Source organism: Gossypium raimondii, chromosome 5 (assembly GCF_025698545.1).
Source record: "Gossypium raimondii isolate GPD5lz chromosome 5, ASM2569854v1, whole genome shotgun sequence".
Taxonomy (NCBI): domain Eukaryota; kingdom Viridiplantae; phylum Streptophyta; class Magnoliopsida; order Malvales; family Malvaceae; genus Gossypium; species Gossypium raimondii.
In genome coordinates, this window is record NC_068569.1 from 9,367,313 (window position 1) to 9,438,243 (window position 70,931).

The 70,931-nt window shown below is 33.2% G+C and overlaps 5 protein-coding genes across 10 annotated transcripts in view; 2 read left to right on the plus strand and 3 right to left on the minus strand.

Annotated features, from left to right (window-relative positions):
* The first annotated feature begins 275 nt into the window (after positions 1–275).
* LOC105768893 (metal transporter Nramp6) lies at positions 276–6,952 on the plus strand. Of its 3 annotated transcripts, none has more exons than XM_052631572.1 (14): positions 276–505; positions 979–1,117; positions 2,417–2,495; positions 2,575–2,615; positions 2,938–3,016; positions 3,099–3,203; positions 3,545–3,654; positions 3,921–4,021; positions 4,111–4,180; positions 4,546–4,719; positions 4,888–4,992; positions 5,429–5,560; positions 5,752–5,847; positions 6,318–6,952. In XM_052631572.1, exons 2-14 carry the CDS (start codon positions 1,004–1,006, stop codon positions 6,651–6,653), a joined length of 1,542 nt encoding a protein of 513 aa, XP_052487532.1. In that variant the 5' UTR covers positions 276–505; positions 979–1,003; the 3' UTR covers positions 6,654–6,952. The 3 variants fall into 3 exon arrangements, with proteins under 3 accessions (XP_052487532.1, XP_012444596.1, XP_012444597.1); XM_012589142.2 differs by having other exon boundaries at positions 277–505; positions 970–1,117; positions 3,840–4,021; XM_012589143.2 differs by having other exon boundaries at positions 277–505; positions 3,840–4,021.
* A 7,571-nt stretch (positions 6,953–14,523) lies between these two features.
* On the minus strand, positions 14,524–18,206 carry LOC105768894 (cinnamoyl-CoA reductase 1). The gene is made up of 5 exons (XM_012589144.2): positions 17,996–18,206; positions 17,715–17,869; positions 16,987–17,172; positions 16,440–16,792; positions 14,524–14,928 (listed from the first exon to the last, which is right to left on the minus strand). Exons 1-5 carry the CDS (start codon positions 18,126–18,128, stop codon positions 14,739–14,741), a joined length of 1,017 nt encoding a protein of 338 aa, XP_012444598.1. The 5' UTR covers positions 18,129–18,206; the 3' UTR covers positions 14,524–14,738.
* A 5,015-nt stretch (positions 18,207–23,221) lies between these two features.
* LOC128041357 (protein MAINTENANCE OF MERISTEMS-like) lies at positions 23,222–23,773 on the minus strand. The gene is made up of 2 exons (XM_052631637.1): positions 23,711–23,773; positions 23,222–23,620 (listed from the first exon to the last, which is right to left on the minus strand). Exons 1-2 carry the CDS (start codon positions 23,768–23,770, stop codon positions 23,222–23,224), a joined length of 459 nt encoding a protein of 152 aa, XP_052487597.1. The 5' UTR covers positions 23,771–23,773.
* A 22,614-nt stretch (positions 23,774–46,387) lies between these two features.
* LOC105768946 (factor of DNA methylation 1) lies at positions 46,388–53,483 on the minus strand. Of its 3 annotated transcripts, none has more exons than XM_012589246.2 (9): positions 53,343–53,403; positions 53,002–53,054; positions 51,485–52,385; positions 50,912–51,093; positions 50,586–50,675; positions 50,203–50,487; positions 49,877–50,089; positions 49,277–49,514; positions 46,388–46,595 (listed from the first exon to the last, which is right to left on the minus strand). In XM_012589246.2, the coding sequence occupies exons 3-8, from the start codon at positions 52,383–52,385 to the stop codon at positions 49,284–49,286; spliced, it is 1,902 nt and encodes a 633-aa protein (XP_012444700.1). In that variant the 5' UTR covers positions 53,002–53,054; positions 53,343–53,403; the 3' UTR covers positions 46,388–46,595; positions 49,277–49,283. The 3 variants fall into 3 exon arrangements, with proteins under 3 accessions (XP_012444700.1, XP_012444701.1, XP_012444702.1); XM_012589247.2 differs by lacking the exon at positions 53,343–53,403 and adding an exon at positions 53,161–53,280; XM_012589248.2 differs by lacking the exon at positions 53,002–53,054 and having other exon boundaries at positions 53,343–53,483.
* A 15,264-nt stretch (positions 53,484–68,747) lies between these two features.
* LOC105770804 (aquaporin NIP6-1) overlaps positions 68,748–70,931 on the plus strand; it is a 2,459-nt gene continuing 275 nt past the window's right edge. Inside the window, exons 1-5 of one of the 2 annotated variants that reach the window (XM_012592148.2) lie at positions 68,748–69,176; positions 69,275–69,499; positions 69,582–69,776; positions 70,264–70,325; positions 70,720–70,869. In XM_012592148.2, coding sequence (XP_012447602.1) covers positions 68,952–69,176; positions 69,275–69,499; positions 69,582–69,776; positions 70,264–70,325; positions 70,720–70,756 — 744 coding nt within the window. In that variant the 5' untranslated portion in view covers positions 68,748–68,951 and the 3' untranslated portion in view covers positions 70,757–70,869. Of the gene's footprint in view, positions 69,177–69,274; positions 69,500–69,581; positions 69,777–70,263; positions 70,326–70,719 lie in introns of both variants that reach the window. The other variant, XM_052630677.1, reaches the window with a different exon arrangement.

Below are 70,931 nucleotides of genomic sequence, written 5' to 3' on the forward strand. Positions count from 1 at the left end.
TGGATCTTGGCCTACCTATGGACAGATAGGTGACTTCAAATTAAAATAGTAAGAGGTGTAGGATAAGAGCGTGGTTGGCCCATATTGTGGGCCCACCACGACTATTATAGAAGCGAACTGAGAGGAGAACACCCTCAGTTTTTGTGCTTTGTAAAGAGAGTGTGCGGGAAACAAACAAGAGACTCTAAGATCTCCTTTCCGTTGTTCCGGAAATTCAAAAAAAAAAAAACACCATTAAATAGTTATAGATTGCGGAGTAGCGCTAAGAGCCCACACGAAAAAGTCAAAGCTAAGCAACAAAGCCTAAAGTTGCTTTCGATGAAACAGTATTAAATTTTAAGAAAGGCAAGCATTCAATTCATACAAAAACTCTCTCTATATATAATAGGAAGAGGGAAAGCCATACTTTACTAAGGAGAAAGGAAACTGAGAGGGAAAGCCACTCTGGGTCTCTCTGATCTTCTCTTCTCTTCCTTTCCTTTATACGCTTTTTTCTTAGGTTCAGGTTTGTCTGGTTCTTCACTCTTTCTTCTTTGCTCAGTTTCATTTGCCTGTCTAGAAAAAAATTTCTATCTTCATTTCATTCTTTGATTTCCCTTTTTACAGATAAACCCACATGATATAACCATTATATTTATATATATTGTCTTTTCATTTTGGTATTGGTTTGTTGACATGATAAGAAAATTGATTTTCCTTTTCTGCAATTTTTATCTAGTTCGAACGCTGTTTTTATATCGACATTTGAAGATTCAATCTCAAAGCTGCGTGTTTTTTTTTCATCTGTCTTTTGTCTACCATCATGCGTTTTCAAGCCTTTGGTTTTTTCGTCATCAGATGGGGATCAAACACTTTTTTTTCCTACTTAAAAACTATTTGGTTTCTACTCCGAGCTTGTGTCTGCTTCAACTTTAATGCTCATTTGTTATTTAATTTGCTGACTGGTTTTTAATATTTTTGCTTTTTAAGTTGAATCAGATACGGTAGAGAAGAAAAAGAACGTATGATGGGATCTAATTCCGGGCAGCCGCAGTTCATAGCTAGCACCGGCAACCGGAGTTTCTCAAATGCCCCGCTGATTCAGAATGCAGATACTAATCAAATTGTCGTGCCTGACGTGAGTCTGATTTTTTTTCTCTCATTATATAAATTTTTATACCTTTTTTTTTTCGTTTTCTCGAATTATAGGGTCCTCAGAATCGTCGAAACTTATTTTTTTATTAAATGTTGAAAAGGGTGTTACAGTTGCTTAGCATTAACATGGGTGGATTAAGTTAGGGGGGAAGTCTTGTCGAAACACCGTTTAAGATTTCGAGGGAGAAAGATTAAACTGACATGAGATTTTGAGTGTGAATTATTTGGTCTTATTCAAATGGTGGGTTTATTTGAAGATGACATTTTAGGTCCTCATTGGAAGGAACTTTAAATATACAATACGGGTTGTATATGTAGGAAGGACGGTTAGTTTCATCTTTGGTCGCCAGTTTAAGAATTAACTGAGGATGAGCTTTTCAATTGTTTACTTCATAAAAGGTTTAGTTAAGAGATTGATTTTAATCTCTGATGAGATGAGTTGTTAATGGATTCCGAAATTTGCATGACATACTATGATTTGCTTAAAGTCTTATGTGAAGTCTGCTTTTGTTGTCAAGATGCGTTATTTTATTAGCCTCTTACTCAGCTGGAACGACTATGTTTAAATCATGGATAATATTTGCGGGGTTCTTTTATCTTTCACTATAATTTCCTTCAAGACACCGTGTTTGAAGATTACAATTTTATACTAACAAAGCGTTCAGTTCTTGTTTCTTCTATTTCCTGGTGAACTTTGTATTCATATTCACTTATCGCTATGTCTTCGTATGTATTTTGATCCAATCGATAGAACAAGTATTGAATCACAGTTTTGCTATTTAGTTAGTTCATCTAAGAAGTGCAATGAAAGTGTAGCCTGACAAACCTGTAAATATGCATAGACATAACCAATTCAATATTGCTATTGTTTAGGAAAGAGTATTTCACAATGTGTGAAATCTTTACTCATTAAAGGAATTATAAATCAGGATTATCCGAAGTGATCCAAATGTTAGAGGCTTGTGGATGTTGTAAACGGAGTGCCTCTGTGTGGTCCTCAATGACTACAGATTATCTAGTCTGCTAAGAATATTGCTCTTCGTAACTGCACACCGGTTAATAGAAATTTGGTATTATTTGTTTTGGATTCTATAGGGTTCCTGCTGGACCATGATATATAAATTTACATTATTTTTTTCTTTTTCTGAATAAATTTCTGTCATTACTAAAAGACTAGATTTTCATGGTATTTTTTATTTTAGAATATACTGTGGTTTTATGTTTAATAATTTAATGCTTTCAAGAACTATAAATTTTTATTAGTTGTATTTTGTTTATGCAGCGGAAAAGCTGGAAAAACTTTTTTGCATACATGGGTCCTGGATTCCTTGTTTCAATTGCATATATTGATCCTGGAAATTGTAAGTCCATTATAAGTTTTCTTTTGTATTCTGAAAAAGTTACGTAAGCATATATTGTAACACTATCTTTGTCTTACAGTTGAAACTGATCTTCAAGCCGGAGCGCAGTACAAATATGGGGTGAGTACTTTCTACTGCAGTTATTTGGCTTGTAAATTATTGTCTTTTTCTGGACAGAATTAGACAATTTGATAGCATGCCCCATTTGCGGAGATTCGGAATATAAATTGACAATACTCGGGAAGTCTTCCCATTTTATGTAAAACTTGCCACTTTGTATCCCTTATTGTAGCCTGTTTGAGCTGCAATAGACACCGCTAACGATGAGTACCTGTGGCGAAGCTAATATTAGCTTCTCCTTATTTTACCTTTTTTTTCTTTCAAAAAGTTCCAAAATTTTACTTCCTCGGTTTCTCTTAAGTTAATTTTATCTTTCTTGCAGTTACTTTGGATCATATTAGTGGCTTCATGTGCTGCTCTTGTTATTCAGTCCCTGGCTGCCAATTTGGGTGTTGTCACAGGTATATATTACCACATATTTTCCGTTTCTATATTTTGCTACTGATATTTCTTTTCATTTTAGCGTTGATTTCATTGTTGCAGGGAAGCATTTAGCAGAGCACTGTAGAACTGAATATCCTAGAGGCCCAAACTTCGTGTTATGGGTTCTTGCTGAAATCGCTATTGTTGCATGTGATATTCCTGAAGGTGACCATAAGATCTTAAAAGCTAAACAAGCTGAGTTCTTTATTGCCACTTGATGAAGATCTTAATTTAATTGGAAATATCTCAAAAGTGAAATAAGACAAAAAACTATATTTTCTATCATTATTTGAAATTATATGGCATTTCAATTCATTTTGATGTTCATTCAGCTGTGCTTGACTCACAAAGCTTCCACTTCATTCATGTTATGGCCTTCTAATGCTATTGATAACAGTTGGTTGGGAAGCAATGGACTGAAATCTGGGGCTTATTATCTACCTTTTTTTTCCTTCAATTCTCCTTTGTTTTCACTGCTTCCGGCTTTCGATCTGTTCCTTGTCCAGTGATTGGCACAGCCTTTGCATTAAACATGCTCTTCAACATCCCAGTTTGGATTGGTGTCCTATTGACGGGGCTCAGTACATTGGTTCTTCTAGCATTGCAGCAATATGGGGTATGTCAATCAAGTTTGTCTGCCCTATATTTCTAGGTCTTACTGCAGTTTTCTGGTTTGTTTTTCTATGTTACTGGACCAATGATAAGCATCTTATTGGAATGTTTAATTGATCCAAGATTTTGATTAGTTGGACTAAGTGCAAGCCTTTGTGCTTGTTTTCTTTATTTTTTTATTTATTTCAGGTTAGGAAACTTGAGTTTTTAATCGCTTTTCTTGTACTTACAATTGCTGGGTGCTTTTTTGCGGAGATGAACTATGCGAAGCCTGTGGCTAGTGAAGTTCTTGATGGGCTTTTTGTTCCTCAACTCAAAGGAAATGGTGCCACCGGTCTAGCAATTTCACTCCTTGGAGCTATGGTTATGCCGTAGGTGTCTTTCTTCTTACGAGTTTCTAGTGATTCCTTCCATATGGCGCACTGTTAATCTGTTGGATGGATTTTGTGCCCTTTTGCAGGCACAACCTCTTTCTCCACTCTGCACTGGTGCTTTCCAGGAAAATCCCTCGATCTGTCCGGGGCATTAAGGTGATTTCTAGGATAATTTTAAGTTATTTAACCAGACTAGTTTTGAACTTGCTTTTCCATTTTTGCGACTAGAAATGTGATCCAAATGTGCTTGCATGCCAACCATGATTGAGAATCGTACAACATCAGCCTCCCTTGAAGGGTGAATAGTATAGTTTACAAAACAAATGAAGTCTGTTAAAGTTGTCGACGCTCGTAATTGATTGCTCAAGTTGTAAACTCTTTGAAAGACTTGGTTAGAAGTTAATTTTGCAAAAACAATATCAACAAGATATTATTCACCACAACAGGAAACCTTACATGTTAGTGATGATTTTTGTCATGTGCAGCAATGAGCAACATCTGATGTGTTACTTCTTCTGCAGGAGGCTTGCAGATTTTATATGATAGAAAGTGGCTTCGCTTTAATGGTGGCATTTCTCATTAACATATCAGTTATCTCTGTAAGTGGTGCAGTTTGCAATTCATCAAATTTGAATCAAGAAGATCGAGATAGTTGTGAGGATTTAGACCTGAACAAGGCCTCGTTCTTACTAAGAGTATGTGGTTCCAAGCCGTTTTATGATTTCTTTAGTTTCCCTTTACTTCCCTGGCTCTTTTGAGTTTTAATCAATAGTGCTTATGTTTCTTTATCCTAAGATAATATTTGCGCTCTCCTGAACATGTTCGATTTGGAGTTTGAATATGGTTTATATTATTGTTTACAGAATGTCTTAGGCAGTTGGAGTTCAAAACTTTTTGCAGTTGCTTTGCTGGCATCAGGTCAGAGTTCTACTATAACGGGAACATATGCTGGCCAATATGTAATGCAGGTACTCTGTTATTGTATGCCGCATTCTTTTGCAGCTCATGTTTCCTTAAGTTCTCATAATTGAACAATTTAAGCATTTCTATATTGAAAATTTGAAAAGTTAAAAGAAAATGTCACTTTGTTGTTTAAAACTTGGCCTTTTTATCACTTTGGTAAAAGTTAATTTGTGGAGCTTAGACTGTCATGGGTCCATCGGTTACGGATTAAATAAATCTTGATCGTAAACAAACTAAGGGGTTAGTTTGATATGGTAGTGTCAACCAGGTTTAATCATTATTTTTTCTCTTTGAGAACAAAATTACTTCTGTTCTATCTCTTTCATTTCCTTCTATATTTTTTGTTTCTCAAAGTAACTTGATAGTTGTTATTTCTATGGTAGCATTTTAACTTGCGTATCTTATTTACTCCCTCTTTTGAGATCCCCTTCTTTTCTGTAGGGCTTTCTTGATTTACGACTAACACCATGGATCCGGAACATGCTTACTCGATGCTTGGCAATTGTCCCTAGTTTAATTGTCGCCATCATTGGTGGCTCTGCTGGGGCTGGAAAGCTAATTATCATTGCTTCAGTATGAAATACTTGCTTAATGCTTTCTGTTTCTTTCTTCTTCTTTTTTTTTTTTTTGTATTCACATGTGTCTAGATATTGTCAGCTGTTGGAATATAAAGAGGTGAACTTTTGATGGTTATGGAGGAAAGGCATCATGATTTACGTTTGCATCACCAGCAAGTTAGTTATACCTTGATTTTATGTTTGCAGATGATATTATCCTTTGAGCTACCTTTCGCACTCATTCCGCTACTCAAGTTCACCAGCAGTAAGACGAAAATGGGAGCATATGTCAACTCAATTGCGGTAAAGACTATTTCTTCCTTTCCCAATTTAAGGCTAAGGTGTTATCTTAGTTACATATATGATACAAGTATTATAACCGACTTTGCTCTGGAAAGTTGCTTGACTAAACGGTAACAAAAATTATCTGGCTGAGAACCTTTAGAAATCATAAAGTTTTACATGATTTTATTTAGCTCGACTGATTGGTTCAACCTGAAATTTCCCGGGGGGTTTGTTTGTCTTAAATGCTATCAACACATTATTGGGAGCTACCTGAAAGAGACCAAGTTATTTAGGAATTTATTTTGATCGTAATCTTCTTGACTATTTTATGTTTTATGAGGGTTTAGGCTCAGTTGTAAATAGAGTTAGGAGACTTGATATTGCTGTGATCTTACGGAGTTGAGCATTTGGGAATTGGGATACTTCCTAACTCAGATACTTGGGTTTGTGTTATCGAACAATCTAGTTAGTTGATAAGTTGTGTGCAGGTTTCAGCTATCACGTGGATCATCGGATCCCTGATCATGGGCATAAACATATACTATCTTATGACGAACTTCATCCACTTGCTTCTTCACAATCACTGGGAGCTTGTGGCAGTTGTGTTTCTGGGAATATTTGGATTTTCAGGGGTGGCGATCTATTTGGCTGCAATAGCATACCTGGTATTCCAGCCTAACAAAGAAGCAACGCACCTTCTGGCATTAACATCCGAAAACCGACATATGGTTGACGATGCAGGCAACACATCAATGTACTGTCTCCCTCGAGAAGATATAGTAAGCATGCAGTTACCTCAGAGACGGCAGACGGAGGACATTTGACTAACAGACTATACCAGCTTATCTACATTGTGAAGGCAGGTTTTACTCTAGTTTTTCGTGTTTTCGTTTAGAGTAGTAGAATAAGGGCTTTACTCGCTAGGAAGGATAGGAAAAAGGGGTACAAATCGGAAAACCTTGCCGATTCTAATGTGGCTTTCTCCTGTTTCGGCAATATTTTGATAGTGGATTACACTTTCTTAACATTTCCCTTGTTCAAAACACTGGTTTTGACAGCATTTTCTTTTTAACCTTAACCAATACCTACAATTTGTTAATAGAATGGTGAAATTTCAGTTTCATTGATGCATCTTTTTATCAATTTAATCTTAGCTAGTATGATTTTCATCCAGGCTTTCGTGTTGGGATAAATATATATATTTGTTAATTATAGAGTAAAAATTCCAAGGTTGGAATATGCTCTAAAATTTTGTATTATTCGTAGATTTAGAATTTAGTCTCCATATTCTTATTTTCAGGAATTATTCTCTTTGACTTTTTGAGTTAAAAATATGTCTACTTATTAATATTGTTAAAATTCATTTATTAAATTTATTGGCGTGATAATTTGAAATTAAAAAAAATTCAATTGGTATTCATGTGACAATAATATTAGAATGGACAATTCTTCAAAATTTACATTAATATTTTAATCACAATAAACTTTCCTTTAATATAAAGTAGTATAGATTCTATTTTTATTTAAACTAGCAAAATCCTTATCTATCCTTTCAACTAGGAAATCTCTGTGATAAGTTTCAAGTTTAAAATGAAAAATACTCCGAATTATATATCCAGTGAAATCTTTTAATGAAAACCAATAATTTTATTTTGTAATCATGTTTTCCTTTTAACGTTAAATTTTATTTCGGTCCTTTCATTGCATTGTTCCTTGGATGCTTTAATTTTATATATTTTGTTTCGTATTGGATTGATTATTTATTTGTATTAAATTATAGAGTAAAAATTTAATGATTAAAATATACTTTAGGTAAGTTTTTTAAAACTAGACTGGCGGTCAAACTAGTCTAAATCATCACAAAAACAAAAAATCGATTAAATCGATTTTTTAGTCTAATTTGACCAGTCCGTTTCAATTCGTAGGTCAACTAATTTGATGCTTCTTTTTGGATCAATAACCCGACCATTCTAGTACGGTTCAAACAACCATAACTCTAAGTCTCTACACTTTGTATATTTAGAATTTAGTTATCTACTTTTATTTTAATGAATTTACTCTCTTTATTTGTTGGACTTAAAATATTGCTTTCAAATTATATATAATACCGTAATATTTTAATTGAAAATTTAATAATATTAACTATTTAAACTAATTAATAACATTACAAAAATACAGAAATTAAATTATGTTAAAAATTAAAGTATGCAATTAAATCTTAAAATTAAAAATTAATTATTTTTATAAAATAAAAATATAATAATAAATGTGTACCACGAGTCAACAAGAGATAAGATCCTTTGGATTTTCATATACATGTCATATGATTATGATATATTGTATTATTTAGGATAAATCTTAAAATTACACATGAATTTTGATTTAATTTGTAATTGCATATGCTAATTTTAATTTGGTGTAACTATACACATGAAACTCTAATTGTGGTTCAAATGTATACTTGAAACTTTAATTTTGATTTAATCATACACATTTAAAGAATCAAACACATAAATTTATTTTTATATTGGATAAACATAATTATTTATGTATGTAGTATATGAGCATAAAATGATATTATATCAATAATTGTGTTAACAATTTACAAGAATTGAATCAAATCAAAATTTCAGTAATATAAAATTGCACATAAAACCATAATTCATGTATGCAATTACACATAAAATCATAATTCATGTATAGATTTAGTATTTATCCCTTTTATTTTTATTTAAGCACTTTTCTTTGTAACAAGCCTATCCAAAAGATAAGATTATCTTTGATTCCAAAGCATCATATCTAGCAATATTATTAATATTACCTAAACTATATGTCCTCAGATGATATCTGCCTTTCTCCCTTTTATTAGTTTCACATTTGAGGCTTGTTGGTTAATTTTAGACTCTTTTGCTTTTGAATTAACCCAATTAATAACAATTAAATCTATTTGGTTGTATTGTACTATATGTATAGTTGTAGATTTAGTCCATATTCTTAAATTAAATCATTCTAAGCTCTTATACTTTTCAAATTTTAAAGTTTCAATTGCTAATCCATTAATTGGATTTTAGTAATTAATATATGGAAATAACAAGCTAACATGACATTATACGATAATAACATTTTTCCCGTAACAAATTTTTGAAATAGCATAACTTAACCTAATGAATTTAATAGTTATCATCTAGCGATGATTGAAATTTTAAATTTTGAAAATATATGGACTAAAAAGATCAAATTAAAATATGGATTAAATCCAAAGCTTTTGTTTTGAAAATAAAATTGAAACGGATTTAGGTCAAATATTTAACCTTTACGGTAACTTTTAGACACTATATATTTTGATATAATAAATTAGAAACGAGTCATTTTAAAGAATAAAATTTATTCCAATATATTTTTATTGAAATCATTAGTAGTGTCAATTCTTTGAATTAACTAAAGATATTAAAAAAGAAGATAGAACATGTAACACCCCTAACCCGTACCGTCACCGGAATAAGTTAAGAGGCATTACCGGAGTTTACAGAATAATTGCACATAATTCCACTATTTACTTATGATCATATCAAACCTGTCCACTCAAATCATTGCATTAAATTATTTATATCTTGAGATACAGAACTCCGAATTAAGATTCGCTAAATTTCTCTGAAACTAGACTCATATATCTTCTTACCATAAAATTTTCAAAATTTATGGTTTAACCAATAAGTATAGTTTATTCTTTAAAATCATCCATGTTCTGTTATCTGATAGTTTCAACCATTCTTCACTAAAAATTAATTATCTCCTCGTACGGGATTCGGATGATGTTCCCGTTTGTTTCTATTGAAAATAGACTCATTAATAATTTTAAACATATAAATTATAATCCATAATTATTTTTTGTAAAATTTTTAATGATTTTCCAAAGTCAGAACAGGGGATTCCAAAATAACTCTGACCCTATCTCATAAAAATTTAAATATATCATAATATAAAATTATTTTGCTTACACCGTTTCTTCTATGTAAAAACTAGACTCAATAAGATTTAATTTCATATTTTATTCAACCTCTAATTCGATTTCCACAATTTTTGGTAAATTTTCAAAGTCGGACTACTACTGCTGTCCAAAACTATTTTAGTGGAAAATGTTGACAACTAAGTTTATAACACCTTCACTTCTGTTCAATTAAACCCTATACATGCCATATAAACCTTAAGATGCACAATAAAATTTACCGAAGTAATCTGGATAGTATGCCCTGACGTGTTGATCCGATCCACCAATTTCACATCAATTTACAAAGAACATTAAACACACAGGAGTAAGCTTATGTAAGCTTAGTAAGATTTTATATAACTTTAACTATTCTAAATTTCTTTATTTTCATTTGCATTTCTTTACTTTCCACACTTATCCCATATGCCTAACACACAAGTCATAATCATATCATTCAACTATGGTCACAAGCTAGTGCATTTAACCAAAACATTTTTTTTTCCGAATTGATCGCATGATATAAATAATCATATTACCATTCCGCCAATGGCTTGGCACTTGCCTATGTATCAAGCAACCACACTAGTTAGCGTACTTGCACATATTACATATAAATTCAACTTTGATAAACTTATTTTCTCGACATGTTACACTTGAGTTTATTACAACAACCATATCATATTTCATTTGTTTCACAAATATCTCAATTCTCATGCTGGCTATATAAATAGCTTTTCACAATTTATTTCACATTTCATTATACAATTGCAATATCCATTCCATAGTCATTCCATGAGTATATAACTCATATATTCCATATATTTGCAACATATTTCACATTCTATTTTCAATTCACTATTTCATATTATTCGCCCAAAGTAGACTTTATAAAACACACCGGATATACGGAGCAGATACAGAGGTGCATTATTATGCACTAATGAACAGAGAGCACAGATGTGCTAATCGGAGAGCACTAATGTGCTAATAATCAGAGAGCACTGATGTGCTAATAATCAGAGAGCGTGCTAAGGTTCCTTAATGGCATGCCACTAATATCCTAGTAGTTCTAATCTCGTCTACTTGGGCAAATTATATTATGCACATATATCACTTTACACTTTCGCATAATGCTTCTATATACTTTACAATTTAACCCTTGCACCGATAATCCGTTTACTTATATCTTCACTATCGTTAATACATGTAATATATTTCTAAATTCATTATTCATCCATAATTCACTAATAATCCTTATCATTTATTTCACATATCACTTTTATATATTTTGTAATTTAGTCATTGGCACAAAATTTCGTGTATCAATGTATTTTACTTTTAATAACACATATAACATAACTCAATACTAACACATATTTCTCATTCAATTCAATAAAGTTACTTACCTCAATATTTACTTAATTAAGTTCAATATCAAATAATAATCAATTTCAATCTATTGGGTCCATTTATTGCTTACTTTTCTTAATCAATTTAGGGAACAATTACAGAATTGAGTACTTCTTTTTCACAATGCCATAGTATAACTATGGTTTTGCACATAATCACATATCACACACCGAAGCCATAGCCCAGCCATGGTCTTACACGGAAACACATATCATACCGATGCCATATCTCAGATATGGTCTTATAAGGAAATCACATATCACATATTTCCATGGTCCAACCATGGTCTTTTTCGTCAATGCGTATGGGTCACTGAACGAAAGTACTCAATCCAATGTTCCACTAAATTAGAACTTTTATTCAAACATTTATATTTTCACAATTATATCAGTTTCATAACATTCATATACAATAACATACCATTACATTCATGAAATTTTCATAACAATTCATTAAATTTAGCCATATGAACTTACCTGGGCCAATCAGTAGTATTTGTAAAAATTTAGGGACTAGTTTGATATTTTCTCTTTTCCGCTTTTATCTTCGGATTCCCGATCTATAATATAAATTTTTCCATTCATTAGCATCTAATTCAATACTAATTCACTTCGCAATTTATGCCTTTCAATTTTTGAAATTACACTTTTACCCCAAAATTTATAGTTTTTACAATTTAGTCCCTACTCAATTAACACTTTAATGGAACTAATTTTTCCTCAAATAACACTTTATCTAATCATTTTAGGGTATTATACAGCCTTTTATATTCATAATTTCAGTACAAAACTCCAATTTCTAGCCTTTTCACAATTAGGTCCTAAAAATCATTTTCTACTAAAATCACTTAATAAAATCATAATATAATGAAATTTAAGCTTCAAATATATGATAATTCATCATAAAATTCTTGTACTCACTCATGGTAACTTTCAAAATAATTCATAGAATCAAAAACAAATGAATTCAATGGTTGGACTTAATTGTAAAAGTCACAAAACATGAAAAATTACAAAGAAAAAAAATTGAACTTACATGATGAAAATATGAAAAACCAGCTTGAAAACTCTCTCCTATGGCGTTTTGGCTGAATAAAATGATGAAATCTCTAGATTTTTCAATTTTGTCTTTGTTTTATATGTTTAATTTGTAAAATTTCCAATTTTGCCCTTGTTTCTCTTTATTTTCTTGCTGATTTTCTAGCCCAAATCGTCCAACCCATATAATTTGAGCCTAATTGCATTTTAAATTCCTCCTTATTAGTCACTTAAGCTATTTAATCACAATTTACCAAATTTTGTTTTATTTTCAATGTAGTCCTTTTTAATTAATTGACTATCCCAACATTAAAATTTTCTAACGAAACTTTGATACTAACTCAATGACACTCCATAAATATTTATAAAAATATTTATGGCTCGGCTTATGAATTCGAGGTCTTGATACCTCGTTCTAGACCCAATTTACCTATTAAATTTTTTTTTAAATCACAAAATTCACTAATTCAAAAATTATTCTAAATTCACACTTGACCCATAATTATTAATTTATTAAATTTTTAAGCTTACTTGCCGGATTTAGTGATCCCAAATCACTGTTTCCGACACTACTGAAAAATGGGTTGTTTCAGAACAAATTATGTCAAATTAAAGTATAAATTCTAAATCCTAAATTTAATCATATTAAAGGTATTTTGTTATCATTTTCGATTGGAAGAATCATTAATTCAACTAGCGGAAGATTATAAATGGATAATTTTTTTTTTTACTCAAGATTGGGAATAGATGGACTTTCTATAGGACCCATTTTACTAACAGGATTTATCACCACTTTAGCGACTTTGACGACTTGACCAGTTACTCGAGATTCGCATCATAACCATAATTTAAATTAAAAATAATTTATATCTAACACAATCATTTGTCATTTTAATTTTTATATATAAAAAAGACACTAATGACCCCTTTGAATGGGCGTTTACCTCTTTGCCTCATGCTATCGTATCGTTACAGTATATAATCTCACCAACACTGTTATTTTTACACTAATAGCAAATAAACGCATTGCCCATCCAAATGGGTCCTAAGGGTGCCTAACTATTTTCTTTTCTTTTCTTTTTTAGTCATTAGAAGATAATAGTCAAATTATTTTTGATCCCTTTATTATACTCAAATTTAGGATTTTTGTATATTTTAAGTTTACATAATTTAGTCTTATACTTTTCCAATCACATTAGTTAGTCCAAATAATTAACACCATTAACTATTTCGGTTAAAATGTTGACATGATTTAAAAAAACACACATTTATAACACAAAAAAAGTCTAGTTTGACATGATAAGTTGGAATGAATATTTTGAAGAAAAAAATCGGCCTTAGCATTTTAATAGAAATAATTAAGGGTGTTAACTATTTGGATAGATGATGATATTTAAAAGTAGAGAAATCAAATTATGTAAAATTAAAGTATAGATACTAGATCATAAATTTAAATATAATATGAACTCCAAGTTGTGGACTATTGTCAGGTGTTCACCTTTCCAAAAATAGTCTAGATTCAAATCATTGTTATACTAAAACATTTTATAACTAACACTACATTTTCATTTTATTTACTAAAAAGATAGTTTCTTTTTAAGTATTTTCAATAGGGGCGAAGTTGAAAATTTTTTTAGGGGGCAAAAATGAAATTTTAATTTTTAATAGTTTATATCTTTATAATTTTAAAACGATTAAATCAAATTTTTATAATTTTAGGGAGATTAAAGTGCAATTTTACCTTTATTAATTTAAAATTTTAAAAATTTCTAAAGAGCCTAAATAGCAAATTTTCGTTTTAGAGGGGTCGGGCCCCTGCCAGCCCCGTAGATTTGCCGCTAATTTTCAATTAATAAAAATATTTCCAATCATCATAATGATTTTAATAAATTTATATTGAAGTTTTAACAAATATATAATAAACAAATATAATATAATTAAAATTATGTAAAAAATTGAAGCATACAAATTTGCCAATGTTGTTGGAATATGATTGGATCAGAACTAATTAATATATCAATTTGAGAAAAAAGATTGAATCGGTCTTTAAGTGAATCACTCGATGAGAATTGAACCGAATCTTTATTAATTTTTAATTGTTATTAGATTCAGGATCAAAACTATTAAACTAATAACTAATTTGATGACTAGTTAAAATTTTAAAACATTAGAATTCGTGAGTTGCTAATTAGCTATTGATAAAGAGAGGAGTGAGAAGTTTTAACAACTAAAACATGAAAATATAATATTTTCCACACATTTCATTTTAAATAATTGATTAATTAGAAGATGGAAAAGTTCAACAGATTATTGGGTCCAATAAGCTATTTTTGCTATTAATTAGATACGACAACACAAAATGGGCACACAACACATTGGCATTCAGTAATGCTAGCCATCCAGGGTGCATGTCTCGGTTCCCTTAATAATGGTAGGTAAGCTAAGCAGGAGTATTAAGTGTATGAGAATAAGGCTTAAGATTGAATACGAAGGCCGGAATCTTCCTGGTGTTGCGCTGGTATAGGCAGGTGACCTTTCTCTTGCAAGCTTTTCACCGTCTCGTATAGGCACTGCTTCACCGGGGTGAACTCCAACCCCAAATCCCTCAGCTTCTGGTTCGTGAACTTGTAGGGTTTTGCTCTTGGGTTCTTCTCATCTGAGCACCTGCTTTTCCATATACACCATCTTTAGTTTCTATACTTGGCATATATATTCCATTCAAACACAAAACCCCTAAAATATTTAGAAGATTTGCATGAAATCCTCAAAAATGATATAAATAAATAAAAAGGTAGTGGAACAAGTTGAGGGGGGACCCCATTTTTGTCCTTGCTTCTGCAGCACGAGATTACAATCCATTGAATATTTCAAAAAGAAAGAAAGGTTTAGTTTAAATAAAGACAAGTAAATTGCCCTAGACTGCGAAATTTCCATGATTGAAGTTCAGTAGGTGGATTGACTATAATATCCATTTTTATCCAACTTTCTTGAGATTAGCTGACAAAGACATATGGGGTTGGTGAAGATCCTTTCTAAACCACAATTTCTATCAACTTTCAGTTTCACCAGAAAAAAAACTTCACTTCGTCGTGGAGAATTAGGTAGACATGTTTGTCATTTTTTCAAAGCTGGTGGGTGCACCCATTACCCCACACCACCCGCACCCCCGTTGCTGTACAATATTGAAAGATGGTTTACCTAGTCTATTCCTATATTAATACCTTGTAACTTTCCTGGACTAGATTAATGCTTGAAGAAGAGGCACCAATTCTTCCTGTCACTATCCTCCAACAACAACAAGGTCGAAATGTACTAGTCAACACGTTGTGGATAAACTCTCCCTATTTGAAGTGTAGCAGAGGGTTAAGGTGTTTGTTTGTTAAATTTTCCAGTGTTAGGTAAGATTGCCAAAGCAAGCATACATCAAGCAATTTGACAATTTCAAATTAGCCAATGACAACAATGAATAAGATGCATATCCAATCTAATTTCCAAAACTTTTCCACATCTTCAACTTCTCCAAATCATCACAACATGTACATATTACTATACATGGTTATCTGAAGAGTGGGTATTCAAATTCTCCCATGAGAATTCGTTCAAGGCAAGTAAAAAACACCTAGCAATTTTGTAGTAGGTTAGAGACTGGAAATAGACGAGATCGTCCACTAAGATAATTCTATACATAAAGTATGCAATTGGGCACAAACTAACAGGCAATTAACAACTAGCTAACACTGAATTCAGATTTTGTTCACTTTATCAATTAATTAATTAAACTAAAATAACCCCTATTCTTCCATTAATATTGTATGTCATGCTTATCATTATTTCATTGTTTTATGAACAGAATCTTTGATATAATCCAACTTGGAAATTGAATTTCAATATCTGTATTTGAAAAAAAAAATCAGACGACGATTTTCTTTGTATTAAAAAGATTAATCTTTGACAAATCGTGATTATTCCTCATGTTTGTTATAATTTTTACCCAAATTGCCGATTGAAAGAGCTGAATCAGCTTCATCCCAAACAGCAAAGGGTTTGCCCCACTTCCTACCGAACTACAGGGTTAATACATTTGGAGCAGTCGATTTTTGACTGAAGTTTCTGAACCGATTTTGTCAAAGTTCATATGGAAAAAAAAAAACAAATTGGATGAGTAAAAAACTTACTTGGTAGGGATGGGATACTCGGGGAAGAACTTGGCTAAAATCTCCACCACTTCACCACGGTGGAGGACGCTCTCAGCGCAGAGGTAGCGGCCGGAGGCAGAGGGATTCTCATACACGAGAAGGTGCGCTAATGCGACATCTCTGACGTGAACATAGGCTTGAACTGAATTGGCATAGGTCTTTGCTGAGCCGGTTAAGTACTTGAGGATGTGAACAATGCTGGCATTCACAGTTGGTTGCAGCAATGGACCCAGCACCAAAACTGGGGTTATCGCCACAAGGTCCACCCCTTTTTCCTTGGCTGTTTCCCAGGCTGCTTGCTCTGCCACTGCCTTCCCATAACAATACCAATTCTGCAATTTTGAATATCGTGCATGTATCAATCATTAATTCATTTCCAATTCCCAATATTTCCCTATTTTGAATGCCTGTTTTGGTTTTGGTGATGAGTAGCAGGATCCAAATGGACCCTTAATCAGGTAGTTTATATATGGGAAAAATTTAGAGTTTGCCTTAAGCAGTAATTAGAAGGAAGAATCCAAGTGACCTTGGTATTTTTGCAAAACTCGAGGTCGCTCCAGCAAGATTCATCGACCACCACATCAGGGCTCCTGTTGGGGTCCATGTACACGGCACCTATGGAAGATGTGAACACCACACGTCGAACTTTGGCCTCTGCCGCTGCCATTATCACATTCTTAGTCCCAATCACGGCCGGCTCCACCATTTGTTCCTTTTATTTATTTATGATTAATAAAAAAACATACCCCAACTTCCAATCATCAGTATACATATCACATTAAAAAAATAAATGCAAACACATCGTGTACATCAAAATCCTCATTTATTGATAGTAATAAAACGAATACTGTGAAGGAATGATTCTTTCCTAGGAAAACGTTATTCTTCTGTAAAGAATTGCAACCAACATTTTTCACTTGAAAATGATCTGACCGGAATTTTACGAACAAAAAAAATTGATAGAAAAAGAATCAGAAGAGTAGGTGATAAAATTGAGGGTTTAAAGTATTTAGGCTATTGGGATGGTGGCCCGCTGTGTTGGCAAATGGCAAATAAAGCTGACCAAATATTTTTGGTTAAAAAAGCATTATCTAGTGCATTACATCTCCATCTTAGTTGAGCTGTAACTTTCAACTTTTTCGACAAAAGGAAGTAAAATCGATTCTTTTTTTTTTTTTTTTCTTCTCGCCGAACTTTCTCTACAAACAAACAGGACATATAAAATTTAGCGAAAGTAAAAAAAATACAACTTACAGGATCATCAGTCACAGGTGAAGCAGTATGGAAAACTCCATCGCAACCGCTAATGGCTTCCTTAAGAGACTGGTAATCAAGAAGGTCAGCTTTGTGAAGAGATAGCCTCTCCTTTGCTCCTTCAAGCTCTCTCAAATGACAATTCTTGGGATCGTCTAAACAGAAAACCAACGTCCAAAAACCATGTTTAAGTTTAAAAAAAAAAACATTTAACACAAACAAATATCAACAAGCAAAATCTCTTTCTTCAGACTGATTAAAAAGAATGGAAAGCAACCAACCTGGGTTCCTTACAGTGCCCTTGACAGTGTAACCTTTTTCAAGAAGAAGCTTGACAATCCAGGAGGCGATGAAGCCACCGGCACCGGTGACACAGACGGTTGGGGCATTAGTGGAAGAGCTCTCAATTGGCATATTTGCTCTGTAGGTGTTTTGTTGAGGTGAAACTCTTGTCTTCTGGGGTTTTGATGCTTTGTTTTGCTGGGATGCCAATTGGCACAGGGGTGGGTATTTGTAAGCCAAAAAAATTTACCCTTCCCACCTACCAAAGGTAAATTTTAAAAAAATGTATTTACAATAAATATAAAAAAACAAAACAATAATTAGAGGAGAAGGCGGCTTCATAGGTATGTAAATAAAATTAAAATTAATATTTTTTTCTTCAATACTCTTTTGGGGTGATGTATTGAGTAAGTTGTTTCCGGCAAGCTATTATTATAGTATAAATTTGTATTAAAGATTTCTGTTTTGCTTATTTTACAATTTTTAAGGAGAGGAGTTTGGAAAGTAGACGGATTAGGTTTGATTCCATATACGAAAATATAACCTAAAGTAATATAAATACAACATAAAAGATACAATCATAATATTAATTTAATGTGCAATTTAATACATGAACTTTAATTTGGTACAATTATATATATTGAAATTTGATTTGATGTAATTATATATATATATAATTAATTGTGATTCAAATGTATACATCAAATTTATTTAATTCAATTATATACATTTTAAAATATATATCGATTTTTATGTTAAAATATATAATTATTTATATTGTAATACGTATGCCATATTAATAATTATGTTAATAATTCTATGAAAATTAAATTAATATTTTATATATAAAAGTATACAAATTTAAAATTTATGTATAATATTATGTATGAACTAATTTTAAAATTTACCTCTTAAAAAAAACACATCAAATCATAATTATTTATATTGCAACATTGATTGATTTTAAAGGGAACAACGGCCCACGTGCTTTTTGTGGACTGAAATGATGCTAAAATGTGGATTTAACAACAGTTTGAAGAATATTGGCCTTCATTCTTTTACTAAATTTGTAATCTGAATTCAACTTGAAAGAATATTATTGAGGGAGAAATGATTCCACCTTAATTAATTAACGATTCCATTGTAATAATATATAACAAAGATCCTTCTCCTCTTCTAAATTACTTTATTACAGACACAATTGCACCATTCTTGCATTCACAAACTTCATTATTCTTAACAATGCTGACATGGAAATTTATCATATAAAAAATAATTTTGAATTTTTCTGCTTTTTTACATAATTACTAGGAAAATGGAAAAAGAAAAGAAAAGAAAGAACATATCCATTGATAGGGGTAAATAGCAAAATCTGTCCACACCAATTTTTGCATATGATAGTTATATAATTTAATAAAGGGACGGGAGATCTGATTTTCTTTTTCCAATTTTTGTCAGTGCCTATTTTCGGATTTTGCTTCATGCTTTGGTAGTCGGTTATGCCAAAACTGAAAACTCTATTCAAAGATAAAAGTCACTATGTGAGTGATTAAAGGACATTATGGCACACTTCTTATAAGTGACAAAAATTTAATATAAAAAAACAAATTTTAAGTTTAATAAAAAAGTTTTTATTTTCTCATGTCGGTCTTAATAATGTCAGAATTTAAAGTTTGAATAAATATTTTTTAAAAATATAATATGTCTTATCATAAAACCCATTAATCTCTTAATTGTTGAGAAAATTGTCCGAAACAATATATAAGACGTATCCAAGAAAACTTGTTTTACTAGTGAACTAGATATAGAGATTGTGACTAAAATTATTGTTTCCATTATTATATAATTTCAAGATCAAAATGGGTTTATGATAAAATTGTTTATTTAGAGCAGACTACTTGTTAGCAAAAAACCTTAAAACTTTTTAAATAAGAAAATAAATAGCCAAACAAAGTTGTATAATTACACCTTTGATTTGGTAAATAATAAAACAAAAGTAAACAAAGTGATTTCTGAAAATATTTAATTATTATATAAATATCTTAAGAATAATATCTGACGTATTATTAGTAAAAGTTTTAGATTTGACGAATAGGGTCATATAATAAAATATTAAAATATTTTTCTTTAAAAGAGATATAATAATATAAATGATATAATATATGAAAATATTTAAAAATTGAAAACAGAATAACTGAATTTTAACCTTGAATATAAGTTTACTGATGAGGTAGAAGTGAACGTCTAGGCATTTAGAAACACCCAACCTTAATTTGTTGGGTTTTTCCAAACATTGAAATAGTGAATTTTTATATTATTCGTGATTTTATATTTTCTAGAAGAGAAGTTGATATATAATCAAATCATTTTAAGAAATTATGCATACAAGTCAAAATGCAATCAACAAAAACTAAGTATCGGGCTTAGTTATTTGACAATTAACTTGACCCAAATTATTAAATACCCGTGAAAGTTATTTTAGTTATTTTTCGTATAATTTGTATTATTATAAAATATTTTAATAATGTTCTTATCACATTTATAGAAAAAGACGTATGTTTGGTGGGTATATCTGTGTTTTAATCTTGACGTATGTCTATTTCTTAATTGCATGTTTCATTTAGAAATACATGTAGAGAAGCCAATGTGGTGCAATCTAACATTAAATTCGCTTAGGTTCTTTAAAAACAATTTCTATATTGCCCCAATATATATAATATTATATTAAAAGAAAGAAAACAAAATGAAATGATGTCTAGGGTCATGCTCATGTCATGCCCCATCCAAGATTTGCTTAAAATAGTCTAATAAAATGGGAAAATATATTATATTTTTAATAAATTGTATAGATTCGAATTTTGAAATATAGTAATTTTGCTCACATTTTTGTATTATTTTAGATAATGAAAATAATAATTATTTATAACTCTATAAACCTAAGCCTGTTGAGATATTACCATTTATTCTTAAATTAAATTTAAGTTTTAAAAAACCCATCACTAATATACTAAAAATTATCCACAAAATAAAAATTCAAATTTATTGCATAATACCTTTTAAAATATTATATAAATTTATTTATCCAACCTTTGACATTTTTGTCTCACCTACCGCCTCTGTGAATTTACAAGTTTCTTCAATACTGAAATTCTGAAATACTATTGAAAAGGTAGAAAATGAGCTCAATTTGTCAACTGTAGTACAGTCATTTCTAAAATTTGGTCGACATTTTAATTTTAAGAAAAATCAATACCCAAAAAGTTGAGGGATTTACCAAAAAAAGTCAATTTTTTTTATAAAATTACCGAAATAGGCCGGTTTTTTAATTATTTACCGGACTGGGCCATTTCCCCCAAAATCGCGCCACGTCGGAGCGATGTCAGGGGACGGGGCAGAAGGTCACGCTGACGTGGACGCGACCTCCTGTCACTTAGCGCGGTATCGGGAACGCGATTTTGACCCTGATTTTTACACCTGGGTTTTATGGCTTTTAGGGTTTAAGGTGCAAGCTTTTTAGGAGTTAGGGGTCCAGGAAAATTTTTTTTCGAGTTGACGTTTCTGATTAAATAGTGGGAAATCGCTTCTACTAGGATGCTATTTAAGAAGAAATTGTGAAATAGTGGCCTCGTAGACGCGATTTCGCTACAGTGGTCATGTGAGAAATAATTTTTTTTGACGTTTTCTGAGGAAATAGTATAAAATTGCTGATACCAGGATGCTATATGAGAAGAAATTGTGAAATCGCACCCTCGTGGACGTGATTTCACTACAGTTGGTCATGTAGGAAATATTTTTTTTTGACGTTTCTGAGCAAATAGTGTCAAATCGCGCCCTCGTGGACGCGATTTCGCTCTGATAACAAGTTTAATGAGGCTATAAATTAGGCAGAGAATTTTCTTAGAATGCATAACTCAGAGCAGAAACATTTTAGGTTAGGGTTAGGGAATTTAGAGTTTCAAAATGAGTGAACGTATTAGTGCTGTTATTTACTACGATGGTGAGGTTTGCCACACCGAGAATGGTGTTGTTTTTTTGTCGGAGAATACAGTGCGACTGTCATTTAGCCAAAACATAGATTTGACAAAACTCCGTAAAAGAATTAGGCGTAAAATCTTCGGAACCACGCCAATTAAAGTTCAGTCAATGACGTATCGATTTTGTTCTTCTGTTGATCCGGTGACATATGACTCGTTCGACATAAAAGGTGCTCGTAGCTTGGAGGCAATGGTGCAGACTCATCTTGCTAGCGGAGCAACTTATATTGAGTTATATGTACAATTTACGTCACCAAATGATGTACTTCCGTCCGGTGTTCGAGATGTATACACGACCCCTGGCCAACACTCGGTTAGCGTGTTACAAAATACGGAACAACCCATGTTCGGTAGCGGTGTCGAATACACATCCCCCAAGACACTCTGTCGGTGGATGGGACATGTACGTCGGTGGCTCGACGGTTGACGCTAGAAATACGAGCTGGAGAACCGCATCAAGTTCTACTGGATGGCAATCTACATCCAATTTGGGGCGTTATCAAATGCCCAGAAGAAAGGATGACGTACTACCTACGACATCAACCGGTGAGGGGACGTCGTACGCTGCAGATGATTGTGGGTTAGAAGGTGAGTCCGATGTGGATCCACCTCGAGAGCCCGGGCCGGATGGTGCAGAGGTGAGATTATTTTCTAAACCGGAGCCTATTCCAATAGAAGGTGAAGATGGTGATATGAGTGCAGATGATGAAGAAAATCCACGATTCAGAGCATATTCACCTCCAGCCCACATGCATAATGTCGATCTATCAGCAGATGATGCGTTAGAGTTTCCAAATCTACCACACCGGGTGCGCGATCATACAAGTTCGGGAGTAGATGTTGGTGAACTTGAAGTTGGTAATCAGTTTACCAATAATGATAGTTTTATTGGTGCTTTGAAACAGCATAGCATCAAAAACAGCGTTAATTACCACATCATTAAATCAAAATCTGATAAGTTTGAGGCGAAGTGTGCGGTGCAAGACGGCACATGTTCATGGAAAATCGTCGCCTCGTTAAGGAAGAGGATAGGGTTGTGGGAGATCAAAAAGTACAAAGGTCCACATACATGTGTTGCAGGTACAGTATTGAATGTGTATGAATAATTTTTTTTATTTTCCAATGTTGCATTACTTAATGTACTCCCTCTCTATGCAGGTGCTTCAGAAGATCATCCGAAAATGGATTCGGCTATGTTGGGCAGACCCGAAATGGCGCCCAAAAGCTCGTTACCTCCATCTCCACCTTACCTCCATCCATTTTATCTGGAACGGCGCCCAAAAGCTCGTAGCACACCGCCTCCCAATTGCTAGATTGGGCAGACCCGGTCACTGGGTGCCCATCCACCGACAATCCCAAATGCAGATGGACATCTTCTAGAGTGATAGTGCACTCTCCACATGGAAGATGAAATGTGTGCGTCTCAGGTCTCCACCTCTCGATCAACGCACTGATCAGTTTCGGCTCCAACTTGCATCCCCGGCCTACCGTCGCCACGTGCCAAAATCCCGCTTCCCGCAGGTAGTTCTCTACTAACGGTGATGGAGCATGCATATTCCGAATATTGCATTCCAATACCCGATCTTCAGCCTTTTATAACAAAAAATATATTAATAAATATCTAAAAATACATAAATAAAAATATCTTAAAAAAATTTAAAATTTAAATTTAATACTTACCATGTTCATTTGCTCCACCGATATGTGATTCCTATCAAGACGAATCAATGATCCGGCCATTGTTGAAAATATTAAAATTTTAAAATTATTTAAAAATAAAAATTTTAAAATTTTCTTAAAAAATGAAATTTAATGGAAAAGAAATTTAATATGGATTTGGAGATTTTTTGAAGGAAATTGAGAGGATTTTGGAAGGAATTTGAGAGTTTGAGAGAATTTTGGAAGGAAATTGATAGAAATTTTGAAGGGAATTGAGAGAAATTTTGAAAGGAATTGAGAGAATTTTTGAAAGAAATTGATATTGAATTTGTTTGTGAAAATAAAAGGGGTGGGGGGGTTTATATAGTAAAAAAAAATTTGCCACGGTCAATTTTTTTACCGTTGGGCACTGTTCACACGCGCGTCCACATCGCGTCCACGTCAGCGCCCTCCAAAAAACTGGCCTATTTCGGTAATTTTATAAAAAATTGGCTTTTTTTGGTAAATCCCTCCAAAAAGTTTTTATTTTTCATCATCAAAATCCAAGAAAACTCAACCCCCACCTTCTTTTTTTTCTACACCTTATATTCCAAATTCTTATCCAGAACATCCTCCAGACGTGTTAAGTTTAATCATGGGAAAAAGATTCCACAAAGAGGTCAGAAATATGATGCTTTCTTACTAGCTTAGTATCTTTCGAGATTTTGGCGGATTGATTCTCAAACCATTGGGACTTCACCCAGAATATCCATTCATTCATCTACTTGAATTTCAGTTCACTGAATTCCCTGATGAATTAAAATGGATGATGTGGTATTTGATACACCTGTTTCATATTGGGATAGAATTCTTCATTGAAGATCTTTTATATTTTCTTGTGATGGTCTTGAACATAAGATTGAACAGATGAAGATAAAGTGCTATAGAGTTAAAGAAGAAAAAGCAAAGATGATAGAAGTACTGAACCTCACTTTTGATGTTAATACAGACTATGAAAGTGATTAGATATTTCACTATTTTGTATGAGTCATAAAAATAAGCTTGTTTGTTATGTAAAAGTATGAGTTATAAAAGTAAGTTTGTTTGTTATGAAAAGGTATGAGTCAAAAAAGTAAGTTTGTTTGTTATGTAAATGAGATTCTTTCTTATCATGTTTGTCTGTAAAAGTAGTATGAGGAATAAGTCCTGAAAAACTCCTCCAGATTTTCCCTATATATAAGGGAAAACAATTTTCAGTTGTAATCATCGAATAGCTTCTAATTAGTAAAAATACCAGGGTGTTTTAAAAACATGTCTTTCTAAATATTTCCTATTCTCTTTCTGATCAACATAGGCCAATATTTAAAAGAAAATCTCCCGTGAGTTTAAAAGTATGCTTTGTGCTTGCCATACAATAGATCCTGCACAACAGAAATTAAACTTAGACCAGGGGTACTAATTGATATTGAATTTAAGGAAGTATTCGGAATCAATAGTTTGACAACTAAAAGACCGTGCTTGCTAACCCAATAAATAATAAATTTAATTAGAAGAGCATTTTATCGTTTATCTTTTATATGAAATATATAAAAATAAAACAAATCTAAAGTAACTTTAAAAATAATGAGATTTAAAATTTCAAAACTCAATTATTCATTTTAACCAAAACTTCATCAATTTCTTTTTATATATTTTATAGATATAATTATTACAATATTAATGAAAAGGATGATAATGTTTAAGGTGACAGATGAAAGGTCTAATAAAGGACAGTATTTGATGAATTAAGATTATTGTTATAATCGTTTACTTTTTATTTTCATTCCTTAAATTTATTTTTAATTGAAATTAATGGGAGAGCAATTTTATAAAACTAAAGTTTACGAAAGACAAAAGGTGGAAAAAGCAGAAGAGAGGAAAGATAACATGATTTCATTATTGTTATGTACAAGTTAAAAATAGAAGAAAACAATTGAAAAATCAAACACGACCATTTTTATGCTGCTTTCTTGCCAAACACTTCACCAAACTTTATATAAGGAATTCAAAATTGTAATATATTCCAATTTATATTTAAAATGATTTCAGTATATCACATTTGTTAATAATAAGTTTCAAATTTAAACCACAAATCCTAACTTTTATCACTTCTATCAAAACTTTGTTGACTCATCACTAATATCTTTAAGTCCTGCTACCTACTTTTTAACTTGTTGTGATTAGGGGTGTTTATAGTTCGGTTAAAATTGAATTAATCAACCGAACTAATCTATTTCGGTTGATCAATAGGTGGCCGAATTTAATTCGGTCGGAAATCGGTTAATAATTTTTTGAAATTTCAGTTACTGGTTAATCGGGTTCAAAATTGGGTAATTAACCGAAATAAATAATATATATTATATATAATATATTTTTGAACTATTAAAAAAGAAAATAAACATTAGCAATGTATTCTTATATGTTTTATACATATTTTAACCAAAAGACAAAAACATATAAATTTCAGTTAACTAATCAATTAATCAAATATTTCGTTTGATTAATGTATTTAAAAAAGTTTGATTTGGTTAACGGTTAAAAATTTTTACATTTCAAATAATTCGATTAATAATACTTTAGTTCGGTTAATTACGAACCAACCGTTTCAATACCTATCTCCAAAATCTCAAAATAATAATTAATAAAATTAAAATGAAATAACGACCTATGTATCCAAATAAGTTAGTTTTATTTTATATTTTCCAAATCAACCTAATCTCGTTGAAAATTAATAAATAGAATTTCTTTACATGATTCATATTACTTTAAATTGCGACAATTGGCACCAGAATTTTCCAATTCTAGCTTCCGAGATACGTATAATTTTTGTTGGTATAAAGTAGGTATAGTTTTTCAAATGTTTCAATTTTCTTAGGAAACTACTCAAATGTTCGGTAAATGCAAGGAAAAATTCAGACTCAGTTATTGATGACCGGCAGATCATTTTAATACGCTTAATTGCAAAATAAATAAATAAATAAATAAAATGCGAGTGAGCTATACATGAACCAAAAAAAAAAAAAAACACCCAACATATTGGTTTTCAATACAATAAAATAACATTCAACAATGGTGTATTCCAAAACCAGAATGTTGTAGGCTCAAAATGTGAACTACCATCGTCTATTCCAAAACTAGAATGTTGTAGGCAAAAGACCTTACACTGTACTTTTTGGATCACGAGCTGTCGCGAGATGGTCCTGCGAAATAGAAAACAGATAGGAATAGATAAATGAATTATGACACAAGTTCAAAAGCAAGTTATCATAGTGAATCACAAGACAAACAACATAAGTCATTCAAAACAAAATAACGACGATTTACTCATGTTTCCTGCAACTGATTCGTGTGTTCCCAGGTGGTCGAGAGAAGCCATTCGCTTGTTATTTTGCGACTTGGGTGTTGAAGAAGTTTGTCCACTACCATATTGGCATGAAGCTGTCGTCATGCTCCTTGTGGTTCTACCAGACTACAAGAGTATTTTATATTAATATTAACAATATATAAAATAACTCATATCGATAGTAAAAGGAAGAAACTTTCACAAAATGTTTGCTTTCCTTTAGATTTAACTAAGGTAGTTAACCTTTTAATGGAATATTTCCCCTTTTGTTTAGGTGGTTGTGCATCTTGTTGCAAAAAATGGATCATAATCATTGGTTAGACAAAATAAAATAAAAAATTTACTCAATATATTTAGCTGAAGAACAACACTGTCCCTGTTTCGTATTTGTGCAAGACCGCTTGTTATGGCCATGTTAGCCATATTGAGTACATGTCATGGGTAGACCTTTCCTACTCAAGTGACTAGACTTCAATTTTTTTGGTTCATCTTTGGCCGTCCTCCTATTTTTTTTTTGGGGGGGCCTCCCAGGCATCTTCCTTTCAATAAGAGGTAGCACTGGCTGAATACCAGTTTTTTCCCAATCATGTGGCCCATTTATGGGCTGCATTGGAAAAGAGTAAGCTTTCTTGTAGGTATCAATGTGATAATATTCATGCAAATATTCATCTGGTTGAAGCCCTAAGTGATACATGGCAGCACATGCATGGGAACATGGAATCCCACTAATTTGCCAACTTCTACAACTACATATCCTTTGACTTAGGTCCACTGTATACTGATAACTTCTTTTCCTCACTCACATCAATTTTCACCATTCCAGATCAGTTGCCACTCTACACAGTCCTTCTTGTTGGCATCAAACTTAGCTTTCACCGATGGACCATAATTTTGCTTCCATCCATTACATAACTTCCTTTTTTGTACTATCCTAGTCATCATCTTGGTCCTAATATCCTCAAGCATTCTGATAATGCTTTTGAACATAGCTTCAACAATGCTTGAATTGAATGTGTAACACCCCTAACCCACATCCGTCGTCGGAATAGGGTTTCGAGTATTACTGAAACTTATAAATCAAACAGACATAAATTTATTCATTGATATCACATAATATTCAGGTCAAAAACCAATTAAATTCATACATAATGTCCCTTATTTGAGCCATCGAGGCCCAAAATACGTGTTAGAAATAAATCGGGACTAATTCGGAGACTCAGAGAATTTTTCGTAAAATATTGAAAATTTTCAAAGCTGCAGCGTTCACACGCCCGTATGGTCAGGCTATATGGGCTCAAAATGTACCTTCAACAACAAGTTTACCATTCCCTACAAGCTTGAACAATAAGCAACTCAAAAATCATTCATTTAACCAATTCAAAACACAATCAAACACATCCAAAATATGTTAAAACAATCATCCTAGGTGCCTAATCAATGTATCCTCATAGGTACCACAATTATATCATCAAAACATATCAATAAAACATCATTCAAATCCAATTTCTTAAACATGCCAAATTCAATATATTTTACCTATTTCATGTTCATTTAAACATTAACTTAAACTTGCCATAATATGACCTTAAACATAAACACATATTTATATGTATATAACCATCCAATATTAACTTATAATCTTATTTACAATCAATCCACAAAATGATTAATATTTAGACACCCTAGGTACATGCCGACACAAAAGGAAAAATATCACCACGTTTGAGTTCGGGACCGTTATTGGATGCTGAATCGACGATTAAAATTAAGTACCTAACCTGCGCACGGAAAACAAAATCGTATGCTGAGTAAAAACTCAGTGGTATTTCTATAATCCGAATATTTAAAAATAAAATAAAATAAAATGTATAATAAAATGTTAAGAACAATTGAACATTTAAAACCATACAATACTAAATTTTCCATCACTTGCTATAGAAATAGCTTTTCACAATTTCAATGACATTTCATTTATGCAATTGCTTTATCCATAATGCAATTACTTTATGCATACCATATTCAATTCACTATTCCACTTCATTTCTCATATCATTCCATTTCAATATCAATTACAAGACTTTATTATTCATTTACCCCTATTAACATGACTCGGACTCGGACGGATACACAGATCCAACCAAAACACATCAGTTTGGCACCCAATGCCTCATCGGATAATTCGAAGTAATAAATTGACACCCAGTGTCTCATCAGTTAAACTGAAATAAATTGGCACCCAGAGCCTTATCTAATTAATCCGAAGTAATAAATTGGCACCCAGTGTCTCATTGACTCGAAGTCGAAGAAATCCCTGAACTCTTCCAATCCTATGGCATGCCATCTATATCTGACTCAGCCCGATACGGTTAATAGGGTTTCAATTCACATTTCAAATACAACCAATATTCATTTCAATTCAAATAATCAAATATATTCAATATATATACCAATTCAATCAATATAAATTCAATAAATTCATCACATACTAAATCAATCCATTTAAATTGTAAAACACAATAATTCTTACCTTAATCACTTACCATAACATTTAATCAAAATACAACAACTAATAATTAGATTCGAATTATAGAAATACAAACCAGAAATTCCGAGCTATTCCTCGTCGACTTTATCTTTTCCCTTTTTAGTCGAGGATTCCGGTATGACGTTAGCTACAGAATTAAAACAATTAAAATTCATCAATACAACACAATTCAATCTCATATTTAATATTTCAATTTTTACTCAATATTTTCCTAAATTCTAATTTAGTCCCTAAACCGAGACTAATTTTATTTCTTCATAATCAATATTATATTTTCATACAAGTTCTACTTTAGACTAGATTTAACTCCTTAATTTCACTTAAATTCCTAAATTTTGAATTTTTACAATTTAGTCCATAATACTCAAAATTTACAATTTATTCTACAATTCAATCCTTTTTCATTTCTAACTTAAAATCTATCAATTTAATCCCTAATACTAAAATTATTCAACATGAGCATCACTTAAAAACTTAATAATTTCTAAAATTTTGACATGGGTCGGGTAGTATTTAATACCGGGATTCTAAAAACACAAAAATTAGAAGAAAATGGACTAAATTGACTAACCAATTGAGCTTTGAACCCTTGAAACCTAATTTTTCTCCTTTCTTTCTTTTTTTTCTTTTATTTCTTTCCTTCTTTGTTTCGTTTCTTTCTCTTCTTCTTTTCTATTTCCATTTCTTTTACTTTATCATTATAATATAATAATATATATACTTAACTTTTAACTTTTAATATTATAATATTATAATATATATTTTAACATTAAATATTTATAATATATATACACTTATGTCGCCTCAATTATGACCATTGGCATAATTGCTCCTTTGGTCCCTTTAATTTTTATTTAATTTATAATTCAACTTTCACCCTTTATACAATTTAGTCCTTTTACCTAATTACTCTTAATTCACGCAATTTCACCTGACCAAAACCTAATTAACTACAAAATTAACTTCGTAAATATTTAGAAATATTTACGAGTCTAATTTATGGCAACAGAGTCTCAAAAATTCACTTTCCAACACCCGTGACTATCAGGTCGTTACAGAATACTTCACACAAATTGTTGTCAACTATATCTGATTTACAAGTAGTCCCCAAAAATGCCCTAGTCCATATCTTTGGAGACTTTTTCATCAAATTATCATAAGCATCCTTATCTTTCTTCTCCAGTGCTGAACATAGATCCTCCAACTTTCTCCCTGACCAATTTGCAAACATGTCCCTCGCATAATTCCTATGCTCCACCCTTGGTAGTATGTCAGAAATTGCAATCTCAAGGCCTTAATTCAAATTAATGAATGGGATAAATTGTTAGAAAATTTTAGTTAAATACAAACAACAGATTAAAAAAGCAATACCAAGCTTAAAATTGCATATTTACTAACCTTTTGTTGGTCACAGATAATTGTGTACCCATACCCATCTTCCAACCCCAAATCAGTTGATAGGAGATTGAGAAACCAAACCCATAAATCAGTGCACTCCACTTCAACCACGACCCATGCAATAGGGAACATTTGGTTGTTTGCGTCTCTTCCAACAGCTGTGAGAAGTTCACTCTTAAATGGGCATTTTAGGAAACAAACATCTAGCCCAATGAGTGGCCTACACCCCGTTTTCCAGCCTCTCTTTAGTGCATCAAAGCACACATAATACCTCTTAAAATGAGGAAGGGAGTCTGTTGTCACCCTTTAAACAACCATTTTTATTGTGCTTCCTGGCATCTTTGACCTTAACTCATGAGCATAGTACCATAGCAAGCCAAATTCCTCCTTATGATTCCCAACCATTTTCTCCTTCACTATTTTCTTCGCTCTATAACAACAGTCAATGGTCATATTTACATGCATATCAGAAGCACATCTTCTTTGAATTTTCCTCAGCTTCATCTTAAGGTTATCCTTGATAGTTGCTTCAAAATGTTGGGCAATCATAGCAGCAGTCACCATTTTGTTCTTAAAACTAACAGAACAATAGTGTTTATCCTGAAATGTCTTCATTTGCAAGCATTTTGCAACAGGACTGTAGCTAGACCTAATTCTCCTTGGACAGTCAGGGGAAGCAATGCACCTCACAACAACTGTAATAGCCGATTTTTAGTGATATCGAAAATAGTGGTTCAAGGTCACTAAATCCGACGAGTAAGTTCGTAAATATTATTATTTAATATTTACGAGTTAAATATGATTTTTTTAAATGCATTCCCGGGACTCCATCCCGGTAAATTAGATTCGTAAATATTTTTAATAAATATTTACGAAGCTAGATGTGTAGTTAATTAGGTTTTGATTAGGTGAGTTTGACTTAATTAAGGTTATTTAGATAAAAGACTAAATTAAATTGATTGTGAAAGTTTAATTATGAAATAGAAAAATCAAGGGACTAAATTGTAAATAAACCAAAATGTGACACTTGTGTGGTAATAATAAAATACATGTGTAATAAAATATATACATACAATTGTAATAATATGTATAATTTACTTATTATTTAAGTATAAGATATTTTAGATTAAAATATTATTATATTATTATTATACTTATAAAACAAATAGAAAAAAAGGAAAGAAATAGAGAAGCAAAACGAAAACGGGGAAAAAGGAAAGAAAAAGAAAAAGGGAAGGAAAGAAAGAAAATTTGGGATTTCAAGGTTCAAGGTTTGATTGGTAAGTCAATTTAGTCCCTATTCTTGTAATTTTTGAGTTTTTGGAATCCTAGAACAAAATACTACTTGAATTAAGTTGAAAATTTGAAAGTTAGTAATTTTTTAGATGTTGTTCATGTTGAATTAATTGATTAATTAGGGGTTAAATTGATTGAATTTTAAGTTAGGAGTTAGTAAAAGGGTTGATTTGTAAAATAAATCATAAGTTTTGAATAGTAGGGACTAAATTGAGAGAATTTAAAAATTAGGGATTTTATGGTGAAATTAGAGAGCTAAATTAGTTTAAAGTGGGAATGAAATGAAAATATGAAATTAGTTTTGAGAATAAAAGTTAGTCTCGTTTCAGGGACTAAATTGGAATTTAGGCAAATATTGAGTAAAAATTAAAATATTTAATGTGAGATTGAATGGTGTTGTATTGATGATTTTTAATTGTTTTAATTCCGGTACAAATTCCGTAGCTAGCGTTGTACCGAAATTCTCGACTAAAAAGGGGAAAAATATAGTTGATGAGGAATAGCTCAGAATTCCTGGTTTGTGTATTTCTATAATCCGAATCTAATTATTAATTGTTTTTTTTATTAAATGTTATAGTAAGTGATTGAGGTGAGAATTAATGTATTTTACAATTGAAATGGATTGTATTGATATGTGATGAAATTATATTGGTTGAATTGAATTGGAATATATATTATAAATATATATGTGTAAATGTGAAATTGTGCAAATATGACAATTGAATTATTTTTTATATGTATAAAATTCAGTTTTAATGCCCAAGTAGACGGAATTCAGAACTACTAGGATATTAGTGGCGTGTCATTAAGGAACTTTAGCGCGCTCTCTGATTATTAGCACGCCAGTGCTCTCTGATTATTAGCACGTTGGTGCTCTCTGATTATTAGCACGTTGGTGCTCTCCGTTTAGCACATCTGCGCTTTCTATTTAGCACTTTAGTGCTCTCTGTTCATTAGTGCATAACAATGCACCTCTGTATTTGTTCCGTATATCCGGTGTGTTCTATAAAATCTACTTTGGGCTAAGAACATGAGATAGTAAACTAAAAATAGAATGTGAAATATGTTGTAAATACATGGAATAAACAATTTATATATTCATAAATTGATTGTGGAATGGATAGTGTCATTGTTTAAATGATACGTGAATAAATTATGGAAATGTATTATATATAGCAAGTGATGAAAATTGAGTATTGTGTAATTTTAAATTTTCAATTGTGCTTAACATTTTATTATACATATTTTATTGTTTTATTTTATAAAAATTCAGATTATAGAAATACCATTGAGTTTTTACTCAGCGTACGGCTTTGTTTTCCGTGCGCATGTTAAGTACTTAAGTTTGATCATTGATTCAGCATCCAACAATGATCCCGAACTCAAATATGATGATGTTTATTTCTTTGTGTCAGCATGTACCTAGAGTGTCTAAATAATAGTTATTTTGTGGTTTGATTGTAAATGAAATTATAAGATTAATTTTGGAGAGTTTATAAATTGGATTAAAATGATGCTTTGATAACTTGTTTCAATAATATAAAATGTTTGAGATTTTTGTCTGTTTGATCTGTAAACTCTGGTAATGCTCCGTAACCCAGTACCGACGAGGGATACAGGTTGGGGGTGTTACAACAACCCTTTTCGGTTCATTCTTAATAAAGTTTAGTTGTCTTTTACATTCTTTAGAGTACTTTCGAATTGCACTTTTAAACTGTTTGCCATCCTTAAACAATATTCCCAAATTAAATTTTAACTTATCATTGTATAAGGGAAACTTGCTCCTCCTTCTATCACCATCTTCATGTTCTTCATCTTCATCGGACCCAACCAAGCTTCTATGTTCATCTGAGTCCCATACCTCGGTCTCATTTCCATCCTCCTCTTCTCCACTACGTGTAGCAACAACATTATTCAGTCCATCTGATGTTGCAAAATCACCAGCATATTCATCAGCAACATTATCCACTCTATCTAATGTTGCAAAATCACCAGCATATTCATCAACAATAACTTCACTATCATTATCCTCTCCAACAGTAGACCCTAAACAAATATGTCCACCAATTTCCATACCAATATCCTCATCTACCTCAATACTAGTAGCAGACACACCCTCCCCATCAGCTTATACCTCTCTTACTTCACCATCCTTACCAGATTCTACCTTTTCTAGATCACCTTCACCATCAGATTCTACCCCTTCATCATCACCCTCCCCATCAACTTCCACCCCTTCAACATCGCCCTCCCTAGTAGTCAACAGAAAAATTTCATCTATAATTATAGGGTTATCAACCTCATGTTCAACATATAACTCAATCTCTTTAAACTTGACCCAAAAGTCTAACATAACTATGGTGGAAATGTCATCATAAATCACCCTTAGATTATTTTGTAACCCTACTGTACCAGGCTCATGAAAATATGTTAACATGACAGTGTTAAACCCTAACCTAATTTTCACTATTTTACATAATTCAAAATAAGATATTGTGTCTGGGTCCTCTTTAAGCCTAATCACTTCCCCACCTACATATCTAACATATGGGTCCTTTACAAAGTGCTTACCCACATGCAAAATAATATAATATTCATCATCTAATGACATCTACAAAAAACAGTAACACATTGTAAGCAAAAAAATTAACAAAAAACAAAACAGTAACAAAAGTCTGCAATTTTAACATCTTTTCTGAGCAAAAACAAATTGTTTTGAATAAACAAACAATTTTTTAAGCAAAAAACATTAAAAAAAACTCACTACCTACATCAGGACCACTTCTTTGAATACAATACATGTCTACAATTTTAACATCTTTTTGCTTGGGTAACAGAAATCAACATCATCGGGACCACTGTCGCATCACAAATTGACAAAACAAACCCTACATTGTGGCACTGAAATTGCAATAATAAATAACAATTAACCATCTACAATTTTTACAACAGTTTTATCAACAACATCGGGACCACTATCGCATCAAAAATCGACAAAACAAACCCTACATTGTGGCACTGAAATTGCAATAATAAATCATAAATAACCAACAAATCAAACAAAAAATGGAATTTATTTTCCCAACAAACCAAATAAGAAAGCACTTACCTTTCGATTTTGGGTTACGGAAAGTGCTCACGATTGTTAAAGCTTTTTCGTTCCTAATAGTTTTAGGGATTCAACGATTTGACTCGTAAAAGTTTTAGGGATTTCAAGAATATTTCAGAATGCTAATGATTTAGGGATTTAAAGATTTAGGGATTTGAAGATTTTAGGGATTCAATAAAGATTTCGGAGGTTAGGGATTTGGGGAATTTCACGAGTTGGGGATTTTAGAAGTTGAGAAAAAAGTATCGAATTTGGGAGTTTGGGGATTTAGGGTTTTTTGTTTTATGATTATTAAATTTGTTTAATTGTTTTGCCACGTCAACTTATTTATTTTAATGTCAGCCACGTCATCAGACAACTGGAACGCCACGTAGACCAATTTTTTTGACCAGCTATTGACTAACGGTCAGCTGACGGTTACCGTTTCAACTGGGTTGGTGTTTAAAAAATCCGTTACGTGAAAGGCCAATTTCAAAAAAAAAAAAGTTTAGGGGCATATATCCAAAATCCCCCAAAGGTTGAGGGCTTTTTTTACAATTATGCCTTAATAAAAAATAATAATGATTTATTTCCAACTTCAACTTTATAAAAAATTATTTATTTATTTATTTATCTCTTTTAATCTTTAAATTGCACTATTTATCAAATTAACACCAAAATAGATGAAAAGTTAATATCGATTAATTTTATTGATGTAGCATCCACATGGTAGGCTACTTGTATGCCACATGAACAATTAATTAATTTTTAAAAATAAACAAATATTTTCAAAAATTATATAATTATATATTTTGTAATATTTTAATATTTTGTAATAAATTTTATATTTTTGAATTTTTTAAATTTTAAAAATTAATACGTGGCAATCCATGTGTATGCCATGTCAACAAAGTTAACAGACGTTAATTTTTATTATCTATTTTGGATGATTTTACGAGTAACTTAAATTTAAGGACTAAAAAGAAAAAAAAGAATAGAGTGCTAAAATGATATTTTATAAAATTGGAGGGCAAATAAGTTATTATGCAATAAAATATAAATATAAGTGGATGATATTATAATTTATATTGGTTGAAAATTGTTCAAAGTTTTCTTATAAATAATTTTGTGTGAAATTGATATTTTAGTACGATAATTTGTTATTTTAAATTATTTATAAAAGATAATAAAGATTACCATGTTTTGATTTCAGATTTCATTATGTAAATGTATTTTCTTCATATTTTATATAAATAAAAATAAAATGCCTTTAAAATAGTATTTGTTGCTTTAAAAATAACGAGTTTTTAGTAATTTTGTAATTTAGTTGAGAATCAATTGATAGGTGATATCAATTTAATCAAGAATTTTATTATGGATTTATTATAGATGGTGTCACTCATTAGTTAGGTCTCGACTTAGTTGATAAATTTAAAAGAAAGATTTATATTATTACAAGAGTGGTTTTTTTTATAAACTAATAAAAAATTATATAGATGATAATATTTGAACCGAAAATCAAACATTAAATTTTATTACTTCAACTAAAACAGTGGTTTGATTTTTATATAAATTTGTTAGATAAAAATTATTTATGTATATATGTGTGTCTTTTTACCTGTTTTCACTGCGGTGACTGAGATTGATTCATACTGATCAACTAAAGAGGCGTCTGAGTAAGTTATGTTCTACTTTTAATTTTAAAAAAAGTCCCCCAATAAAATAAATATGTAAAAGAGTTTACGCAAACACACAAAGACTAGATCGTAATTGGTAAGCGATTTTTTTTTCTTAACAAGACTCCATCGTTGTTAAAAGAATAATCCAGAAAAAAAAATTAAAAAGAAAAAAAAAATCATCTGCTTCATTAGTCAAAGTAATTGAAATGACAGAGTCAAAATTGATGAGTTTGTCAACTCCATGTCAACATCTACCTATATCTTTTTAATTTAAAAATCTTTTGTTAAAGTAAATGTAGCAATCACTGCTTTCCTTGTGGTTCTTGTAGAAGGAAATTCAGCAAAGGATATCTTCTGGCGACGACGTCCTGGACTGGCAACTTGGGTAATTTGTGTGGCTCAAAATTTCAGATCCGGAGATTGTTTTCTTCTGCTTCTTCTTCCCTAAGTGACTGTTGAAAGTTAAGTCAAATGTATACTTACTTGATCTATAAGACTAAAAAGCCTCAATATCTACGTGATTTGTTTATATTACCCTAAAATTACCTAATTTCATAATGGATTCCTTTTATTATCCCAAGGAAAGTTCAAAATTAATTTTATGCATTTTATAATATTATATTATCTATAATTTATATTTTAACAATGACTTAGTCATACATGCATGAGAAGTTTCGAATCACCTAGATTTTGTGTATGGAATCATTTGTTATTATTATTTTTTTATAACATCCGAATACCAAAATTTGCATCCTTTAAAGATAATTTTCAGAACAGACAAAACTTGATATGTTGTAACCATATTATAAGAACAAAAACATGTGTAAAAAATAAAATAATGTTTAAACAACTCCATCTCAACATCTAGTTTTGGTCAATAATTGTTAATTTTAAATTATTGTAAATTTAGCAATCACACCTGTTTTCCTGGATTTTATTCTTACATTTTGTAATAATAAAACTAATCCAGATGTTCATACATTACCTTAAAAAACAAAGTTAAATGAAGAAGAATGTTAGGGTTACTTCAAATCAAATTTAAAAGTAGGTAATGGCTTTCAAGTCTTATTTAACACACAAGTATAGAGTAAGCCACCTTAAATATATTTCAATCTGGATCACTGCCTAATATTCAAGTAATCACATTATTATAAAGGTTTATATAATGCAGAAGTGCAAGTACCCATCGGAGCCTAATGAGTTGACGCACTACAAGAATTTGACAGTTGGTAACTTGATGGCCGAAGAAAGAGGTGATCAATGCCCAACATGTCATGTCATTTCCAAAACCTAATGTCTAACCACCAAATATGTTCAGAAGAGGGAAAAAGAAAAAAAAGCATATTATGAATCCTATTTGGGAATTCCTTTTTCTCTTTTTGCTGAATTGGATCCCTTGCCCTTTAGTGTCATTAATGCGTAAGAATGGTACCATTTGGCCAAAAGATCACATTTCTTTCATGGGGTGAGGTGTTCCCGCTCTTGAGAGACTAAATTTGGAGAAAAAATCAAGCATAAATGTCCTCAGCATATATCTCCACCATTAAATTTATAGTCTCTCAACAGATAATACTTTGAAATTTTCTACCGAAAAGAAAATAACTCAGCAATTTAGATGTTAGTTATATGTTGCTTTATGTATTTATAAATTATTACACAGTAGTTTATACGTTAGTTTCTTGTTATATTTACAAGAAGTTAGTTTATCAGTTAGTTAACATGCTATTTTATAGATGTATCACTAATGTAATAACATAAAAATTTTATTTATTTACATATGTATTACAATAGACATAAAATAAAGAAGAGTTAATACAAAAATAAGTCCTCTTCAAAAAAGCGAAATTTGTTTCTATTTTCTATTTTGATATATAAGTTTATAAAATGTAAGTTTATATGTAGCACATTAACAATTATTTATATGATTAATATTTTAAAAGATCTAATCGTTATATTTCATGGTCTATTCATGTGAATCATGCACGTCAAATTTGATGTAAATTTTAAACTTCTACCTATTTATTTTATGTAAAAAATTCAACTGTTGAAACTTGAACATATATTAATTTATAGAGTATTTTAGATTGATATGATAGAGATATCAGATTGGTTTGAAAATTTACATGCATGATAATTCCAATTCTTCTTAGCGTGATGCTCAGTTTCAAAAGCTTTCTCAAATTCAGTTGCATTCAGAAACCCAACCCATTTACTAGTGAAAGTTAGAACAGCTTGTCCGTGGAGTCTTCCTCATTCCAGAAACATTGAACATCTGAAGGTTTGTATTTAACAAACCTGTTCAACCAATACCCTTTATCACGCAACTCATCTATATTCTTTGACTCCGCAACTATGTTCATGATTATTCCCATCCAGGGCAAGACATATTGCAATGGAGTCTGGTTCACAACTTGTGGTAGAGTTGGACGCGAGATTTCGTCAACTTCACTGGCTAAATCAATTTCCAAATACTTAGCCAAGGCCAGGTGTTTCGCACTTCTGTTGGCAGATCCTTTACCCACTCAAGAAGCATGTTGAAGCAGGTCCTTGTCCCAGCACAAAAGGGGCATCTTAAGTTACCACTTAAGGCCTTTACTTTGTACTTCCCAGGCCTAATCTCTTCATATGGTTTTTCTTTGTATTCATTGATCTCAGATTCACTAAGATCTGACTCTTCTCCAGAGCTGAAGTCCATCTGATTAGTCTACATTGAAACAAATGTTAATGACTGGCTGAAATATGACCATGATAACCTTTGCCTAAGTAGCAAATCCCATAAAATGTGATACAGGACAAGGAAAATCAAGTCATATAACAGAAAATGGAGGATTTTAAAGCGGCAGGGGATACATTAAGCGTTAGTTGGAGAGCATTGAAAGATCAAAAAGGAATTTACAAATGCATTTCTAAGCAATATTGACTACACTTGAAAAACATAGAATATTGTCAGTCGATTGACATTGTTGATAGTAAGTGGGATATATTTTCATGCAAACTTCGCAACTAATCTGTGAATGGGAATACATTACAGAATATTCATCCAAACTCTCTGTTCTACACAAAGTTTCTGTCTAATTTATTAAAAAGTAACAATGGAGTTTTTCTTTTTTAAGGATAAAAAACGTCACAAAAAGGTCAGCTGACTGGCGACTGGGTTTGTTCAATTGATCGAGTCATCTACAGTTTTTGGAATTCGGCCTACAAATAGGGAATATAAGATAAAAATATGAGAATACTTTGTATTAAATATTTTAAAATATAACACATGAATACCTTTATGTTTATTTATATACAAAGGCAATAAATATTCATTTTATTTACCAAATTTACTGTTATTGGCCCATCAACTAGAGGGTATAGCACACATGCAGACATGTATGATGTATCGAACCCAACACAATGCTTTGAGGAGGGACATAAATTTATAGCACTCTAGAAGGTTTGAGTGAAAATAGGAATATAATAATTGATGATGCCTCTGTAACATCCTGATTTTGGGCCTAGTCGAAACAGTGGTTTTGGGAACACAAATTCGACGTGATAAAATTTATTTTTATTATATTTTTATGATCTACGATTTCACGGAATGATTTCGTGAAAATTTCGTTCGAAAATTTCGACGTTTGGGCACTCAATTTAGTAAAAAGGCCTAAATTGTAAAAAGTGCAAAAGTTGAGTTCTATATGTTAGACGTGTCCAATTGTTATGAAATTTTAAATTGGAGGTCCTTATATGGTAATTAGACCATTGGTTAAGTTGGTAGACAAAAATGGATATGGTTAGGCATGTTTCCAAAGATTTTCATTAAGGGCATTTTGGTCATTTAGTTATTAAAATGAATTAAAAACAAAATTAAAAGCCAATTTTTATCCATCTTCAAGCTAGGGCCAAATTTTATAAGGGGGGAAGCCATAGTTATGGTTTTCAAGCTTCCAAGCTCCATAGTAAGTGATTCAAAGCCCCGTTTTTAATGTTCTTTACGTTTTTGGAGTTCAAGTAACTTGATTTAGCTTATTCTAGCAATAATTTAACCTAGAGTTTATATTTGGAAAAATATCCATAGGTGAAATGTGTTTATTTTGATGTTTTATGGTAGAATATGAAGCTTGAAATTATGTTAAACAACTTTTGCTAAGCGATTTTAAGTGAAAACGAGTAAAACGACAAAATAAGTAAAAATACCTAATGTTTATAAGTGTTAGAGTGGGAATTCGATGTTGCCATAGAAGGGGAAAATGTTCAGCATGTCATAAAACATAAGAATAAGAGATGAAGTTTAATTTCCGAACTTTGGGACAAAAGCGTAAATATGCAAAAGTTTAGGGGCAAAATTGTAATTTTCCAAAGCTTGAGTCAAGGACTGTTTTGATAAATGTGAATATTAAATAAGCTAAATTTTCTATTATAGATCAAGAAGAATGAAATCCGGAGTTAGACCGGGGAAAGAAAAAGATTGAAGACTAAATTGCTAGATTTGGTCAAATTTTATACCGAGATAAGTTTAAGGTAAATAAATGCAATATTTCAATAATTATTATTAATATTTTTATTTTCCAACAATTATGTATTTACTTCATGAAATTATTTAATGTTGACTCAAGTATTAGATAACAGAGAATTAGTGATACAAGCCCCGTTGAAACATTAGGAATGTATTAAATACAAATGTCATGACATTTGGGTAAAGAGATCCCATGTAAGACCATGTCTGGGACAAGGCGTTAGCACCGAGATGAGCGGTCATTCGTAAGACCATGTCTGGGACATGGCATGGGCACCGATATGAGAACTTTCACGTAAGACCATATCTGGGATATGGTATTGACAGTAAAGGAAACATCCCATGTAAAACTATGTCTGGGACATAGCTTTGGCATGTTTTATTCAGACAAGAGACCCGAGTATCCTTAGTATTCCAAGTGATTCAACGAGCTAGAAAATGAATTAAGTTACATGAAAGTTCAAGCAAAAGCATGATAACTAGATTCAGATGAGTTATAAAGGATTGAGAATATTTCAGTTATTAGTTAAGAAAAAGAATTTCAGTAAATGAATAGTAAGTTATAATCGTGAGTTATTTAAGCAAGCAAGTAAGTAAACAAGTAAGTGAGTAAGTAAAGAAGAAAGTAAAGATCCTAGTGCTTGATGAAAATTTATGAGTATGATGGTTTATGATAAATATTTTTATTTATTTACTTGTAAACTTACTAAGCTTTATGTTTAATTTCTTTATTTTCCTTATTTTTATAGTATTGCCAAGTCAGTTCGGGGATTACCAGGACGTCGGAGTTCGTCTCACACTATCAACAGACATCTCGGTATTATGTGATTTCAAAACGTGTAAAGATATGGCATGTATAGTGACTTAGTCATTATTGATGATAATCTGATTTATTCTTCTGATGAGATTGAACATGCCAAACATTTGAGAACAATTTTACAGATTTTGAGAGATAATCAGTTGTATGCCAAGTTTAGCAAAAGTGAGTTCTGGCTTCAAGAAGTCAGATTCCTTGGACATGTTGTCTCAGGTGATGGTATTAAAGTTTATCCGAGTAAAATTTCAACAATTGTTGAGTGGAAGCCACCCAGAAATGTGTCAGAGGTTAGAAGTTTTCTTGGACTAGTTGGTTATTACAGACGATTTGTAAAGGGATTTTCCATGATAGCTACTCCGTTGACAAAAGATGTCAAGTTTGAATGGACTGAAAAGTGTCAGCAGAGTTTTGACAAGTTAAAGGCATTGTTGAATGAAGCTCTGGACGCACCCCTATTACTTGCTCCAACTCCTGGATTCCTCTGTGGTCTGCCTCTAGTGGGAGCATTTCCTGATCTTGCACTCGGTATTACTTCCCTTTTAACTGTTTCGGTACAATCCCGAATAAAATGATCTAGTGCACCACATCTGAAACAAGCATTTTCATTTGCTTGGCACTCACCGAGATGACGTCTACCACATTGAACACACTCCGGTCCAGGTGGTCGAGTACTACCCACACTTGCATCTGCAGTAGTCTGAGCTCTTGAGCTCACAAATCCTCTACCTTTGTTTCGGCTAGGATACCCGGCTAAAAAATTCGATCTAGTAGAAAACTCTCTAGGCCTCTTGGATGTAGACTGAAATGATCTGCTCATTTGCCTTTTCTTCGTTTCTTGAACTTCAATTTCAGCTTTGCCCTTTTCTTTTTATTTTAATAGTTCCTCTGCCTTACAGGCTCTTTCAACTAGAACAACAAACTCTCTTATCTCTAGAACACCAACTGACAGTCGGATATCATCATTGAGTCCATCCTTAAATCTTTTGCACATAATAACTTCTGTAGATACACAATCTCGAGCATACTTGCTGAGTCTGACAAATTCATGCTCATACTCGGTTATAGTCATCTTACCCTGCTTTAACTCAAGGAATTCTTTTCTTTTTTGGTCAATAAACCTCTGACTGATATACTTTTTACGGAACTCCTCTTGAAAGAAATCCCAAGTAACTCTCTCACTGGTACAACTGACACAAAAGTCTTCCACCAATGATAGGCTGAATCTCTAAGGAGTGAGACAACACACTTCATACATTCCTCAGGTGTACAGGATAACTCATCAAAGACTCTGATAGTATTCTCGAGCCAAAATTCTGCTCTCTCTGCATCATCATCTTTAGTAGCTCGAAACTCTTCAGCCCCTTGTTTTCTGATCTTATCAACTGGTGGTCTTTCTCTTATAACTGTACTTGTACCTGTAACTGAGAGAGCTACATGGGGATCGAAGAATCATGAGGGGGTGGAGGTCTAACAGCCGGATTCGTACGAACGAACTCAGCAAACCATTCATTCATAGCTTGGAAGAAGGTTTCTCGAGCCACTCCTCCCTGACTAACTGAAATTGGCCTTTCACTACCATCTGGTGGCACCGTCCCTTTTGCGGGAGCGGGTGCGGGTGCATTATTTTCTACATCATCTGCACTATCTCGTTCGGGATCCATAACTATAAAAGAAAAATATTTTAAAATCATCAGGAGTCGTCACACTATCAAAATACAAGTATGGCATGTATAACTAGACTTAGTCATTTTGAATATGTTTATATGATATGGCTAAAAATTAGCTATTGAAATGGCTAGTTAAGAACATGTTTTGGTGTTATATATGCTTAAATGGTAGTTAATACAAAGAAACTATAAAAGAGTAAAAATTTGCAATGGAACAGTTTGTGGACAATAGGAATAATGTGATTTTAAAAAATCACCAAAAATAGTATAAATGGAATTAGAAAGTGAATGTGATATAGAATTAAAGCTTATCGAGTCTATTTTTACATGAAAGAAACGGTGTAAGCAAAGGAATTTTATATTATGAGATATTTGAATTTTAGTGAGACAGGATCAAAATTATTTTTGAAGCCCTCTGTTCTAATTTTAGTGAGTATATTTTTAATAGAAACAAGCGGAAGCACCATATGAAGTCTGTATATTAAGATAATTGATTTTTAGTGAGTGGTGGTCAGTACCGTCAGACAGTGAAATAGGGGAGTCTTTAATGAATAAACTATACTAATTGGCTAAACCAAAAATTCTGAAAATTTTATGGTAAGAATATATATGAGTCTAGTTTTAGGGAAAATTTACGGATCTAAATTTTGAGTTTCGTAACTTGAGTTATAATTAAATTAGTGACAGTCGTGCAGGTGGACAGTTTTGTTGTGAATAGTAAAATTAATTTTAAAAGCAAATTTTTATGCTCCGAACTAGTAAATTAAGTCAGATAATACCTCGTGCTCGACTCCGGCAACGGTCTCGAGTAAAGAGAGTTACAGCCTCTTTGTGGGGAGGCCAATGCAGTGAATATTTTAGTAGGGTATCAGGTTAAATATGATAATAGAAAAAAAAAACATATAACCAAGCAAGGTCATAGTTGGAGTAAAGTTAAAATTTGATATTTTTAGATTGTTTATTTGCTGTCGAGGTCTATCAAGTTGACTGATATGACGTATCTTATTTGTTAGGCACATTATTAGCTCTCATTGTTTACGAAGGTCTATTGAGTTGTGTAGAAACGTCTCCTACTAGAGGGAGACGAATCATTTTTGTGCAGTTTTAAGCTCATGTGAGCATCATGCCTATTGGAGTCGAAGCTCCTCTTCTTAACTTATATTTGGATATTAATCCATTTTCATGTGGATATAACAATATATATGTATTACAATCCACGTAACTATTTTCTAGTGAAAATTAACAAAAACTTATAGACTAATTTCATATTTTAACTCATTGGTGGTTTAAAATAGCTAGATTTAAAAAAAAAATTGGAAAAAGGAGATGAAATTGATTAAACAAAGGGTAAGGAGGTCCAAAATTTTAAATTCCCACGTTGTTTGAGAATGTAATATTTTAGATCCAAAATAGAGAGGAAAATTAATAATGACTCAAGAGAATAAAAAGTAGTGGAAAATGAAAACATAAGATAAAAGTCACCACTTTCAACTCAAAATAGAGAAATAATTGGAAAATGACTTAGAATTCCATACCCTTTTTATCTCATTCCTTTGATGCTTGTATGATTAAAGCTATTCTCTTTCGATTTCTGAATCAGGTTTATTTCTAAGTTTGGTAAATATAAAATTAAAAACATTAATACGACGTTGGTCCGCCTTTTTATTTGCTAATCCTTGCCGCTCCAACCCTTCCTATTTCTCCTCACCCGTCCAAACCTTACCTTTTTTCTTATAAAAAAAAATGTCTCTTGTTCGTGTATTATTCATTATATTACTATATTTATCAGTTAAAATATTTATAAAATTTTTAATTTTACTAAAATAATTGGTTAATTAAACTTACTTGACAAGACTTATAAATGAGATATCTAATTCTATTAAAAGATTAAAGAAACCTTTACACTAATTAAAAAGATGTCATTAAAAACTAGTACATATAAATATAAAAAAACACTATAAATATTTTTAAATTCGATTACCAGATCTTTTAGTCATTTTGTCTACTTGACTTTTCTTAAAAATCATTAGAAAACCCCTAAATCTTAGGTCACTATAAAGATGAAAGACCCCTATGCTAAGGATATGTCCCTCCTTTTAATCTCTCTCCCATATCCGAAACCCCAAGCTGCTTAACATGAAATTTCTACCACGATGTCTACTTTTGAATTTCTTTTTTTCTTTTGGGACTACAAGCTCCATAGGATATAAATTATATCATATTTCTACCCAAACCCTGAACCATTGCAAAAAGAGAGCTTTGGGGGATATTCAGGTTTATTATATGAAATGGTTATTCCGTGAATCAAACAATGGTCTCACTTTGTCTTATGGAATGGGACCAGAATTAGCTAGCTGAACCAAACACTTATAATTAGGATAGAAAAAAGGTACCGCTGATAGTTCCAAACTAAAACAGAATAAACTCCCAAGTTCAGGATTAATTTGGTAGCTGAAAATGAAATTTACAAACCCAGTAATAATATTCAGCTCCATACGCATACTGTCCCAGTAGATTTGGTTAGATTCCGAAACAGTTGAAGATTATTTGCATCCTGCATCATCAAACAATTTGGCATCATCACAAAACAGATCTAAACAATGAACTCTGAATTCCAACACCTAATAAATCCCATGCTTTTATATGTATTTAGAGTGTGTTTGTTTCACTGTTTTCGTTTTCATGCGTTTGGTTCAGGAGGGAAAATGAGTTGAGTCAATCTAAAAGATTTTACCGGTCAACGTAAAAACCCATGTTTTTTTTTTCTGTAAAATATGTTTACCCTTTAATTTTCCATCCTTTCTTTCTCACCAACTCTCGAGAGATCATCTTGCCCTTTTTCTTATTCTCTTACCGGTGGCACCATCCAACATCTCCCACCGGCAACATTACCGGTAAGATTTGTCTCATGCTCCTTCGTCTTTCCCTCCTACTTTCTCTCTTGCACCAAAATTCGTTCCTTCACCCATCTCTGCTATCAGTTCCTGGGCATGGGTATCTCATTCCCACAAAACTTACTCGTCTTACTGTTCCTTATGCTTCATCTAGGCTGCCCTTTGCTTGTTATTTTCTTGTTACATAGAAGCCCAAAATCCATAAAAATTGAACTCATATCTACAGAGGCATAGAAACAATATTCTTTTTTTGGGGTCACCATGCCTCGAGTGATCCTGACAGATGGGATCTCTATCTCTTGCTTTTCTTCCTCTTATCATCACTTACAACTTTGATCATAAAGAAATGAGAAATTTTGTGTATTGTTGAGAAATTCCTTCTAATGCATGTTGATTAGAAAATGATAATGGGAAGACAGATAGGAAACTAGGATGCAATTTATGCAACTTCATGATATGCTTCTTAAGTTTAACCATGACTAAAACACTTTTTTTTTTCTTTTTTTGTATTAAAGAATAGCTGGTTCTTCGTTTCACCTCTGTTGGCTAATGATATAGGAATGCACTGCTTCCTTGGATGGGATTCATCCACTTTGTTTAATGCATTTTTTTACTATTCAATTTGCAATTTTCAAAATCAGATGTACGTTTCAGATGCTTTAAAGTTCACAGGCACTACGAAATAAGTCATTTTTTGGGCGGCACTTTTCTCCCTAATTTCCCTTTAAAGTGAAAAGAAAATATCAAGAACTTCGAGATTCACAATCAGTTTGTTTAATGCATTTTTCCATTACACGTGTGATGATGATACTGGATAATCTATTTGGTTAATGCAGATTTGATTACACATAAATTTCCTGTGTAATGAAATTGATGTTGCAAATTAGCAGGTTTATAGTTGTGAGGTTTTCTACTTCTGCATAGTTGTCTTCTATAAGTTGAACTTGAGATTAAATAACTCCATAGATGGATGGTTAACATGAACCTACAAGGATTTCAGCTGAAAAATGCAAGGGAGCCATTATATGAAATTTGAATGTGGAAAAAGGACACAGAGAGCAAAGGAGAGCCCCAAGTGCTAGCTAAGGTTATCATGTAGCTTTTTTAATATTTCATTAATTCTTGTGTTAAAAGCCAGTTCCTCTGAGACATTACAACTGCAATATTAGACTATTGCCGGTTAGCAAGATCACTAGCTTGCAATGGCACTTCACCTTTATAACATCTAGGAGGGTAGCTAAATTTGTTATCATAAGTAGTAGTCTGATAGGATTTGTAGCAATGCACATGATGATCTAAAGCCATTTGTTGATTTAGGTGTCTAACTAGCTCATAAATGGATGAGTTCGTTATTGGAAACCAACGGTGGAAGAAATAGGCATGCTTGAGATCAAAGGCTTGGCAGAATGCAATCAGAACTTGAGAAAAAAGTGATAAAATCTACTAGTGAATGAGGTACCAGTTGGCCAAATGAAGACCAATCTATCAACATTAGTGCTTATGCTAGCATTATTGACATATGTTATGGTTTGCTACGAATGTTCTCGGGTACCTAAATCTTAAAATTATGTATACTAGTATTGATTATGGGAGGTTGGCATTAGCAATCGTAGATACGATAAACTTGTATTTAATGTTGTCTAGCTTTAATGTTTCAGCTGACAATTGTAGATTCTGTTCATTTTATCACAAAGTTTTGTTAGTAATGTCTTTTCTATTTAGGATTACAAGTTACAATTAATCGTACTTGAATAAGTTTCAAATACTGATTCAGTGCTTCTATTTTGGGTTAATGAAAATTCAAAAGCTAAAATCGATACTAAGCTGGAAGGAGAAAAAGCATGTATTTTAAAAGTTACAAGTTTAAAGAAGCTATATATGTATGAGTTTGAACATTCTTGTTAACATGATTTAGATAATATTTTGGAAGTTGCACTTTTTAACTCTAACTCATGGATGCATCATTGCTTAAATTTTTTATTTCTATATTATGGAAAAGAGAATTTAAAATTATTGTTTTTATTAATTTAATTATCAATTAAATCTAGTTTTCTAGATTAATTGTGAAAATAAATATTTTTTCAGTTAAAAAAACCTTGTAATAACATAATAAGTATTGTGTTTGCTTCACTGGAAGTAATTTTTGGAAAATTATTTCAGGAAAATTTACCAAACAATGAAAATCATTTTATGTAGAATCGTCTAAACACCAAAAAAATATACACTTTCTAAGAAAACCAATTCATTTTCCAAAAGCAATTTTCAGTGAAACAAACACATCCTTTATGAAACTGCAAAATAACAAAAGATATCATGACAGAAGAACAGTAATGATACAAACCTTTGCCTCAGGTTCTCTTGCGCTTTGCTGTTTTGATGTTCCTAACAACATACCCAACGACTTCCTTTAGTGTGGCTTTCCTGTTTTCCTTGAAGTTCCAGAGCTCAGAAATTACATATCTCCCACTGGGATTATACTCGTTCAGTTCTTTCAAAGCTGTTACCACTGCATTATAAATCTCTTCACCCCATTCCAGCTTTAGATTTGTTAGTTTCTCATCTTCTTCATTTAGAATTTCCTGCACGATGCACAAGATTATTGAGCACAAGCCATTCCTCCATTTTCTTTCTTAACAGCAACATGCCTCTTTCTCAAAAGGAGGCTTCAACACAAAATAAGACATACTTTTTAAACAGGTTACTTTTGCAAAAGAACTCATTAAAACCTTTTGCCAAAAATCATGAACTGAACAGTGAAACAGGCCATCTGACAACATTAGGGAAATCAAAAGAAATTGATCTATTATTTTCCACTTCATTCTCCATCTGACACCAGAGATTAGACATGCACTGAGAGTATAATTCCATAAACAACTTGATAGAGGCCAAAGAGCAATTTAAATTTAACTGATGACTATTTGACTTAGGTTGCTAGATATACCTTAGGATTCCCTCCCTCCACTATAACTTTGAATGGATGCCAATCTGGATTCTTCAGATTCTCCTGCCATGATGAGCATAGAGTAGTGGCCTGAATTTCCGCCTCATCAGGAGGAAATCGTGACTTACAAGTGTCATGAAAAGCCTTTGGATCAAGCTCTCCCATTCTCTTTAATCCAATATTAGTGCGATTACCCAACAATTCTGGCAAACCCTGCATAAAAGAAAAAGAACATTGATTTTATGACCAGTTGCTTGAGTCTGCATAGTAATCCAAGGCTTAGGCAAACGTAATTCAGTCTTAAGCCAAGATAAAGTAGGCAGCACCTGAATTAGCACTTTCCTTGCTTCTTGTAGCTCATCGTTGCTTTGACGCTCTTTGTATATAAGAGCTTTGTTTGTTGACTCCAGATCTTGCAGATCATCAATCTTCTCTTGCAACTCGTTATTCATCTCTTCCATCTTCTTCTGTACAGCTGCATCATCTTGTCCAAGATGTTTCATCACTTGCAGCTTGCCTTTCAAGTCTTCGATTTCCATTTCCAACTTCTGCTTTATATCTAGCTGTTTTTCCAGCAGAAGTATCTTTTTCAGGGCCTCTTCTTTCTCCCTCTGGAAAATTAAAAATCCCATTAACAGAACTAGATGTGAAATAACTGTATACTACAAATATGAAATATGCTACAATATGATAATTTTTAATGCACCACCTTTTGCTCTTCAACCAATCTTAACACATTCTCATCAGCCTTTTTCTGCTCCATGGAAGCTAGCTGAAGTGAATTATTTCTTTCATTGTTCTGGAAAGACAAAGAATAAAACATCACTGACAGGTGCCATATCCATAAATAATGCCAACCAATTATCTCCTGGAGCAGTTTCTAGAATTGTCACCAATTTAAACCTAATATAAGTCAGTAGCAGCTTTTGATAATAAAATTGAGAACAATACATAGTATGTTGAATAAAAGACCACATTTTGATCTTATTTTCATTAGGTCAAAGCAACAGGATGCTTTGCCATGAGACAGATTACCTTTTTCTTCTCTTCATCAAGTTTTTGCCTTTCGCGCTCAGTTAGCGTCTCACGTTTATTCAGTTCCCTGGTCCAGTTGTCGATCTTCCTTTTCTTTGTTTCCAGTTCATGATTCAGCTTTTCCTGTTCTTCCAAAATCCTTCGAACATTGTCTCGAGCAAGCCTTTGCATCTTCCTTGTCTCTAATGAACAATTAAAACACAAAAACGTGAAATTCTGATTACATAATGGACTAATTGAGTTCATGTTTTTCTTTCAAAAACATAAAAGAACCCAGATGCATTTTTATTATTACATGGCATCAACTAGACAAACCATTAAGAGTTTAGCGGGAAGTCTTAAATCCAAAGAGGAAGAACATATCATAAAAGGCATTGTATAAATTTATTACATCAAGTAGAGAAGGCATCTAAAAGTGATGAATCTCACATCGTTAAGAAAAATTTGGAAATCTTTTAACATTCTTAAGTGTTAAAAAGAAGGCATATATGACCAGCTATATATATATGAAGAACAAGCAAATACATAAAATAAAATAAAAAACTGCAAACAGGTCAAGACACAAGAACAGACCTTCAATAAAGGCAAGGTGCAGCCTGTCTTTCTCTTCGAGCATTCTGCTTAAGGACATAGTAGTCTCATTGTATTTGTACTGTAATTCATCTAAATTTTCATTCGTCAAATCAATTTTTGTTGTCAAGTTTGCCACAACGCTATTCCTATCTTGAGCAGCTTCTTGGACAATGCCAGAAATGGTTTGTAATTTACCCACCTTCCGAAGATAATCCCCTATTGGCCCATCGGATTGGTAGTCATCAGCACGCGCGCACCAGCCATATATATTGGAACCAAGCTGACTTTGTTGCCCGTTCCAATGCTTCTTACTGTGGCGCTCAGATTCAAATGCTTTCTCAAATTGAGTTGCATTGACAAACCCATTCCAATCACTATTGAACACTACTATGGCTTGGCCAGTCAGGTCTACCTCATTCCAGAAACATTGAACATTGATAGGTTTATATTTAGCAAACCTCTTCAACCAGTACCCTTTATCATGCAATGTGTCTATATTCTTCGACTCAGCAACAATGTTCATAATTATTCCCATCCATGGCCAGACATAAAGCTCAGTTTGCTCTGGAGTCTGGTCCACAGCTTGTGGTACAGTTGGTCGGGAGGTCTCATCTGCTTCACTGGCTAGGTCAATTTCCAAATATTTTGCCAAGGCCAGGTGGTTTGCTCTCTGTTTTGCACTTCTGTTGGCAGATCCTTTACCCACCCCAGAAGCATGTTGAAGCAGATCCTTGTACTTGTAGTCTTGTTTCTTCTTCCCAGCACAAAAGGGGCATCTTAAGCTACCATTTAAGGCCTTTACTTTGTACTTCCCAGACCTAATCTCTTCATATGGCTTTTCTTTGTATTCATTGATCTCAGACTCACTAAGATCTGACTCTTCTCCAGAGCTGGAGTCCATCTGATTAGTCCACATTGAAACAAATGTTAACGATTACAACAGTATACAACTGAAATCATGACCATGATAACCTTTGTCTAAGTAACAAATGCCATAAATTAAGAATCAGGACAAGGAAAAATCAAGGAGGGATGGCTATCCTCCAATTTGCTAGAAAGTTTCGGATGAAGTGATAGAACCATAAAAATTAAAGAAACATAGTTAAAGAACATTGAAAGATCAAAAAGGGAATTTACAAGGCATTTCTAAACTGTAAATCTCATATTGATACATTTGAAAAACATGCAATGTTGTCAGTCGATTAATCTTCTAGAACATTACTTCGATAACATAAGGTTATTGCGACATGCAAATAGTAAGTGAGGTATATTTTACGTTGGCTTTAAAAATGGTTCGAAAAAATATTTTCATGCAATCTTCTCACCTAACATATCATATCTTCTAAAGGGAATACATTACAGAATATTCATTGAAACCCATAACAGTACTACTCTATAATCTACCACAATTTTTCAGTCTAATTTATTAAAAGTGACGAAAAATAGAGAAAACTAAGAAGCACTGAAAATAATGAAGTAGAAACAAAAAAAAAAAACTCAAAAAAAAGTCAGCTGACCGGCGACTGGGTCACTTCAATTGAACGACTGAGTACAGTTTTCGAAATTTGACCTACAACAGATTTCTCATATCGTTAAAAGCTCAATCCAACAAAAATCAGGAAAATAATCAAATATTGAAGATAAAAAGAGAAGACGTATGAAAAGAACAATGTGACCTTGTTTGGTAGTAGGGAAAAAATGGGGAATTTTTAGTATTCCATTTTAGGTTAAAGATGAAAAAAAAAGTAAGGAAAAAAGAAGGGGAAATATGCAGTTGAAAAAATTTCCCTAACGATCCCTTATAAAATGTGAAGAAAAATGGTAGAAGAGGAAAAGTTTTCCAGGGCGGCAGTCGTACCTTGAGACTTGAGAGTGATGGGTAACTCCAGTTGTCGACACCAGAAAAGGAAGAAGCGATGATGCAGATATTTGAGTGACTGATGTGCAAATTTCCTTGGGCTTGTTTAACTTTCTTTTGGGCTTTTGTCTCTAATTTGGTTTAGACATTATTGTTGTTAGAGCGAAGAGCCCACGTCGGTTTACCAAAACAATGAAATACCAAATAAATCGATTGAAATCTTTGTTTGTTTAGGATTTTATTTGATTAAATCTTTTATTTTATAACCTTTACTCGGTCTTTTCTTTTTTCTTTTTTCTTTTTTCCAACAATTCCAAAAAGTAGATGATTCCATTTTGTGTTAACAATCTCAAACATCGTTAATGTAAAAGAAAATATAAAAGTAAATTATATTTAAATAAAACAAGATTTCTTATCACCTAATGAGAAACAAATTTTAAAAATAATATTCATTAAAATAATTATATGTAATTTTTCAAAAGAAATATAAATCAGAATTAAATCAATTAATTAATTTAGGTGGATGATATATTTTCATAGTAGTTATTTTTATTATAAGTAAAAATAAATATATGTTTTTGGGTGAAACAAATAATAAATATATTAAAATTATTCTTTTGGAAAAAAATTAACTTTGAATATGTGCTTTATTAAAATGTTTATTTTATATACACTTAAGGGCAAAGTTAGCAAATGTCTTTTTTTTTATGAATATTAAATTATAAATTTGAATGGGTAAAATGCAATTATAAATTTATCATTTTTAGAAAAATCGTGTAACAAATTTAGCTTCTTTAAGAGGTTCATTGAAAAAATGATATCCAAGCTCCCTTGTTTTCACGCCATTAGACAATGCATAGGGTACGCCATTTACCTCTCAATAAACATGCTCTAGATGAATAATCCATCCTCTTTGCAGCATTTTATTTTGCACGGATCACAGCATTTGAAGAAGGCTCCGAATTTCTTTGACTGTCAAACCATCCATCTCGAGAACTAGCTGTTACGTCCCTAAAAACCATGCCATACTCAGACTATCATAAGCTCCTCATAGTTCAGCATTCAGAACAAAAGTTGAGCCAATATTTCTTGCAAACCCCACCAACCATCTTGTCGAATGATCTCTAATCACTCCTTCGCATGTAGCAATCTTGCCTTCGTTTGTCAAGCCACCATCAGTGTTTACCTTTAGCTAGCCCGGTGGCGGTGGCGTCCAATCTATTTTAATATTTTGCTCTCTTTTCTCCATAATGGCAACTTGGACGTTTTCGCGGCATTCAATCCACAGCCCAGACTTGTTTCACGTATGCTTTCACTCTCAATGAACTTTTTCTCAAAGATCATTTTGTTCTTACAGGTCCATAAAGCCCAACGCACAACTCCAAACCAGATGTCCCAATCATTTACATCTTTTGCGAAATATTTAGGGTTAGCAAGGTTCATAAAGACCTTCAATTTTTCATTTGAGTAACAACCGGTAGACTTTAAGGTAAAAAAATAAGTTATAGCTTGAGATAAGAAAAATATATTGCAAACATTAAGATATAACTTTTTCTTGTTTTGTTTAAAAAAGAGCATTACAGACTATTATATGGTAATTAGTTTAGGAACAAATAAATCGTTAAGGTCTTTATACAGCATATTCAGAGCAAAATCAAGGGGTTGAGAGCAAAAGTGAAAGCCAATGTCCATTTATTCTGCAGGTCTTGCTAAGCAATCAGTCAGCTTATTGCATTCTCAATACATATGCTTTAAGTTGGCATTCCAATCATGCCTCAATAAATCTCGAATCAAATTTACGATATATGATTCTAACTAATTAATCATCAGATTCCCCTTAATATGGTGTAGCGCTTCCAAACAAATTGATTCTAACAGAACATCTCAACAATCAAACTTCTAAGCTTGTTCAAGACCATCGAGTATGCCCCAAAGTTCTACCTCATATGCACTCCCTATGTTCCTTACAAACCCTAAACCCTACAAACTAACTACATCTCGGATCACACCACCAACCGTACCTATTCTATAATCCGAATTTAACTTTCAAATTTGTTGAATATAAATTTTTTTAAATATTTAAAAATAACATTTAAATCAAAACAAGTAGCTTTCCTCAAAGTGTTCTCTTCGAGGCATATGACCTTTTTTCCTTTTCTTTTAGAATCTCCCAAGCATATGTTGAAAAACCATAATGATTTAAAAAAGAAAAAAAAAGAATTTTATTAAGATGTTTTCTTATCTTTTGAATGAGGGGCCATAACCTAAAATTTGATCTGCTATACTTGTAGCCATAGACATAGACTTTTAATTAATAAAAGGAAAAAAAAAAAACATTGGAAAAGTTTTCATTGCAAACCACTAGAAGCTCTGATCATGTTTATATATAATCCAAAGTTGTAATCTTTGCTTGATCCAAAGTTGATTGACTGAATATTAATTTGATTAATAATTAATAAAATAGATCACCAGAATTGATGGATGAAACTAAATCCAGCTTGGAAAGCTGCGAATCATATATTAAGCAAAGTAAAAGTAGTAAATGCATGACACCATGCAGATGCTTAGATTAATGATCGAAATGCATGTAAAGTCATTCTAGATAAAATTAAATATCTATTTATGTAGGAAAAAATTAAATTATTTGTAAATATGTAATTACTTTTTTATTTAACTTTTGAATTCATTAATATTTTAAATATAATAAGTTTGATGGTCCGTCAATTAGGCATAATACTTTTCGTTTATTTATACTTTGTATTAATTATACATTGATATTTTATGTAAATATAATTCTTTATGTTTATTTATACAAAAGGCAATAAATGTTTTTTTAAATAGCATTTTATTTATCAAATTCACTTTTAATGGTCCGTCAATTAGGCATATTATACTTCATACAGCAATCCAACCCTACACAATATTTTGAGAATAAACTTAAACTTAATGCTTAATCTCTTCAAGTTCTTAAATAGAAAAAAACATGTTTTTAAGTACACTTGAATTTTTATTTTATTTTTATCGTTATAATAACAATGATATCATTTAAGTTGAATTTCAAACGATAATTTAAATAATATTTTATACATGCACTAAATCGAAGTTTAATAAAATAACATTTATATATTTTCTGAACATCAAAATAGAAGAAATTAGATTTAATATTTTTAACACGACACAGAAAAACATATTTCATAGTTGGATGTTTTATACGTGTTTATGTTTAAGATTTTGTATAATTTAATTGTTTATAATTGTGATCATACTTAAACAATTAACATATTAAATAAAGAAATAAAACAGGGAGACAAACGTTATAAAAGAAAAAAAGGGAAACAAAAAAGTTGGCGTGGATGGATCTGCAGGAAGTTGACCTATTGAGTGTTAATGCACATGCATTACTTACTGCACTTTCAGTGTGTGCGAGACAAAATGATGAACATTGCCCACTCAATTAGTTAGATTGCCTCACCGAGTTTAAAACCCCCCACAAGCTAGAGAAAAAACTTTTTATTTAAATATTTATGAAATGTTATACATTTATTAGTTGCAGGGCAGAACTCAAATATTTTTTTAGAGATTAAAATGGAATTTTATTATTTATTTATTTTTATTTTTATTTTTTTGAAAGGTCAAATAAAAATTTGTTAAAGTGTTTTCTTTTATCATGGATTGATTTATAATTTTATTATTTTTAAAGAGATTACTGAAAATTTTCATTTTTAATAACCAAGGCCCTTGCTAATCCCGTTGTTATTAAATCATTAGCACCGCATAAAAACATTCCTCCTAAAGTAGTTGTTAATACGAATAACAGAAACTCTGCTATAGTCATTTCTGTACATTCAATGTACTCTACGGATGGAGGAATACATAGAGTTGGACTTAGTAAAATAAGAAATTGAAAGATTTTGCTGAAATTGTTCATTTGGAAATTTCCTGAAAAGCTAATCATAGGTTCTTCTCTCTATCGGAACAATAGGCCCGTTATGCTCATTATTAAACCTGTTGAAGAGATGAAATATAACCAAGGTATATCCTTTTGATCAGAGGTTGAATCGATCATCATCAGAAGAATTAGGCCAAAAATTAGCATTCTGGGAAAATAAAACTTCCATCAAAGAGAAGCAAATGAAAGGCTTTCATAAAAATTCTCGTAGAATCGAGAATGAAGTTTTCATTCTATACATGATAGATCATTAATTAGTAACTGCATCCAATCTCCAAAAAAAATCTCACTTGTTTCGAACTTTCTATTTTTGGAATGAGAATATTTACAGAATTCCCATGAATAGGATCAAACCTTATTCCATGGTATTTACCTTATTGATCAAACCTTGAACATAAAACATAAATTGGATATGAAAATAAAATAAAATATAAAAATTAAAACTTTAATTCGTCAATTTTGTAAATCACTAACTAAACTTTTTACATTTCATATGATCACTTTGATTGAATCCAGCTGCCACCACTTTCAACCTTTATAGATAGAGATTAAATAAAATTTTAGTCAATCTTTATATATATATATAATCCCAATTATTCATTGATCTTGAGGATGTGGTTAGTACCTTTCATCAATAAACCAAATGCCGGGATTGAATTAATTTTCAATTTTTTAAAAATCTCACGACAATCATTTTCTTAAATCATGGTTTCAACTGAAAAAAGAAGGGTGTTTAGGCATGTTAAACTTTTTCAATGAGTAAAAGCTTTGCCCTCTGATATGTGAGTCCCATTCTTTTTAATTTATATTGTTAATAAATCTTTAATTTTATAACCCTCATCTAATTTACACACTTAAGTAAAATATTAATCCTTAATACTCTCCAACTAATGACTAGCATCGATTGGCCACCTCCGAACTAAAACATAACGAAGTGCTAAAAATCCTATTCGAAAACTATACATATGTCTTGTTAGGAGGAGATTTGCTTTGAAACATATTATCTCTCAAAAATTACTATTAATGATGCTTCCAAGTTTCAGATGGTATAAATCCCATTCCCTTGTAGTATAACGCAAACATTAAGGATGAAGGTGGTGTGTCTTGAAAAAGACAGCCAATAGAACGAAAAAAAGAATGCAAAGATCACTAGACCAGAAAGAAAGGAGAGGGAACCCAAATTAAAGGCGGAGGAGGTGCTGCTGCTAAGCTAAGAAAGCAAATGGACTGACCATCCATAATAAATAATGGAAGAAACAAAGAATTTATGCCGCCTATTAATATTCTTCATTAAACTCTCAGTTTTGGGGGGGTGGCATTTCTTATTGTTCCACCTACGATTTGATGTTCCACTTTGTCTTCAAGTTGTTCTCATCACACACGTTAATCTTCCTCCTTATTCTTTACTGCCATACAAACTATTCCTATATATGTTGCTTACCTTTTTTCTCCATCCCTTCATTTATCACTTCCATTTCGATTCTTGTTTTCATTCTCACCAATCCGCCATTTCCTTATTTTGACAAGTTTAAAAAAATTCAGAGGCTGATATTTAAAGTTTTAAGGCTCCCTAAACGCCACTTATTTGAATAAAGGGTTAAATCATATTCTAGGACTTAAACTTGGTAATTTTTTTTCATATCAGGGTTTGATTTTTTTTTGTTGTCTAAATTAGACCTTGAACTTGGTAAATATTCTCATATTGGGACTTCAACTTTTTTTATCCAAGTTAATCCTTAAAACCCCTAAAATTCAAGCCTTAATGTGGGAACAGTTGTCAAGTTCAGGCCCTGATGTGGAAACAATTATCAAGTTTAAGGCTTAACTTAGACAAAAATAAATTTAGACCCCAATGTGGGAACAATTACCAAGTTTAGTACCTAAACAAAAAAAAAGTTTAGACCCCAATCTGAGAAAAGTTATCAAATTCAGACCCCAAATAATAATTTAAACCTTGAATGAATTACACGAGTTAAAACTTTCCCCTTTTTTTTAAAAGAATATTTTATTTTTTTACTAGTTTTGGGAAAGAACATTTGAAGATTTATAATTATCAGATTATGACTTGTGATTTTTGTATATGGGTTAAAACATGTTAATCTCTATCCTTTGATAAAATTTGAGATTTAGTTTCTATACCTTTGAAGTTAAAAATTAAGTCCTTTAACTTTTTCATTTCAAAATCTCATTCAAACCATTAACATTGTTAGTAGTTGTTTCCATAAAAGTTTATCAACTTGGCACGTTGATTAGGTTGTCTTCATATGATGTCACATGTGATTAAAAGCAAATAGACATATTAAATTGACAAATTTTATGGAAATTGCCAATAACAATGATTATTAGACTAAGATTTTAAATTGAAAATTAAATTTTAACTCTTAAAGTACAAGAACTAAATCATTAATTTTATCAAAATACGAGGACTAATAACATATTTTAACCTTTAATATATTTACCACTTCTACTATTTATCCAATACTTTATAATTTACTCTATCAAATAGGAGCTTGCAAGATTTCTTGTTTCACATCGAGTTCAAAAGGAGTGAAGATCAATTAGGTATAAAAACATAGAAATTGAATGAACCATATAGCCAATGAAAAAGAATAAAAACAGTTTCGTGCTCACATCCATATCCTGAAAAGGAAACACCATGCCATGCCAAAAGAATGATGCTTAGTGCTTCTTCTTTCTTTCCCACAAAAATAATTCATAGCTTAAGATAGAATGATTGGGGATTTTAGATTTGTAAGCTGGATGCCATTTTTAAAAGGTAATCAAAAGAACCACCAGAACTCTAAATTTACCAAATCAACTAAACTTACAACTTGCCTTTCGCATTCCATACTTCCTGCTCAAAGATATGGGAAATCCCATGCTCTACTCGTGCATTTCCAAACATTTTCTTCTTCTTCTTTTTTTGAAAAAGGACTTTTACCAATTCCTCTCACCGCACCATATCGACACATAGATCAGGTCAGAGCCTGGGACTGATCTTTTACAGTGAAGAACATATTCCAATATCATGTCATGCATGCATGGTTATATGTTTAACCCTTTCCTTCTCTGTATTTTATTCTTCTTCTTATTTTTCTCAAAAGAAGAAACAATTTACAGCCTTAACATTTCTCAAAGCTGTTACGGTATCAGTCAATAATAAAGAACGAAAGGAACTTGTTCCTTTCTTTTTTTTCTTTTGATCGAAATGCACATGCATGTTAATATTTTGTTTTCTGAATCTTTTGATTTAATATTGGTTTTCTATACATCTGTTCGAAACCGACCTGGAAGTATTGCGGAAGCTTCATAGTTTTTTTTTTTTTTTAAATAATTGTGATTTTATTACCTAAATAAAGCAGAAACAACAGAAACGGTAAAATGAGGCTAATTTACCAAAAAAAGCCACTTTTTTAAAAAATTACCGAAATGGGCCAGTTTTTTAATTATTTACCAGAATGGGCCATTTTCTCGAATCGCGTCACGTAAAGCGCGATGTCGAGTGCGTGATGAGACATCGCGTCCGCGTCGGTAGCGACTGCCGGCGTGGAGGGAAATCGCGTCCTTGAGGAAGCGATTTCCCTCCACGCCGCCAGTCGCTACCGACGTGGACGCTGATGTCCCGTCACGCACTCGACATCGCTACCGACGTGACACGATTTTGACGCTGATTTTACGTTTGGGTTTTATGGCTTTTAGGGTTTAGGGTGCAGGCTTTTTAGGGGTTAGGGGTGTCGAATTTTTTTTTTCGAGTTGACGTATCTGGTCAAATAGTGGGAAATCGCTTCTACCAGGATGCTATTTGAGAAAAAATTGTGAAATAGTGGCCTCGTGGACGCGATTTCGCTACAGTGGTCATGTAAGAAATAAATTTTTTTTTGACTTTTACTGAGCAAATAGTATAAAATCGCTGATACCAGGATGCTATATGAGAAGAAATTGTGAAATCGCGCCGTCGTGGACGCGATATCGCTACAGTTGGTCATGTAGGAAATAATTTTTTTTGACGTTTCTGAGCAAATAGTGTCAAATCGCGCCTCGTGGACGCGATTTTGCTCTGATAACAAGTTTGAATGAGGCTATAAATTAGATGAAAATGTTCTTAGAATGCATAACTCACAGTGAAACATTTTAGAGAGCTAAGAAAGTTAGAGTTTCAAAATGAGTGAACGATATTAGTCTTTGTTATTTACTACGATGGTGAGGTTTGCCACACCGAGAATGGTGTTGTTTTTTGTTGGAGAATACGGTGCGACTGTCATTTAGCCAAAACATAGATTTGACAGAACTCCGTAAAAGAATTAGGCGTAAAATCTTCGGAACCAAGCCAATGAAAGTTCAGTCAATGACGTATCGATTTTGTTCTTATGTTGATCCGGTGACATATGACTCGTTCGACATAAAAGGTGCTCGTAGCTTGGAGGCAATGGTGCGACTCATCTTGCTAGCGAGCAACTTATATTGAGTTATATGTACAATTTACGCCGCCAACCGATGTACTTCCGTCCGTGTTCGAGATGTATACAAGACCCTGGCCGACACTCGGTTAGCGTGTTACAAAATACTGAACACCCATGTTCGATGGCGGTGTGAATGCACATCCCCAAGACACTCTGTTGGTGGATGGGACATGTACGTCGGTGGCTCGACGCTTGACGCCGAAATACGAAATGGGAACCGCATCAAGTTCTCTTGGATGGCAATCTACATCCAATTGGGGACGTTATCAAATGCCCAGAAGAAGGGATGACGTACTACCTACGACATCAACTGGTGAGGGGACGTCGTACGCTGCAGATGATTGTGGGTTAGAAGGTGACTCCGATGTGGATCCACCTCGAGAGCCCGGGCCGGATGGTGCAGAGGTGGGATTATTTTCTGAACCAGAGCCTATTCCAACAGAAGGTGAAGATGGTGATATGAGTGCAGATGATGAAGAAAATCCACGATTCAGAGCATACTCACCTCCAGCCCACATGCATAATGTCGATCTGTCAGCAGATGATGCATTAGAGTTTCCAGATCTACCACACCGGGTGCGCGATCGTACAAGTTCGGGGGTAGATCTCGGTGAACTTGAAGTTGGTAATCAGTTTACCAATAAGGATAGTTTTATTGGTGCTTTGAAACAGCATATCATCAAAAACAGAGTTAATTACCACGTCGTTAAATCAAAATCTGATAAGTTTGAGGCGAAGTGTGCGGTGCAAGACGGCACATGTTCATGGAAAATCGTCGCCTCGTTAAGGAAGAGGACAGGGTTGTGGGAGATCAAAAAGTACAAAGGTCCACATACATGTGCTGCAGGTACATGATTGAATGTGTCGAATAATATTTTATTTTCCAATGTTGCATTACTTAATGTACTCCTCCTCCGTAGGTGTTTTGAAGATCATCCAAAATGGATTCACTATGTTGGCTAGCTTGATATCGCCTACGATAAAAGCGGATCCTCGGACTTCATCTTGGTGATAATTGCCAATATCCGTAGCCAAATGGGGTACACGCCCTCTTCCGCAAGGCTTGGATAGCTAAGCAAAGGCATTGGAGAAGATGCATAGTGGGTGGGACGCCTCATATAATGAAATATGGCAATGGTGTCAAGTGCTAGAGAGATACGTCCAGTGCCATTACGGACCTTGAAATGCAGAACATCGTATTACAACGACCGATTGCTACGTGGATGCCAAGTGTTCAAACGCCTATTTTGGACTTTTAAGCAATGCCGAGACGCATTTCGCATCGCAAGCCGTTGGTACAAATTGATGGTACCTTCATGTTCGGTAGGTACACTCATCGGCTATTGGTTGCGATGTACACGACTGACGGTGGAGAATTCTTCCAATTGCATATGCAATAACACCGGGGGAGTCGTCTGATGACTGGATTTCTTTCTCTCTAGGTTAAGGAGGCATGTGTGCCCCCAACTTGATATCTGTGTTATTTCAGATCGGGGCGCCGGTATACTAGCTGCATTTGATCGAGAGGGAAGCTTGTGGCAGTGTACACACCATAGATATTGCCTGAGACACGTTGCTTCTAACTACTACAAGCAATATCCATCTAAGACGGAACGACGACAAGTGACCAACATGGGTATTTACTGTATAACTGTATTATTTCGTTTGTCAAATTGAATTAGTTTTATTGGTAGAAGGGGTATAAAATATTCGCTATGTTCTTATAGTGGTAGGGTATGAAATGAATAAAGATCGCTTTCACGAGATGTTGGCAATCTTGCGATCCCAAAATGGAGAAGGGGCGGACTACCTGTGCAACATACGTTTCGAACAGTGGGCACAAGCATACGATGGAGGCCTACGATATGGCCATATGACGTCGAACCTGGCAGAATGCATAAATTCTGTTCTTAAAGGAACGCGCCATCTACCAATAACAATGGTTGTCGAGAGACATATTTCCGCTTACGGCGCTATTTCCAAAGCGGCGAAACTTATGCGAGGCGGATGCGGGGTGGGCATGTATGGTGCAGTAAGATAGTTCAAGAAATTAACAAGGCGAAGGCGAGGGCAAATATCATGCACGCTGTGTGTCACGATCGAGACAATCTATGGTTTCGCGTGACGGAGTTCGACATACCGCACCAAGGCATTGTTGGCGGGCAATATCGTGTACACTTGCGAAACAAGACTTGTGACTGTGGGAAGTTCGATGCACTTCGTTATTCATGCGCTCATGTTATTGCAGCCTGTCAGAAACTCCGTCTGGATCCGCTGAGTTATGTGGACGAAGTGTACAAATTAGAAAACATGTACAACGTATGGAGACACGTTTTCCCACCGGTCCCAGATGAACGTAATCGCCACCGTGTCTGTTGCTCCTTTTAAGTCATTACGGATAGAGAATTGCGTGCATAGTCAAGGGTCGACCTTTCTCCACTAGAATACGGAACAATATGGATATCCAGAAACAACCAATCAATGAAGTTGTGCGGATGGTGTAGGAACCCGAGCCATACAAGTCGATCATGCCCTAATCGCAATAGTTGAATGTAATTATAGAAGAAATTACCTTTTATTCAATTATTAATTGATAATTGTATTAATTGTTGGTAAAATTATCAAATTACTACAATTTCTTAAATGTTACTACCAACAAAACATTTTACAAAATCTAACATTATGTAAAACTACAATTTCAAATGGTTAGTAAGATTGTCAAATCCATTGAATTATGTTGGTAAAATTATTACATTAATTCAAATAGGTTAGGGTTGGGGTTTTTAATTAAATTAGGTTAGCTTAGGGATTTCAATTAAGTTAGGTTAGGGTTTTAATTAAATTAAGTTAGGTTAGGGTTTTAATTAAATTAGGTTAGGGTTTTAATTAAATTAGGTTAGGGTTAGGGTTTTAATTAAATTAAGTTAGGTTAGGGTTTTAATTAAATTAAGTTAGGTTAGGGTTTTAATTAAATTAAGTTAAGTTAGGGTTTTTAATTACATTAAGTTAGGTTATGGTTTTTAATTAAATTAGGTTAGGGTTAGGGTTTTTAATTAAATTAAATTGGGTTAGGGTTTTAATTAAATTAAGTTAGGTTAGGGTTTTTAATTAAATTAAGTTAGGTTAGGTTTTTAATTAAATTAGGTTAGGGTTAAGGTTTTAATCAAATAATGTCAAAATAACTCGGAAAAATTTCTATGTGTATTACATCGTCATAAACTTCTATTTCATTACATCAAAGGATAATTTTAATACGGTAATCAATGTCTATGACCGGGATTCGGTTCCACATGGCGGTAGTCGATTCTGTACTGGATTCCTCCTTCCTCTAGCTTCCTGGCGGTTGTTCTTCCTCGGGTGGTGATTGTTGTTCTTCCGGTTCGGCATCTGCTTGTCGGACTTGGGACGATGATCCACCTTCAAAGAATAGTGTATGTGGAGGTGTTTGCATCATGAACGGCGACGGAGTTTGAAAGCCATGCGTTGCTGACGATTGGTAAAAATGAGAGCTCCCCGACGGCCCCCTTGGGACCCTCCTGCGCCGATGGCCTACTTATCGGTGGTCCGCTCGGCATTACAGGAAATGGAGCTGATCCGGGCATTTGGCTCCAACCTGCCATAGGATTCGGAAAAGGATACATGTACGGGTTAGGGTACATATAAGGGCTAGGAAACATACATGGCATCATAGGGAAAGGTGAATGCGTGGGTATCATCTGTTGAATTGCTGCGTCGGTGCTCTCGTTGGGGACGGTGATTGCATAGCCGCTGATGATGAACCGGGTGAATGTCTGGGCCTCGTTGGGGGGCTGGCCTCGTGGTCTTGTCCCCTTGGATTTAGAGGCCCGCGCCTTTCCCTTCCGACACGTAATTGCCGCTGCCTCTCCTCCGGCGTAAGTAAATACGGCTTCCCATTGGCCCTAAACCATGGCATGTATTCTGGAACGCACGCTAACTCGGGAACGATGATTGGTTCCCGAGTAGGTAGATATTCATTACGATTTTCCCACATTTCCATGTACACTGACCAGTATCTAGGCCAATCCGTACCTAACAACCGAAGGTCGATTTTGTGGTGCTTGTCAAACTCCTCAGGGTCTGCAGGGATCGGTTGTCTACATCCAAACTGTCGTAGGACTCTGTCTGTCTGGTGGGGCTCCACGGTTGCATAGTTGATCAACACCACTTTCACGTGCCAGCGTTGGATTTTGTAAAACTCTTCCGGATTCTTGCCTGGATCACGGATCCTCGTATGGTGTCTATTGAAACTACATGAACATGATAGAAATATTACATATATACATAATACTAAATACTAAATATCAATCCACTAGCGAATGGATGGAAATATCTATTTGCAATAATACTTACTACGCTTCCGACCGTTGCTCAATAGAAGTCATATCTTCAAGTTCATTCGGTAATCCACGATAACTTCCCGGATGGTTCCACCTAATTAAATAAATTTTTAGCATACTTTTATTCTTACAAAATCTACATAACAATTTCAAAATGTAATATAAAATTTACCTCGTTACGAGTGGGAATGTATATGGGTGGTTCACTCGAGGACGTAGAAATGGAAAGCGAAACCGTGCCCATGATTGCAGTAGTGACAGGCAACCTCCGATTTTTGCTCTCCTCGGTTTGGTCGCCCACATATCCCGATATAATGTTGCCAAGACGGCAGACCCCAACTAAATTCACCGCTCTAAAATCAACGAGTTTTAGCACCACCTTAGATGTACACGCTCTCGTGACGTGTCGGCCATGAGATAGCCTCCAATTATTTGAAGAATGTATGCTCGAGCATATCGGATTCTTTCAATTTCGGTTGAATTTTGATTCGCATCGGGAAGGTGGCACGTAACCACCCATCTCCACCTTACCTCCATTCATTTTATCCGAACGGCGCCAAAAGCTCGTAGCACACCGCCTCCCAATTGCTAGATTGGCGGAACCGATCCTTGGCCACGGCCCGTCCACCCAGAATCCCAAATGCAGATGGACATCTTCTAGAGTGATAGTGCACTCTCCACATGGAAGATGAAATGTGTGCGTCTCGGTCTCCACCTCTCGATCAACGCACCGATCGGTTTGGCTCCAACTTGCATCACCGCCTACCATCGCCACGTGCAAAATCCCGCTTCCATAAGTAGTTCTCTACTAACGGTGATGGAGGAGCATGCATATTCAATATTGCATGTCAATACCCGATCTTGACCTTTTATAACAAAAAATAAATTAATAAATATCTAAAATACATAAATAAAAATATCTTAAATAAAATTTAAAATTTAAATTTAATACTTACCATGTTCATTTGCTCCACCGATATGTGATTCCTATCAAGACGAATCAATGATCCGCCATTGTTGAAAATATTAAAATTTTAAAATTATTTTTAAAAAAATAAAAATTTTAAAATATTCTTAAAAATGAAATTTAATGGGAAAAAATTTAATATGGATTTGGAGATTTTTGAAGGAAATTGAGAGGATTTTGGAAGGAATTTGAGAGTTTGAGAGAATTTTGGAAGAAAATTGAGAGAATTTTGAAGGAATTGAGAGAATTTTTGAAGGAAATTGATATTGAATTTGTTTGTGAAAATAAAAGGGAGGGTGGGGGTTTATATAGTAAAAAAATTTAGCGTTAGGGGGCAACGGTCAATTTTTGACCGTTGAGCACTTTTCACTCATACGACCACATCGCGTCCTGACGTCGAGCGACTGCCGACGTGGAGGAAATCGCGTCCTTGAGGCGATTTCCCTCCACGTCGGCAGTCGCTACCGACGTGACGCGATGTCCTGTCACATATCCTGACATCGCGCTGACGTGGACGCGATTTCGGGGAAAATAACCCATTCCGGTAAATAATTAAAAAACCGGCCTATTTCGGTAATTTTTTAAAAAAAGTGGCTTTTTTTGGTAAATTAGCCGTAAAATGAACTAGTAATGACTATCATGTATACCCCAAGCTAAACACAATCTATTATTTGCACTTTCTTTTCTTCTAATATTAAAACCTCTGCCTCCGTCATTTGAACTGTTGTAAAGTGTTCATTATTTCGTTCCTTCCAGATCCCGTAAATACAATCATTCCATCCAAGCTTCAAAAGAATGGTTATCAATGCCTTCCCTTTTAATCTCCTCATTGCCCACATCAATTCATGCTGCCAATTTCCAGCTTGGTTTTTCAATTGACAAAGTGCCAAATTCCTTCCTAAATTACTTTAGAGAACCTGATGGTCCCTAGTTTCTTGCTCCTCGAAGCATAATTTGCATCTTCCATCAATATTTATCCCTCCCTGAATAAGCCTTACTTTTGTAGGAAGTCGATCCTGTATAGCTAGCCAAGATATCACAGAATGCTTTGGTATACGAAATGGGAACCAAAGCAATCTACTCCATGGGACCTTTTCACTTTTTTCCCTTATCCCATACCAGATCCTACTAACCATTTGATTCTGCCCTGATTGGTCAATAAATTTGATTTCACTGATATTTGCATCAAGGACTCTCCTTTCAATTTGATCCAAATTTGATAGTGCTTTAATTAAAAAAATGAAAAATCCACCGATGACGGTGAATATTTGAGCTGTCCATCTCCAAAGATTCTCGGTATCAAATTTATGTTACTAAATTACAAGTATTTTAGTAGCTCTCTGCCAATTACCGTTGTTAATGAATCAAACCCAAGTTCTTATATTGCAAAAGAACAAATAAAGTTGTAGATAGTGGATTTTAAATCCGGTCCTAATGCCAAAGTGAGTGGGTAACTATAATTGCCCACTCCATTCCCATAATTGAATAAAGGCTTTGGAGTTTAAAAAATTTGCTGAATCGGGAAGATAGACAGGGAATTCATTATTGATGTCCCATGGTATAGGCCACTTTTTCCTACTATTTCATCTACTGCAAGAGACTTCTTCAATGTCCCACCCCTCCACTATTTCCAGAGCTTCCCAGTCTCAACCACTAATCTTTTTCTTTTTCTTTCTCTTATCTCTTGGGATTCTCCAAGTCAACTCTTTGCTTGTACTATAAATACCTGACATTAAGCTCATCAATAACATCCAAAAATGAAATAAACAACTAATCAAGTACAGAAACTTAAGCCTCTCTCTTCTCTTACTACATAATTTATTACTTTAAACTTCCTTTCATAGTAATTTGTTCTGAATTATACAAGTGATATATATGGAGAATGAGGATGTTCCATCAGCTCCTTCCACCCCTGTAACACCGGGGACTCCTGGTGCTCCACTCTTTGGTGGGTTTAAGGGAGACCACAGAGGTGGGTTTAATAAAAAATCCCTTCTCAAAAGCTGCAAATGCTTCAGTGTGGAAGATTCCATGGAAGAAGGGAGATTACCCCCTGTTTCTTGCTCATTGCCACCTCCTCCTGTCTCACTCACAAGAAAGGTTATACAAGAGATCCTAATGTCGAACACATGATTTGAGAATTATTAAGTTAAAAGTGAATCTCAAATCTTTAACTTTTTTGCCATTTTTTGTTGCAGGTGGGAGCTGAGTTCATAGGCACTTTTATACTAATCTTCGCTGGTACAGCCACTGCTATTGTGAACCAAAAGACCCAAGGCTCTGAAACTCTGATTGGCCTGGCCGCCTCAACTGGCCTTGCTGTCATGATTGTCATACTCTCCACTGGCCACATCTCGGGAGCACATCTCAATCCAGCCGTCACCATTGCCTTTGCTGCACTCAAACACTTTCCTAGGAAACATGTAGGGTTAATCCCACGATTTTCCTTTTTGTCTTTTGTAGATGTTTTAAATAACAATTTTTTGGGTTTCAATTTCTGGGCAGGTGCCGGTCTACATCGGAGCACAAGTAATGGCGTCATTGTGTGCTGCATTTGGGCTAAAAGGAGTGTTTCATCCGATGATGGGAGGGGGAGTGACAGTTCCTTCAGGGGGATTTGGTCAAGCTTTTGCTCTGGAATTTATCATTAGCTTCAATCTCATGTTCGTCGTCACTGCGGTTGCCACCGACACCAGAGCAGTAAGTATAAAATTTCAAAATTAGTTGTATGCTAATTTCTTTTACAAACTTTTCAAGATTTCAAAAGACAAAAGTCAATGAAGATGGCTATTGGTTGGCAAGCTCAATCTCCAAGGAAAAAAACCAAAAGATAATAGTAATAAATACAAAGTTGCTCGCATCCATTGAATTCATGGTTCAATGTAAAGGTATACTATAAGATTTAACAACCATCTTCATTTTCACTTTCACATTATTCTTCAATTTTTTTTCTTAAAAAAAAAGAAAGTAAAAACAATACATTAAATGCAAAAAGAAAAAAGTAACTTAGTAATAGTAATCAGTAAGATTCTCTTTTATATCATCTCAAACGCATTTTACAAGCAGGCATATATATATATAATAGTAGCGATTAACAATCGGTCGATGATGAGCAGAGATTTAGAACAGTAAAATTGATGTTAAAGGGAATATTATATTGTGACTGTGAGGGATGAAATATGTGCAGGTGGGTGAGTTGGCGGGAATCGCGGTTGGAGCTACTGTCATGCTCAATATTCTCATCGCCGGGTATGTTCAACATTTTCTCAAGTATTGGTTTTAGTTCTCATTATATTATAAATACAAAAGCAACTACTTAATGTAGAGATAACTTGAAGAACAAGCAAAGTCCTCCATGAGGCTGCAATTTAGGGATGGAAAAAGATGATGACAAATTCAGAAGTTGGATTATTAGCCATCCATAACTTGTGGAACAACTAGCACTAGGGAGACAATGATCACATGTTTGGTTATTCAAGACCGCCGCCTTCATTGATCAAAGAATTAAATTTAATATCTTTTAGACCCATTTTTTTTCTCTTGAAATTTTGAATTAATCTAGGAAATATTTTAATCAGATGTTTCGATAATGATTTGTAGTTTATGCAATCACTTCTCCTTTATTTTCTTTTTCTTCCCCTAGCTTTCAAAGATCACAAGTCCATGAGGATGATTGTTAAGAAACTCCCTTGTTTTTGTGGTGCGGAAACAGACCAATTACAGGTGCTTCGATGAATCCAGTAAGAACATTGGGACCCGCCATAGCAGCAAATAACTACAAAGCTATATGGGTGTACTTCACAGCCCCCATCCTGGGAGCCCTTTGCGGTGCAGGAACCTATACTGCAGTGAAGC

What these genes read in the sequence shown, in the direction of transcription:
- LOC105768893 (XM_012589142.2), top strand. Translation starts at nt 1,004, where the DNA reads ATGATGGGATCTAATTCCGGGCAGCCGCAGTTCATAGCTAGCACCGGC. An exon ending in CTGGCCAATATGTAATGCAG is followed by an intron (nt 4,993 to 5,428) that starts GTACTCTGTTAT and finishes TCTTTTCTGTAG; the next exon opens with GGCTTTCTTGATTTACGACT. An exon ending in AGCTAATTATCATTGCTTCA is followed by an intron (nt 5,561 to 5,751) that starts GTATGAAATACT and finishes TTATGTTTGCAG; the next exon opens with ATGATATTATCCTTTGAGCT.
- LOC105768894 (XM_012589144.2), bottom strand. Translation starts at nt 18,128, where the DNA reads ATGCCAATTGAGAGCTCTTCCACTAATGCCCCAACCGTCTGTGTCACC. An exon ending in CACCTGTGACTGATGATCCT is followed by an intron (nt 17,173 to 17,714) that starts GTAAGTTGTATT and finishes AATAAATAAAAG; the next exon opens with GAACAAATGGTGGAGCCGGC. An exon ending in GAGTATCCCATCCCTACCAA is followed by an intron (nt 14,929 to 16,439) that starts GTAAGTTTTTTA and finishes ATGGAAAAGCAG; the next exon opens with GTGCTCAGATGAGAAGAACC.
- LOC128041357 (XM_052631637.1), bottom strand. Translation starts at nt 23,770, where the DNA reads ATGGCCGGATCATTGATTCGTCTTGATAGGAATCACATATCGGTGGAG. An exon ending in CGGTGGAGCAAATGAACATG is followed by an intron (nt 23,621 to 23,710) that starts GTAAGTATTAAA and finishes TTGTTATAAAAG; the next exon opens with GCTGAAGATCGGGTATTGGA.
- LOC105768946 (XM_012589248.2), bottom strand. Translation starts at nt 52,385, where the DNA reads ATGGACTCCAGCTCTGGAGAAGAGTCAGATCTTAGTGAGTCTGAGATC. An exon ending in CAAGGAAAGTGCTAATTCAG is followed by an intron (nt 50,090 to 50,202) that starts GTGCTGCCTACT and finishes TCTTTTATGCAG; the next exon opens with GGTTTGCCAGAATTGTTGGG. An exon ending in TGGAGGGAGGGAATCCTAAG is followed by an intron (nt 49,515 to 49,876) that starts GTATATCTAGCA and finishes TGCATCGTGCAG; the next exon opens with GAAATTCTAAATGAAGAAGA.